Source organism: Puntigrus tetrazona, chromosome 3 (assembly GCF_018831695.1).
Source record: "Puntigrus tetrazona isolate hp1 chromosome 3, ASM1883169v1, whole genome shotgun sequence".
NCBI lineage: Eukaryota > Metazoa > Chordata > Actinopteri > Cypriniformes > Cyprinidae > Puntigrus > Puntigrus tetrazona.
In genome coordinates this window covers 21,022,206-21,094,294 of record NC_056701.1, presented here as the reverse complement: position 1 = coordinate 21,094,294, position 72,089 = coordinate 21,022,206, and the positions used below count along the sequence as shown (strand labels likewise).

The following is a 72,089-nucleotide window of genomic DNA, read 5'->3' as shown; positions in this document are numbered from 1 at the left end:
CCTGCCATTGTTCTGTTTGTTCTTTTGTGTCTTATACAGTATGTGAGCGACTGAGGGGAGGTGCTGCAGAGAGGCAAGATGACTTATGTATGCAAAGGCTCTTTGCTGCTTTTCATTTGCGAAGGGATTTACACAGACAGATTCTGGGAAGTAATATTCGGTGAAGTGGCCGCTCTGTTTTTCGTCCTGCGTTAACTGGCCTATACATCTCCATCCCTCTATTCCTCTATCTATCTCTACATCGTTCCATTTTTTATTTCCCCCTTGTTTTAAACTCAATTTTCCCCTCCAAAACTCACTCGTCAGCATATGCGCTCTGACTTTCTCGAATGTACCGCACCCTCTCCAATTACACACACGAGCACACACACACACACACACACACACACACACACACACAGTATCACCCTCTCCATCTCAATTTTATTTACTCTTTGCCTGTTCGCATTGCTTCCCAGCTGCGTGCGTGCGTGTCTCTCTCTGTCTGCCTACTGCGTCTTGTCCCTGTTTCCGTCTCTGTTCTCACCTCCCGCTCTTCCTATCCATATATAACGTGATGTTATTAGTATTCATAGGTATTTGTATGTAAAGTAGTTCTAGCACAGGTTCATTTTTTTGTATGTTTGGACAGACACACTAAAACAGATTGGCAGCATCTAAAATGCAATTCTTTTTATGCAAGAACAACTTTAAGATGTCAATTTTAACAAAATCTTTTACGATTTACAGAATACTGAACTCGCAGAATGATTAGATTAATTGATTTTGTTGTATTGTGTTGTATTTAAAATTTCATTTTTATAATTATATTAATTCTGTGTTTAACTCCATAACATTTAAAAATATATACTGTAATGTTCTACTCGTGTTCATACTTGATGTCATGATGTAAGGTTAATATATGTATTTTCATAGAAATAGAAAATAGTGAGAGAATTATTTATTAAAATATTTTCCCATCCATTGACAGTTTATGCATACTGTAACACTGAAAATAAATTAGATTGAAAGACTAAACTACATCTGAAAATCTGAGAAAAAAGGACTTTCTCAAGGAAAGTTACTCAAATGCTGTCATTGTGCATCCAAAAAGGTATGTTTATATTTTGCACACAATCAGCTCATCCTGCTTATCCTCCTCTTCTGGACTCTTTCATCCCTCTTTCCCGCCTCTTTTTTTTCACCCCTCTTTTCCTTGCTCCTCTGCTCCCTCGAGCAGATGGTGTGAGGTTGGAGGTGGACAGGTAACAGACGACCCCATGTCCCTACTGATCACACATGCCCTGCCCAGGCCCGTGCTGTCCTCCCTCCTGCTTTCACTGTCTCCAGCCTTTCGACCTCCCTCTCTCTCTCTCTCGCTCTCTCTGTCCCTCTGTCGCTCTCTCTCTCTCTCTCTCTCTCTCTCTCTCTCTCTCTCTCTCTCTCTCTCTCTCTCTCTCTCTCTCTCTCTCTCTGTCCCTCTCTCACTTGCTCTCTCTCTCTGTCCCTCTCTCTCTCTCTCTCTCTCTCTCTCTCTCTCTCTCTCTCTCCCTCTTCCTCTCTCCCGATGGTCCGCTCTGTCTGGCCAGCAGCAGATGGTGGAATGGATCAGGAGGAGACGTCCTCTAACCCGGGACTGAGTCCAGAGATCATAGACCGTCCCATCACGGCCCAGTGGAGCTGGACCACAGCACTCTGTGTGTGTGTGTGTGTATTTCTATTTTAATCACTACAGCTATGAGGCTGATGTAATTTGTTTGGCAACATAGAATATTTTGCAAGAAGTGTTGCATACTTGCTACTTTTTGGTGTGTGAAGACAACATGAAGTGAAAATTAGTGTATAGTGTGTAATGTTTTGGATATTAAAACACTTTCTGGTATCCCAGCTGAGTATGCAGATGAAAATATAAGCATTTAATTTCCCTAGAAAGTGCTCTGTTTGTCTGAGCAACCCAGCACTGCTTAGTTAGTGGAATGAGTTTGGGGTGGGACTGTGGGTTTAACTGACTAGTAATATTTTGGGTGGGATTTATTCATTATTGTTTTTGCACTTCCCTGTACACTTTTTCAAAGATGACATTTTGCATGATATATAGGAATTATGTGAATATCTATCTGTCTTTATGTATATAAAATATATATTCTTCATTATTTAAATCAATATAAATATTAGGTTACAACTACATGTCAGTTAACATAGTATGTTGTGAACCCATCAAAATAAAGTGTTAAAAGTTAAGTAGACAGTCTACTTATACTCTAATGACGGCTAGAAAGCATGTAGTTGCAGAGTTACTTACTGTTAGTAAAATGTCTAAAGTGGACTATCCAAATAAAGTGCTACCAAATATTACTCTGTTTTGTAAGCAGGTCTCAAAAGGTATTAATATACAATCGGTTGATTTTTATCATTTAAAGTCTGATGTGATTTCAACACTTTTCAAATTGAATCATCTGACATTTAAGCAATGATACTGATAAATAAGGAATGCATCTTCCATTTAATTAGTAATATCTTGATACAGAGACAAGAAAGAAAATTATATCTCTCATATATATGTCTCGCTATGCTGTGGTTGAAAATAACTCTTATCATGGTAAAGGTTATGTGGGCAATAAAAAAAAAATCTGTAAGCAACTGTGGAAAAGTACAAAATCATGATTTTGGTGACAAAACAAAATTCATATCAAATATTTGTAACAGTACTTTAATACCTCAGGAATTGATTGGGTGGTTAAAAAAAGTGACCCTAATGAATGCAGATGATTGAACCTTAGTGGGTGAAAAATAAGACTTTGTGACAATGAATTGAAAAGTTATTGGATTTTGATTAAACAGGATTTTTACTGTGGAATACAAAAGAATTGTGTGACGAGACGAGAAAGTGCATTAATATATGGGTCATAGTTTTGATTTCATGTTAAATTTTTAAAATTCAGCCTAGCAGATGAACAACCGAACGCCATTCATCAGCTCAGTAGCAGTTTTTAGTGGTTCCTTCATTTTAATTTCTATTCCCCGCGCACTGACTCACCCTCCCTCTCTTTCGCTCGGTAATGACGTTCGAAACGTGGCGCTTGTAAGCAGTCTCGACCTCATTCTTATGTGACATTTGTACACACATACAGTGTTCTTTTGCCTGTCACAGGAACACAAAAACTCCCTCCTCTCACACACACAAACCACCCACACTGACATCTTATCTTTTGATCCTTTTGTTCTCCGCACACCTGTATGAATTATTTTCTTCCGGCTTTTATCTCCTTCTCTTCCCCAGAGACTTACAGGAGCAAATTCATTTTTTTTTTAATTTTCAAAAAATTAATATCACGCCCAATAGAGCAAAAGAGAGTGAAATGGAAAAAGAAAAGGCAGAATGAGAGACGGACAGATGGAAGGAAACAATAGAAGAATAGTGGGAGAACGAATGAGATGGAGAGTTTTAATTCACAGGCCTGGTGGGATGTCTTACCTCATTTCCTCTCCCTTGCTGGGTTCTAATATGAACTATTAGAGCGCTGAATGATATTAAAGGGCTAGACACGTGTGTGTGTTTTTATATATATATATATATATATATAAAAATATATATATATATTACACACACACACTTAGAAGATGTGTGTGTGAGCTCCAGCTGAGTCGAGATGAGTCTGTGTGTGAGATGTAAGCTGTGCTGGGGACTGTAGCCCCCCCACCTGCCCTCTTCTGCTCGGGACCCCCGCCGAGACAACCATCCAAAAGCTGCGAGCGATAATGGGAGATTTGACTGGCCACGCACACCGTGTTCCCATTATATGAAATCTGTTTTTATTCCTCTATATCTGAAAGCCCTTTCCCTCTCTTCCTCATCCTTGTTTTCTTTCCTCAATCTCATTTCTCTGGGCGTCTCCTCCCCCGTTTCATTTTCTCTCTTGGAAAGTGTAATTACGAATATTTGTCCTTACATGGGCGGGAATCATTTTCTCATTATGAGCTCTAAATAAAGTCCTTTGTGTGTTTTCGCGTGTCTCGATGCACACTCGTATAACGTAGCATGCTGCTAATATTTGCCGCTTTCATGTGATTTAAGTGATAGACAATACGATTTTGGAGGTAGATGTATCAATGCATATTAAATTACCCGTCAGTGCGTTATCTCAGAAGACTTTGTGCTTCTGGGCTTTTCGTGGGTTACAATTCAAAAACATAAAGGTTGAAAAACATAAAGGTTGGTGTCATTCTTGGTTTTAGGATGGTAATTCAAGTCCTTAGCTCAACAGATCGTTTCCACCTCTTCACGAAGTTGGTTGCTTGCAAGTTTAAATGTCCTGTCATTTGCTCTTTGTCTTGAAATATCTGATATGGCGTCATTACTTGTCACACATTCTGTTCTCTGTATTACCTGATTTAGACTCTGTGTCGTGATGATTCATTCACTTAATGTCCCAAAGTCCAAAATAAATATGATCTTTGGAGATTTACGTCTCTGCCGTTTTGAACCAATCAGCACCATAAAGTCTTCAAAAAGTTTAGTGTGACAGTCCCCTAGTGTGTTTTGTGTGAAGTCTGTACTAGTCCCTATTTGGCTGATTATATCAGTGTTGCTCTCTAATGAGTGTTTAAAGCCATTTATGAGTCAGTCTACATGTGACACCAGCAGCAGGAGATCAGATCACACTACACACACACTTCAGCGCTCAGAAACACCAAAACCTAATAAACCGACTGTCTGTCTGTCGTTCTATCTGTCATTTACATTGTGTTCTGATTGGTGATCTATTGATTGATCATTCTGTCTTTCTATTGTGAGTTGCCTAACTGTAATTTTGTCTGTCATTCTATCATCAATTTCTCTTTCATTCTATTGCTCTATATATCCTTATAAAGTTCTGTCCATTGAACAAACTATCAATCTACCACTCTGCTGTTCAATCTATCATTCTGTCATTCTATCTATCCTCGCACACAAAGTAAAAACATTTAAACTTTATCAAAGCCACTCTCCACGTTGGAACTGGGGTGCAGAAAATGTATGTGTGTGTGTTTAATAAAAATAGCTCTTTAAATGAGCCTGCAGGAATCAGGCATGTCCGTACACAACGATACGATGAGATTAGAGAGAGCTCACAGCTAATATAGAGGATGCGAAGGGGGAGAGTGAGTGTATTTGTGCATCTGAGCATCAGGGGTGAATGTCTTCAGATGTTTTGTTATACGTGTACTTGAATATTAGAATGACTCGGCGGTAGGAAACAATGTGTGCTGGTCTAATAGAAAAAGAGAGAAAGACAGATGCGGTTTGTGTATTGTGTGTGTGATATTGAGGGAGGCAGTTGGGCTTTGTTGCTGAATGATGAGGCTGGATTGATCATTGCTTCTGGACTCTTACCATAGATGTCTGACCAGCTGGCTGCTCTTCTCTCGTCCACACACACACACACACACACACACACGCGGTGCAGGTGGTTAAGAGGCGTGATGCAAAGAGCTGAATATGTGTGTGGATGCTTTTGATGACAAAAGGGTGCCATGGCATGCACACACATCATCAAATACACACACACACACACACACTTCCTCTATAAGCGTCATTGTGAGACTCTGCAGGCTGCTCTTGTACACAGTGGGATGAGGGCTTGTTACGAATCCATCAACATGTGTCTGACTTTTTTTGTATTTTAAATTTCATGTCCTGTTTCTCAGAGAGTCTTTAAGGACATTGTAATAACTAGGAAATGATTTGCAATTTTAACGAGGACAGATTATAAAAAAAAAATGTAAACATTTTCCATGAAGAAGCATTGCTTCTGTTTGGGTCATAAAATAGGAGGTATATAAATGCAATTAATTTTCATATTCTGACAGTCTAGAGATGCATTCTTGTATAATGTGTGTTTTTATGCTGAAGTACAAAATGGTTATGTTAAAAGACAAATATATGACAGACTTTTCTGAAAAAAATGCATGCCTACTTTGTCATTTGTAGGGTTAATCTTTCAATTAATATTCATGTTTTATGTTTAAGTATTTTAAATGTAAAATATTATTTCAACCTCAAATGAAAGTCATGGTTAAGTGAGATCTCAAATATGTGTCCATGAAAGCATCTAAAATGTACTAAAATGATGTATGTGATTTGATGCATTTCAGCTGGAAATATGAGTAATTGGATGAAGTAGTTTTTCTTCAAAAGGTTCTTCTTTTCACATGATGAATGCAGAGTAAACTCTTCCATTTTCTTCCCTTCCCTCTTCTCCACCTCGGGGCAAAAACATTCACACCTTTCTCATAGTGTTACTGTGTTGCCGCGGTAAAAACGTTCCGTTCTGGAAATACAAAACACAGCAGCACATTAACTGAAAACGCTAGAGCTGTAATTTCTTGTGCTACTCCTTCCTTTATGAATGAATAATTCAGTGGTATCTTATTTTAAGAAGTCATTACATTCCATGTATTGATTGACAGGAATCAATCAATGTTTGATTATTTCTGTCTAAATAATCAGCTTTATTAAAATGTTCAGTGTTGGCTTATTGGACCCAGTATTATCGAACAACGCAATATTCTACAGAATATTTCTCTGTAATGTAAACATTGATTGAATGCTTTTCTATTATATATGTGCAAAAAAAATGCAGTATTTCAACCATTTTTCCAATGTATTATTTTGGCAGTCTCGCTCTGAGAAATTTGAAAAACACTTCAGTATGTGTATTTCCTATAAGGGACAATTTCAAATATTGTGTGGCTTAAAATAAATTTTATTGGTTGGATTAAGATCACATGCACTGTTCTGATTTCTATGATGATGCATTTGGTAAAAGTGTAAAAATCAAATGGCTTGTATAATAGCCTTTATAGTTTATAGTTACTATTTACTGTTGCTTGTCGGAGAGAGAGACATTCTTGGTCCCGTTCTTGTTCTAGTGGACATACTGTATGTGATTCAAGAGTCATCATATTTTTGGTCCGTCAGCGCTCCAATTCTTCCCAAAGGTGTTCAGTGGGGTTCAGGTCTGGGTTTTTGTGCAGGCCGGTCCAGTCCTTCCCTGTCAGACTCAATAAATCATTTCTTTATGGGCATCTCTTTGTGCACAGGGACATTGTCATGCTGGAAGAAAAAGCGCACGGACGGAGGTACGTGATCACATCTGAGATTGCTGTACCTGATTTTCTGCACCTGTTAGCAATGGATGTAGCTTGAAAAGCCAGACTCATTCAGCTATACATTTTGTGCAGTTGCATTCTATTTCTCTCAATCTGTCTTTTTTTTTTTTTTTTTTGTCCTTGAAGATTAGATATTGTTGATTCGCCTACTTGCATGTGTGATGCATAAGAAGAGCAGGCATGTGAGACGCTTCGGTTGCTGCGCTGTCTAAATGAGAGAGGACATCACTCATTTCCAGCCTCAAATTGCCTTGCTCTCATCTGTGACCTTCTGTAAACAGCCTTACAGCATCCACTGGTGCAGACGCCACACGCAGCCCAAGAACATGAGATCTGTACGTACACACACTCTTTGACCACATACGCCTACTTTTTTTAATCTGCAGATTTACGTTATACACTCTTTCCTCTCTGAAGGCAATCAGGGCCCCTCAGAACCTCTTGTACATATCATAAATGATTCACCAAACTTCAGTCTCTCTCCCCATAGATCCGCTCACAGTCACTCAGACTCATCCATCATAATCTCCTCTTGTACTCGATGGGCAGATGTATTTAATGCTGTTGTTTACAGTGCTAATCCTCTTAGATTCAGCCAATCAAATGTGCTCTTTTGAACAGTACAGACATGGGCTGCAATCACGCAGAAGTAGAATATGGTATTTAGGACTGCTGGAGCGTTGCATAATAATTATGTTCACACACACACAAATTGGTTTTAAACAAGAGTAAGGTTTCTTCAGCATTTTAAGTGTTAAACCGGACTGCCATGGTGTGCAGATTTGGTGGTAGAATTCAATTGGATTGGTTTGTGTTGTGTCGGTTATGTATGAAGCATGTCACCATATTTCATACATACTTAAAGGGATACTCCACCCCAAAATGAAAATGTAATAAAAATGAATCACTTACCCCCCAGAAAATAATGAAAGACATCATCAGAATACTCCATCTGCCATCAGTGGTTCAATCTGAATGTTATGAAGTGACGAGAAATAAAAACTTTTATTCAATAATTTGTCTCCTTTGTGTGTCTCACTGCATCACTGTAGCGCCATTTTGAAAAATATCCACAGCACGCAAACTATGCGTACACTCTTCTGCCAGCTGAGATATGATTTTGTATGAGAGATATTTATGCTTTGATTTGAACAAAAACAGTACATCCTTGTGGCCCGGCTGACACAGCCCAGTGTACTGTGTTCAGTGGATATTCTCCGAAATGGTGCTTAAGTGATTGTGGAGACAAAATATTAAATGAAGTTGTTATTTTTATTTTCTTTGTGTACAAAAAGTATTCTCGTCGCTTCATAACATTCAGATTAAACCACTGATGGTGTATCCTGACAATACTTTTCTGGACCTTGACGCTGTAATTTACTTGGCAGTCAGTGGGACAGTCACAAGCCTCCTGGTTTTCATCCAAAAAATCTTAGATTGTGTTCCAAAGATGAGTGTTTACTGGTTTGAAACGACATGAAGGGTAGGTGATTAATGTGATTAATGACAAAATTTTCATTTTGGGGTTGAGTAACCATTTAATGCCTGCAACCATAATGGCTTCTTAGGGTAAGATGCCATGTCCATCCGTCTTTTGCCATTTGTCTTTATCACAGAAGACGCATTTATGTGTGTGTGTGTGTGTGTGTGTGTTTTATAAGATACAGTAATATTTTACTGTAAATTTACAGCAAATTTCTGCTGTTTAATAAATATACATTTGCTAGCATTCCAAGTTGGTAAGTTTTTGTTTACATAAAACCTTTATGTACTGTTTAATGCATTATGAAAGCAGTTTTAATGTATTAATTATGATTTGTAATGCACTGTAACAGCCTGGAAGGCACATTTTCAAAATATCTGAAAACTTAGCATTTTCTTAAACATGTAAATATATTATGATATTTTTATGCTTCGGTGCAAACAAAATGTACATAAACAAAAACATACTGCACCTTTATGTAAAGTGTGCCCCTTCATTAAATTTATTCAATTAAAAAATAATAACATTGTGAAATATTATTACACTTAAAAATTTTATTGTACACTGCCTCTCAAAAAAATATTTAATAATCAAACAGTCGCTATGACCTGGGGTTGCTGCAGTTGGTCAGGGGTAGGTTCAGCAATGAAGTCCGCTAACTGCCTGAATATACAGAATGACAGCAGTAATCGGTGTCATCATTTTCAAAAATCATTTAATATGCTTGTATGGTGCAAGCATCTTAATATTTTTGTGGAAACCATTTTTTTCAGGATACTTTGATTTGAAATTTTAAAAACAACATAATTTTTTGAAATACTAATATTTTGTAATGTCATCCATGTCTTTACTGTCACTTTTGATTCATTTAAAGCATCCTTGCTGAATTTTTTATTTTTTTTATTACTATTATTTATTTTTATTTTGAAGGAAACATTTAAGATTTAAACACCTTAACTGAAGTTAAAAAGTTAACCTTGGAATGCTTCTTTCCCCAGAAAGAGGCTCATTTCCGGCCAGTAGTAGATTTTACTGAATTTAGATTTGGAATTTTGTGCTATAACAACTAAATTCTCATCTTTCGACTATACACTATAGAAAACACACAAGCTGTGACGGGAACTGGCTGGGGCTTGACTTCAGTAGCTGGTTCATGTAGTCAGTGTTGTAGAAGGCGTTGTATGAGAACACTAGTCATGGCGTAATTGCTCTTTCTTGGATTGTCTCCATCTCTTCTTCTTGGTTTGCTTTTATCAAAATTGTTCTTTTCATTCTCTATTTCTCTTTTTATCTCTCCGTTTCTCTCAGTCTCGATGAGCGGTGTGGTGATAAGAAGGTCAGATATACCAATGGGACATCTCCGCTCGTAGAACTTTATGACTTTTTAATGGGACTGCAATCACTCCAGCCTGCTGCAATCACAGCCAATTAGCAGCTCCTGCTCGTTAACACTGCTCCCAACACTGCACTAATTCGAGGTTAATTTGGTTTGATTGGGAAATTTTTTGAATCTTTGTGTGATACGAGGGCGTGATGATAGATGACCGCAATCTTAAACATGCTTTAATTCCTTTAGGGAAATGCATGTGGGCGCCATGTTTTGCGAAAGCTTGTGTGTTTGGAGGGGATTATGGGAAGGTATACTCCCTCAGCTCATGAACCGTCAGCCTACCACATCCATAAGCAGGTGTAAAGAGGTCCAGTCCAGCAAAGGTCCGAAAAGTCAATACTTGCACCTTTATCCAGAGCCAATTTATAGTCATGAAATCAAAAAGACAAGATGCATTTCACTAATATTCATCTCATGAGTGATTTCACCCAAAAATGAGATCTTAAGGAGTGTTTTTTGATAATGTAATATAACTTTAAATTGTTCATTTTTAGTCTGGTCTTCCTCAGCACTCTTCATAGTGTTAAAAATATTGAAATAACCAATCAAATCTAAAAAGGCAGGCTTTACTGTTCACAAAAGCCAATCATGGATTACAGCATGACCCTTCAGTTTTAACAAGGAAAGAGTGTTAAGATGTAAACAGAGAACTGTTTTATATTCTGTATAATATCCTGTAAACTACTCAAACTGTTGGTAAATATTGCTTAGAAGATATAAGCAGTTATTTACAATAAAGTGTATTGATCTTCTTTCTTTCCTTGAAATTCTTAAAAATATCTTTACATTTTTAGTGAGTTGAGATGAAATACCGAGGACAAAAACCACCAAAATGAAGTCTAGAAATTTTGCAGCATTAAAAATGAGCAGAACACAATTATTTTTTGTAATTCAGTGCCAATTAAATCATGCCTCAAACCTTAAATGTTTCATTATCATAACAACAATTAATTTAAGTCTTGCCACTATAAGCTACCGTGTACAATCATCTGGTCATTATCTAAAAATAAACCCAGACAGAGTGATCAGGACAGGTCTTGCATCATCCTGAATAAGTTTATTTTGTTATAATTACCACAGCTGCTTACCAAATATATAAATAAATAGACTTGAAAAATAGTTTTGAGCTGAATTGATTTGATTATGCACCCCAGAAAACACTGAGGGGTGCTGTGAGAAAGCTAGAAGAGTGTAGAAACCTGGTTGTCAGGGGCAGCAGTCGAATAAGAGTGTAATGGTCTGAATTCATCAGAATTCAGGATTGTAGAGTAATAAATTGTGCTAAAATTCCTGCAGTTGCTGCCTCATTATGGTTTATGTAATACAGCTACTGTGGCACTGTTGCAGTTTAGAGATCGCTTTACTGTTCCACACGGAGAAAAAGCACTACGTTTATAATTATGTTAATTTATGAGAAGTGTTTCACAGGCTGCATGGAGGTAATCTGGATGTGCATCGCGGTCCGCTAATTGGTGACCTCTGTTCTAAAGGCACATGGCTGAGGCTTGAGTTTTTAAAGCGAGACATCACAGCTGTTATATGAATGAGTCTGGGCTACCGTTCAGCCCGCAGAAAACTGCCTGTGAATGAGACAATGAGGAGGTTCAGCCAACTGTGACAATCACACCAGTTGTTCAGCAGTCTGTCAGATCATAAACTTCATAATTTGTGTTTTCTGACTCGCACACGTGCACGCATTCTCACTCGCGCCAGGGTTTGGCTTTTCTTTTACTCTGTCATTTGCAGCAGACAAAAAGGTTGCATAAATCAAAACAGATGAGTATCATAAATGTCACTTTTAAAATGTCAGTGGAAATAATGCACTTTTTTTTCTCGGTGATGAAAGAGATCTGCAAGTTCTAAAAGAGCTGAGCCGATATTCCACGGGAGGTCAGAGGTCAAGTTTTTAATTGTATTTTTGATGACAGGTGGGGTTTCGCATATGCAAATTCTCACATTTTTCACTATGAAGTGAGGGATTGACTGGGAATGTGGAGGGAGGCTGGATAAGGGGAGATCAAGAGTAACAGGATGACTGATAAAACAATTAAATTGAAAGCATTGATGATGTAGAGTTCAAGCGGATAGTTGAAATGAAAGGCACAGGTTTCCAGAGAAAGCATTAGAGGGATGCGGTTTCATTTGTATGTGCGTGTTGTGATTGGCTGGATTAGACTTGTGTGCCTGAGCTGCTGTGGAGAGATTAGCAAAAAATGACAGATTAATATCCTGCTATTGCTGGCGATGTTGTAAATTAATTTCCTCTTCATAAGCTTTTAAGGTTCACGTGCATGCTCTGCTCACTGAATGCCCCCAGCTTACTAAGTACAGTATTAGTACAGTAAATGGGCTGATCATTGAAAGTAAAGGGTATAAATGGTAATAATAGACTGCAATATCACTACAAAAAAAACAAAACAAGATCTAAAGTGGCTAAGTTCATGACACACTTGATTTTATTGCTGATTTTGAATGTTTGAACTCTTTCCCTGCGAGCTTTCTTTTTTTTCTTTCTTTTTTTAAGTTGTCAGTCAACTCCAGCATTTTTGATGATTTTCACTGTAATTTGACAGCCTTCAGAATATTTTATATTATATTATATATCAAAATAAAGAACAAAGACTCTGCTTTTAAACAAAAAAAATCCATTTTATTCTATCTTTGTGTGTTTGTTTTATCATCACTTGAATGCAGCTAGGTTTCATTAAAAACACAACTTTTTGGACAGAAAACTGAAAAAAAGGAGGTTTTATCAAAGTAGTGCATTTTCATTAAAGTACTGCATTTCAAGCAAAATACATTCAGATATCATATTCTTTCACCTGTAAATAATTATATGAATAATTGAAAATGCATTCAGTAAACAGAACAAACAGACTCACACAAAAACACACTTGTTTGTGTGTACACAACATAATACACACACACACACACACACACACATATATATACACATACATACATATGTAGCCTAAATGCGTGTGTGTGTGTGTATATATATATATATATATATATATATATATATATATATATATATATATATATATATATATATATATTTATCAATTTATCCACAAATACAGATGTTTCTGTCTGCAAAATCTTCTCTGTCATTGACTAGTGATTCAAATCAAAATAGTCAAAACACGATCTACAAGCATGATCTACATACATTATTATCTATATTGTCTCTATTCCTTCCATTCCAAATTTTGAAAGTTTTTATTATGTGGATAGTTTATTATTGTGACAGAATCCCCCGTCTCACCATCTTTCTATACCCGTTCACAGTCAGCAGATTACTAATCACCACACCATTCAAAAACCAACAAACAAACATAAACCACTCAACTCAATCATTTGTCAGCTGGTCTCAAGGTTTAAGCTTCACTAATGCAGGCCTCTTTTCCTGCTTCTGTTTGATCCTCTTGAGTTGGAAGCATTTTTCTGAGTTGGATTAATAAACTGTCTACCGCTTGCATCTGCCTCCTTGACTGTCAGTGATAATTATATACTTGCATCTAAGTTTTTAATTTAATAAACCTATTCTGTATATAACATTTTTGCATTGTGCTTGTTTAAAATAACTTTTGTGTAATTACATAGAAATTAATTTCTGTTTATGATGCATCTGTAATGAAACTGTTAACCCCTTAACCAAACCATTCCTCCAAATCTGTCCTTATCCGTATCCCACCTCAATAGCATTGAAAGTATTTTAAAATTCCACTAAGCCTAACAATGAACAATAAAGAAATGACAATTTTATGGGGATGTAAGTATATAGAAAAAAACATTTATTAAAAATTTGCAAGAAAATATCTGAATTATTCATTTCACGTTTCACATAAGTAACATAATGCATTAGTTTCTATTAAAAGTAACACAATGAGTTACCTCTTTATGGAGTAACGTTATAATATTGTAGTTCATTACTTTCAACGCTGCTTAGTAGTTAAAAAGAGAAGAGACGACTTCCAGCATTCACAAATATTTAACTTCTGTAATATGACATGAAGCAATAGAGGGTGGGACTTGATTTTTATTTATTTTATTTTTCCCCCGTAGATTTGATTCTATCTAGAAAAAATGGGCTTTCATGTTCTACACGGAGGCTATGATATTATTAGTTAATATTATTTTTCTCCATGCTTGCAGCCTTGGTTATGTCAACAAAAAAAAGGAAAAGTCTTTTTGAGAAGGAGAAAGTTATTACATTTGGATTAAGGATTATGAAAATAAATATTTTTTTCTTCTTCTTCAGAATAGCATGCAGCAAAGGATTTGGAGGCGTTTGAGAAATAGAGTATCCATGCATATGAGAGAATGGTTGTGCTGTGAAGGATGCTTAATTTGGTCAGCTTGTCCCTTGTTTACCCCCCTGTTGTGACATTACCCGGTTCTTTGACATAGTGTTTCGGCGTAAGCAATGTGTTTACATTTCGTGGCCCCTGTAGACTTCAGTACGTGTGTGTTTCCAGAAGGCGGGCAACATTTAGAGCAGAAACCTAATCTAAGAGTATGTTTTGCTGACTCATCTCATAAATAACATCCACGCTGGTATCTTTTTGTTACTTTTTTCCCTTATTGAATTCCATCCCTCGTCTCCAGATATTATGTTCTGTTTAACTTTTAAAGAGACAGTTGTTGTTAATCAGAGGGTCCAGAGCTCTGAATCACACTTCTGTGGAGTCGGTGGGAGAAGTAAAGGTCAGCTCAAACAAGTGTGTCCCTTGCGGTTTCTGATTTTTTTTCATTTGTGGCAAGCTTAGCTCTCTTTCTCATTGCCTTTTCTTACTCTGTCTTGTTGTCGCTGTCCTCCCTTCGTAAACAGGTTTAATTAATCGTTGGTTAATTATTCAAGTGACCCAGGGGAAGAGAGCACATCTTTTCTGTGTCCGTCTACTCTTTTCCTAGAACATCTCCGTCTCTTTTCCTCTCATTTTGTTCTTTCACACTGATTCATCTAGTTCATATCAGATGAGTTTGATGTTGCTTGGATTTTATTCTTAATTTTGCTAAAACTGACGTGGAATAAATATGCATATGGAATTTGAACACCTTTTCCCACAGATCCCTGATTTAGGCCATAAATATAATTATTACTCCCGAAACTAGGTGTTCCAATGCAGCAGACAGGTTCTGGAAGTAAAAATCCCATTCATTTTCTCCATAAGGGGAAACGATTTTGGTGAGAAGTATAAAGTTTAAAGAGAGACTGACTGTGAGTTATGAAGTTAATCAGTGGCATAGCTTTTTTTTCAATAATCATATTGTGCTCAGTTTGTGTAGGTCTTTTTACTTGCACTTTTAAACTACTTAAATACTTAAGACAAAACATTGGCACTGACATGTTTTAAGATCACTTTCTGTCACTTTAATCTAGGACTAGCCTTAAACCTTGTGAAACCGGGGGCATTGTTATTAGTTTAGTTATGTTATTTGTAGAGTTAATTATAGTCTATTTGACTGATTTTCAAATTAAAATTTAGGTTTGTTGGTTGGTTTGGTTCATGACTTATAACTCTATAATAAATACTTTTTTGAAATTATATCTGTGGAAAATGCTTCATTAAAAAAAAACTTTATTCAAACGCTGCTCAGTCTAGAAACCCCAAAAATATCTAAAGTACTGCACACTGAGACTTCCTCAGAGTGTGACTTACATGACTTTTAAAAATAATACCTCTGGAACCGAGGCCACTCCAAAATTAGTGGCTATTGTTAAACTCTATTCTGCATAGAGTTGCGCAGAATTGTACAGGTGCAAATATTTGGAGAGATTTTTCCCTGTGCAGAACATTCCTGTGCAGTCTGTCCGACTCTCGCAGCGATAATAACCAGTCCGTGACACTCCCCGGGAGGTGAGGCTGTTTTCGGGTGGATTGTTTTTCTGTGTGTATTCGTCGGAGGGGGTGTTATCGGATCTGTGGGGTACCCGGATCTCTAACAGAACTGCCATTCTTAACATTCCCATAAACCCCTGGGGCCGGTAGAGAGGGTGGCTGTTAGAAACCCATCGATTGAACGAAACCCCCTGATGGGACCGCAGATTAATCAATAAACCACCATGTACCCCCTGTGGAAAGAGGGAACAGAGGAAGGGAGAGGAGTGCAATCCCACAGGAGTGTCTGATCTTATTTCTGTCCATTTACATGAGCCACCTGACCTCTCTTATTGCTTTAATTCAGACTGGTTTGTTTTCTTTCACTTTTCTGCCCAACTTTGTTCCCTCCTGAACGACTGGGTGGTAAAATGTGAGCGAGAGAGAGTGTCGTCTAACATCCCCGCGCCTCCACATTTTCAGTTGCTCAATGCACCTTTTTTTTTCCCCCCTTGCTTTTTTTTTTTTTTTTTTTTTTTTTTTTTTTTTTAGCCTTGCTGAAATTGTAGGCCTCAAAAAGTAATGACATTTTGTAGATTGGAAGAAAAGTCACTTGCAGAATGCTGAAAACCTTCTATTGATTTCCATTAAGAATGCAATCAAACATCCCATGATGTCTGATACGTGAGCGAGGGAACTTCTGCAAGGTGAAAAATTATTTAATTTCTCTTATTGGCACTTCTATCTTTTCTTTTTGATTTTGATGAGTTTTGCTGTTTTGAGGAATGGTGAAAGTGATGGGATGCGTGTCTGTAGGCATAAGTATATACAGCATAGGCTCGTTTTAATAACCCATTCATAGCGGTAAAAATCGAACATTTCTTTATTTGAATGAGATAATTTTGTCCAAATGCATTTGGTTAACAAGAAAACAGTTAAAGATTCCATGAAGGTTTGGGGTCAGTATGATTTTGAAATGTTTTTGAAAGAGGTATATAATTTACAATTATCATTTATTTGTTTAAAAATACTTTAAAGAAAAACTATCATGATTTAAATTAAAAGAGAGAGGAACGCACTCTCTCTTTTTCTGTTTTAATATATTGTTAATCACATGGAATTCTCTTTTAATTTTATATTCTACATTTCACCAGTAGGACAAGGATACAGACGTTTCGGCTCAAAGGCCTTCTTAAAACAATGAATAGATTTTAAAATGTAATTGATTCTTGTGGTATTACAGGTGAATTTTCAACATCATTACTCCAGTCTTCAGTATCGCATGATCCTTCAGAAATCTTTCTAATGTGCTGATTTCTTACTGAAAACACTGCTGCTTAATATTTTAATGGGAGACTATGTTGTTGTTTTTTCCCTTTTATCCTTGATGTATAGAAAGTTCAAACAGCATTCATTTGAAATAGAAATCTTTTGTAATGTTATCACAGCCTTCACTGTCAATTTTTATCAATTTATTTAAAAGGACACTTTTTACAAGATGTAAAATTGGTCTTGGGTGTCCCCTTAATGCGTCTGTGAAATGTAAGCCCCAAATATTCAACAAATCATTTATTTTAGCCGCTGGAAAATGTCTAAAAGAAAAAGCTGTTTTAAAGCGTATGGCTTTAAATGCAAATGAGCTTCACATTCCTGACCCATCTTCAGAAGAGGGTGTCGCGTCTACAAAAATAAACAGCCAGAAAACAGCTGAGAGCGTGAGAATTCAGCTGTACATATGAGAAGTCAAACATACTCAAGGTGGGATGGACTCTCACTGCAGAGAGAGTCAAAATGCAGGCCTAGAAAGACTGATTTGGGATTAAAACAAATGAGGAGTGGGTGGATTTGTATCATTGTAGGGTGGTTGTGTTCACGCACTGCCAGCACACATATTTCTGAACTTCATGTAAAAGAGGATTTTCCATAATAGCCACCCTTTAATGCATTCGTTTCATGCATCCTTGAATTTCCAGGTGCTTTAAAGATATTGTAGATATATAGATATTCTTGCTGACCCCTGTCTTTTGAATGGTACGCAAGCATTGAGGCAATGTATAATGCTAAAAGTTAACGAAATTGATAAAAAGATGAAAAAAGAGACACACAATTTAAAATAGCTCTTTATACAAACTGTGTCTGCTCAAAATATATTATTAACATAAATATTAAGTTATTTTAGTACAAATAACTTAAGGATCTATTCACATTAAATCTGTCTTAAATGTTTATGAAAAATTAGTACGTAAAAGGAAATCCTAAGAGGAAGAATTGAAAAATGAGCATACGTGTAAACAACATTTATTTTTAACTCTAGATGTTTTATTCAAATTGAAATGACTTCTTGCTCTGAGCGACAGCACAGAACGGTTGCATTGTCTGTCAGCAGTTTTAAATTCCTCTGTTCGATCTGGCACAACCCTACTAAATCTTTAGTGCTCCGCTAGCTTGATGTGTGAATGGGTTTTATTCATGCTAAATCTCTGTCTATGCAACGTTTTGAACGGTCTGCAGTTTCCTTTTAGGAAATCACTCTGAATCAACTGGCTAAACCCACGAATCAAGTGCTGTATCAAGTCTGGACAGTAGGGAGCCATGAATCGATCCTGATATTAGCCCTGAGTCGATGGTTTTAAGCTGTGAATCAACTCTCTGCTTGTTCGCGAGTCGATTGTGTGAACCATGAATCTCCCCGGAGCAAGAGCTCGGCTGGCTGCCTCAGGGCCAAACCCTTGTCGTCCCAGTAAGCCAAGGCAAGAGTTATAGGACTTGACAGAGAGCGGGAGAGAAAGGTATGAAGCGTTGAATATTTTGGCAGGTCGTCTAGAGGTGGAATGGACGATTCTGTTCACGTACGCTCCTCTCTCTTATCCCTCACTCCAAGCCTCGTTCCTACTCTTGGCAGTCTCACCCTGGCCTGTCCATCAGCATGTCGCTGTGGCGATGGGTGGTGATAAACCTCGTTGGGTTTCCTCCATGCTCAGGCAATAAAACAGAATTAAAATATTAAATCTGTCCACCGACCCCCCTCGTAAATAAAGCCGTAAATTACCACTCGTCTCATAAATGAAGGAGAGACAGAAGATGGAGGTTTATGGGGAGGTGCTGCCGATGTGGCGGTTTCGCAGCCTGATGGCCATCACTCCTTTCTACATCTCCTTTTCATTTCTCCAGCGACGCTTGGCAGACAAGATGCTAACGGGTGAAGGTCACAGCATTGTGTCGTATGCATTATTAACGGTCTGTAGAGAGCTTTGCTTGTACTCGCGGTGGCTGGATGATCTACATAACATTGCTACAGTACATTAAAATGCTTCATATAATATATTTGTCCTGCCGTTCTGTAAACAATGCTGTTCTCAATAAGACGTGATGTTCAATTCAAATAAAGTAACCAAAAATCCAAAATAACCAATGTCATAAGTATTCATTCCTCTAAAATCATCAAAATCAGAAATGGACTGTAATTGGGTTTTTATTTATTGGGATGGTTGTAGTAAAAAAAAGTACAAATCCGGATCGTCCAAGTTCCGTTTTAGTCAATGCTATCGAAGTAAAATGAAAAGCCCAAGAAACTCAGTGCACAAACAACTGAGAATTAATTTAATTGAAGATTAAGGAATGAAAAGAGTGCAGCACAGCTATAAATAGAGTCTTGTGAAGGTAGAAAGTAAAATGCATGCGGAAGTAACAGAGAAACCTGATGGAGTCTGAAAGATTTCAGACACTTGGGAAAAGATTTGTTTTCCAGGATGACAGCTAGTCCAAGCCAAAGACTGCCTTTAAAACAGCAATCGTAATGCTACATTTAAACCTGGAAATAAGTTGCATTGTTTAACAGTCAAATAAGGAAACATAAAATATTATTCCACCCAATATTTTCTAGGTCGCTATTCCAATTAATGTTTGTCACACAAATCTTAAATAAGTGTTTTTTGCCTGCATGACAGCATGATTTGATGTGTACACTTATGTCCAGGCGGATTAAAATTACATCACCGAGGACTCTCATGACCTTGTGTTAAGGTTGGTGAGTTTTGTGATAAATTATAAAAAAAATATATATAAGTATATAAAAACATTCTGTCAACATATTAAGATCGCTCACCCACACATCCAAATCTGTGACTGCTTTTCCTTTATGAAAGGATTAAAAAAGAAAATGTCATGAAATAACTTGAACTGCTGAAAACCCAACACATTTATTACATGATTTTCAAAAGATTTTACCTGGTCAACGTGTCGGACGTCTTTATTTGTCATTGACCCTTTGCTGAAATATTTACTCCCCTACACAATCAGCATTTCTGCAAAGGAGACACAACACACACACACACATACACACACTCTCTGTTTAGTATGCTTGATAGTCTGCCATTGGTGGCAGCACGGTGTCTTGTTCCTGTGAGACCGGCGGAGGGTGGCAGCCCCTCTAAATCTTCCCATCCGCTGGTGCTCCTGTCATCTTTCTCCCTCTCTTTCGGTTGCATCTCTCCATCGAATGGCTTGCTCCCCAGCCTGCATCTCTCCTTCCGTCTTTCACTGACAATCTGTCCATCCTCTCCTCCTCTCTCTCTCTTCCTCTGGTTAATTAGAATAGGGGGCAGAGGCACACTTGAGTAAGCTCACTATCAGATGATTAATTGCTGGGGGTAGAGGGATGGAGCAGAGGGACTCACTGCTGAAGAGAACACAAGGTTACTTATTCACACACACACTCTCTCTCTTCCTCCGTCTCTCCGTCTCTCGCTCATTGAGTCTTTTTCAATGCATTTCATTATAGATTTATTTGTGGGGTTGTCGACATAACAGCATTCGCAAAGCAATTAACAAGAGGGGTGTGTACGTGAATGATAAACTCGAGAAAATGAACTGATAAAGTTGCACTTGTTCTGTTGCTATTGTAAAAGTTGGAGAATTCAAGAATCATTTTCCCCTCTCGTTCAGTCTGGCTGTTATTGTGTGTCTCTTTCTTCCTGCTGATTTCTCCCCAGTAACAGTAACAGTTGTTGTGAGCGTCAGAAAGCCCAGTAATGCACTTTACTGCTGATGTTTGTAAGTTATGGTTCGTGACATTTTGAAGTGCTTGGCTAAAAATATATGCGAATGTAGTGGTTCTTGTTTGCTTTACACTATGTAATTGCAAAAAGACGCAGAGCATTATATGGTCATGTCACACTTGGTCTTGGCATTTATATAATGGTCCTGTCATCATTGGACAATTACTTTGACTGTTTAAAGGTGAGCTGTGACTCTCATTATAAAACAAATTGATATCTGGGCTGTCTATAGAATGAGTGACTCAACCAGTGGCATGAATTTGGGGCAAGGTTACCCGTTTTGAACCGTGGCAAATGTGTTTGAAACTTGGTTAAAAGTGGTCATTATTTTTGCAGTTAGTCATGGTGCCACTATAGCACATTAAAAAAGAATGAATGGTAGAATATATTTTAATTTAAAATAACAAAAAAATGGTTTGAAAGATGTTTATTGCTCACCGTAGGTCGAATTTAATATTATGAAATATTATTAGAATTTGAGCTAGCTGTATTCTGTTTGTCACATGATCCTTCAGAAATCATGCTAATATGCTGATTTGGGGCTCAAGAAAAAAAAAAAAAAGATAAAATATAAAACAAGTGAAATAGATTTTGTGGAGAAATCAACTTTCGGGATTCCTTTTATGTATAGAAAGTTTAAAAGAACAATTAGTTTGAAATTAATTTGTGTGTAAAAAAAAAAAAAAAAAAAAAAAAATGAGTTCATGGTGTGTTAAGTATTTTTGTGGACTCATGGCAAACTTACAATAAAAATTAACAACTCAATTGTCATCTTCCATATTCCACATTAGAGTTTCTGTGCCCATCTGCATTTTTCTCTTCTGAAAGTCATATTGGTGTTATCTGTCCTTGACATTTCAGGCTCGTTTTTCAAACCATTGTCAGTTTCTTTGTGGCATCCGCAATGTCTCTCTCTTTCCTTGTTTGGAGAGTGTTTTGACTATTTTTTTGTTTTTTTGGTCATTCTTTGTCACAGAATGTGTATGCAGCCAGACGGCAATTACATTAAAAAATGTCCTTCTGCAAACATGCTCAAAATTTGTCTTGAAAACTTGAAAAAAAATATGTGAACACACTCTGTTCTGTTATTGCTCCTCATTTTCAATCTTGTAGTGCTATTCATTCTGTTCATTCCAACTTGTCCTTTTGTTATACTTCTTTCTGTAGTTTTTCACAAATCTTTTTTGTGCAGGACTCTTCTGTCCCTCTCTTCTCCTCCATCACCCCTCTCCTCATCTCTCTCTTTCTTTATTATTTGATGGATGATCTGTGTGTAGGAGGATGTTCTGGCTGTAATAGACAGACATGGGCAGCTAAATGTTAAGGGCCTCATAAAACGTGCTTGGCCTCCCCCAACGCTCTCCATCCTTTAACCCGCTCCCAGCATCCCTCCATAACTCGTTTTCTCAATTTCTCGTCCCCTATTCCTCCTCCTCATCTCTCTTTTTCTTGTTTGTCCATTCTTCTTTTCACCCTGACTTTTGGTTATGCTTGTGCATTGCATATAATGAGAGTCTGCATTAGAAAACAGAAATAAATCCTCTAAAGTGTTGCACTAAAATGTGAACTGATAACATTCAGAAAATTTTTAGCAGGAACTTAATCCATCACAAAATTTGTCCTTAAATTATATTGATATCTGTAAGAGTGAAATGTAGAACTGAAGTTCCCTTTTGCTCAGGAGTCCATAAACTCCACAAGTTTCAGTAAAATTTGATGATCTGATGCTCGAAAAACAGCTTAAACTTCAGTAGAAGCAAGATTATCTGACTTTTTCAAATGATCAGTTATATTTTTTGATTAGTGACAACACATAGATCCTTTAAGAATGAGAAGTAAATAATATATATTTTAGCACGTCTTGATTTTGTTGAGTTTGGTGTGTTCCTGGGTCTATATAACATTATTGTACATCCTTAATCCTACCTCATACCTGAACTAAACAATTACCATACTAACTATTAATATCAGCAGATTAGGAATCATAGGTAATAGTGAATAAGTGTTAACTATTCTAGTGTTATTAAAATAAAAAAAATAGGAATTTTCTTAGCTATTCAACTCCCATATGTAACTGTTTGTGTGCAAAAAGTAATGCAAAATAAATGAAAAGTATGCGCTGTCAAAGTGTGTGTGTGTTTGCATGTACTGTGGGGGAGTGCATTATTTGATGTGAATCAGTGACCTCACTATTAATCCCTCAAACTGGAGTGTTTCTGTTTCAGATCACCAGTCTGTGAGTGTATGAGGGATTTATAATGCATGAGCACTGCTGCGTGTGTGTGTGTGTGTGTGTGTGTAGTCTAAATGGGTGTATGCTTCATATCACTGTGAATATAATTACACTCAACCCTTCTTCACCTCTTTCTCTTATCCTGTCCTCTTCCTCTCTGCTCTGTCCTTCTGTCCTTGTTGCATTGCTCTCTAACGTCTTTAGTTACTTTTAATTCATTTTTGTTTTCAAATCTTATTGGATAAAGTGGAAAATCTGGGTTTTCCACCAGTATCTATATATCTCTGTGGATCTATTATACTTGATCCTCCACGTCCGATGTGACACTCCACACATAATACTTTAATAATGGCTGCATGCTAAAAAGCTGATGCTTATAAGAGCTGTGACTCATGGGATTGTGTGCGCTGAGGATGATGGAATGGAGGGATGAAGCAGGTTTATTTTAGTGAGTCACAAAAAATAAAAGTGTGTCTTCGGGGTATTGTATGACCAATATCTCCTTCTCTGTGTTGTCTTTCAGTTTAAAGTAAAAGCAAGCCAACATCTGTGACATTTTACATGCTTTATCATTACCTTATTTGGTTTTACGATATGTATTGTTTCAAACTTTACTTAAGCAGACACATAGAACCTGTTAGGCAGCAATTCAGTTGTGCTCGTGATGATAGTTTTGAATGGCATTTTCGAAATCTGCACAATTGCTGGTATCGTCCGGAATCTTCAAAAGGAGAATTACACAGCTTCTGTTTAGGGTTTTTCAGGAAAAATATGATTGTGTATTTAGTCTAGTACTTCCAAGCTTGACAGTGAATGGAGGTTGAGATTTCAAAGCCCCAAAAGGTATATATAGTACATCCATCATAAAAAGTGCTCCATCGTGGCTCTGGGGGGTTGAAGTCACTCTCAAAGGAATCGATGCATTTTAGTAATATGTAAAACTGTATAAACTGTAATCTCTAACTGTCGAGCCTGTGTCCAACAACAACAACAAAAAAAACCTATTGGTCGTTTGTGAAAGCACCATTTTATATATTTCCATTTTAAAGTTAAGCACCCTCTAGTGGGCAGTTGTGTCTGTTGTCATGATATGAAAAGTATGACTGTCATTACCATTCAAAACGCATGTTTCTGTGAATGCAATGTGAGGACTTTTTACAGTGCTGTCACATTATTTTGTATATATTAGTGTGATGCATATGAATGACCACACCTAACCCCACCCACAAACCTACCCCTTACTGAAATAGTGAAAAAAAATCATGATTTATAGAGCATATGCATTTTATGAACACATGCGTTATCTGGGATCAGATCCATGATTGCATGATCACATGATTATATGTCTTTTGTATAAAGCAATGCACTACCAACTGAACTACTTTTAATGCACTACTTATAATGCAGATAAGAGTACAAAACATTAATATGTATTATTAGTATTCGCTCTAATGGGTCATATTTCTGGGATTTCAACAAACGACTTATACAGGTGTATTGTTGGAAGGTTGTAGGGGTTATAAATGCATTCATGAGAGGGTAGTGTCTAGCAGATGACGTAAGACATAGACATAGTGTAAGCTCTGGGTAGAATATGCTAGTCCCGTGAGAACCAAGTGTTGTTTACAACAAAGTAAAACCAGTTTCCTCTTGGCTTATATTGAAATCTTCTGACATTCTTTATTACAAATGCTTGTTTTGCTCTCTCCACCATGTTTCAGTGTTCATCATTGTGTTCACCTACATCCTACATCATCTGCTGGACGGCACTCTCTCGTGAACACGCTTATGACAGTAAGTCACATTACGGTTTATGAAGTTTTAAATATAGATATTTTTCTTACACAATTTGCTTGCATCGATTCACCTGAGAAAACCCTTATTTACCCCGCTGGAGCCATGTAGAGCACTTTTTATTAAGGATGGATGTGCTTTTTTGGACTTCAAAATCTTGCAAGAGCCAGAAAATTTTAAATATAACTCCAATTATATTTGTCTAAAAAGAGAAAGTAATATACACCTTGGATTGCTTGAGAGTGCATAAATCATGGGGTAATAGAATTTTTGGGTGAACTATACTACCCTTTAGTACAGTGCAAGTTTATGAGAAGCATTATGTGAATTCTTGGTTAAAAAGATGTGTCATTAATCTAATGCTAAACCCTGAGCATTAACAAGAAAGCTAACTATAAGTGAAAAAGCCGAAGATTAAAAGCATGGTAGGTAATTTGGTTCAAAAGCCATTTTGTTAAGCTGGTTGAACGTCTCTTCACATCGTGTTAACAATAACTTAAATTTATATGTTATTATATGGATTGAGTAGGACCATAAAATGTAAAAAATTTCAGCGAGAGGCTTTTCAGGTGGTCTCGAGGCAGCATCTGATCTCATCATCGCACTTCAGTCTTGCAGTGTCTTGTGACATCATACTGGATATTTTTTTTTTTTTTTTTTTTTCTCAAAAGTGCAATCCAAAAATACAAGAAAACGACTTGACTTGACTATGGCTTGACTTGGACAGACTTGACTTAGCATGACCAGACTACAGTCACTGACAGCGGGATACAACATCTATACATGACAAAATGACGATGGAAACATGGCTGTTTATAACAAACACTGGGGATCACATGACAAGAATCAACCAATAGGAACAAGAAACATAACCTGGAGAGCTAATCACATAATGTCACATACACACAGCAAAAGGTGTTTCCATAAGCTCTTTATCACTTTCGCTGTAGTTGTCATACACACACATATAATTGTTACATTTTGTTGTGCTGCTGACTTATGTTAAACTGCTTTAAATAATAATAATAAATAAATAATTCACTGAAGGGTCACAGAAGTATGCAGTTTCCGTTAACCTTAATTGGAGAAGTTTGAAATAACCAGGACTTTTCCTAGATCTAGACTCAACTGATGGAGAAAGGCTTTGGTTTCCGTGGTGACCAAGAACCTGATGGTCACTCTAGTGGTCACTCTAGAAGTCAAAATCAGTATCTCAAAATATTCAAATATTTCCTAAGATCAATCAATCAATAAAAAATAAATAAATAATAAGAATGATTTGCAAAACATAAAAGTGAAAAAAAAATTCTGCACTCAATTCTTGGTTGGGCCTCCACAAACTCCAGCATTAATGAGAAGTGGTCAGTCTGTTTCAGAGGGTCTTGGTAGACCTTTTTCTGAAGGCACCTGAGTGTGAAGACTCTTGATGCAGTTACTCCAGCTTCAGTCCACTCCTTGTGAAGTGTTTCAATCAGCTTTGCTTGGCTGTATTCTCAAGCTTGCGGTCATCCCTATTACTTGTGCACCTTTTCCTGCTCGTTTTCTTCCTTCCAGTCATCTTTGCATTTAATATACTTTGATACAGCACTCTGTGAACAGCCAGCCCTTTCAGTAATGATCTTCTGTGATTAAACTCTTTGTGAAGGAAGTCAATGATCGTCTTCTGGACCATTGCCAAGTCAGCAGCCTTTCATATTTATTGTAAATGTAATTGCAAATATTTTGGAGATACTGGATTCTTGTAAGCTCTCATTTTACTTTACATGCAATGAATCTAGAATATATAAAGTGTAAAAAAACTTTATGATATCGGATGCATACACACACACACATACATTCTGTGTAATAAATTAATTATATGAATATAAATGCCTACGTATAAATGCATGTTATAAATATTTTCAAAATATATGCTGTGTGTTTTTGTGTATACAATAATTATACAGTAAATTTTGAATGCAATTAATTATGATTAATCATATTATTTTACTTTTATTCAGGGTCTTTTCTCATTATCTGTATCAGGGGAGCGAGTCAACATTACCTGAGTTAATATGAAGTAATTTGAAACATTAACACTTAATTTCTTGCAAAGCGCTCTCAGACCTCTCAAAGAAAGTGGCTGTGTGAAAACACCTTTAATGTGCTCTTTGATTCTTTCTCGGTGTCTTGCTGTCGCAAATGTTCTCTATTTCTCTCTCTCATTCACACGCGTCCCTCCTCGTCCATGTGATTTCACACCTTCACATGAAGCCTATGACAACTCACCTTATTCTCAAAATGAGTCATGTCACTTTCAGAGATTGTCAAGACATCCTGATCCATGCTGACATCACAGAGCTCTGGCAGTTTTTTTTTGTGCCCGTCACAGTTGGTGGACGAAAATTCGTACAGACTGGCACGTTGCTGGTTTCTAACGGCTTACAAAAATACATAAGCCTGTCATGAGCGTTTTACTTGTACATGTGTTTTGTACGCACCTTCACATCCTTCCTTCTTTCTCATACTTGCACAGCATTGTGTGGTTATTAAGACAGAGCCGGTCCTGCATCCCGAGGTATCATGTGAGATCCTGTTTATTAGGAAGGGGACCAACGGAGGGAATTAATGGGGAAAGACGAGAGAGATAAGACGAGGAGTGTTTCACTTGAGGGATTTTGACTGTCGGCCATTAAAGAGGGGGAAAATGGTGAGGGAGGACGGGATGTGCAGAGTGAGGGAAAATGAAGATTGATTGAGGGATGTAGAAGAAGAAGAAGAAGGAGGAGGACGGGGAGAGAAAGACAGAGCGGAAGCTGAGTCGGCATATCTGAAGCAGCTATGGGGGAAATAATTGAGGGCTCTACTGTGTGCGTAAGTAATAAAATAAACGTGAAAAGTTTGCTTAAGTCATAAAAAAAACATTTTTTTTTATTTCTCTGTGCATTCCTTTTCTATTGTCTTTTGTTTTGTCCTGACATTTTTGCACTGTTCCTAAACTACAGAGGCAGCATTATAAGGCGTCATGTCCCCGATGTGACAGTAACAAGGTAGGCAGCTTAATTATCCTGTTTTCTAAGATACTTAATTTGAGCCAAATTCTATGTCAGCACTGCATGCATCCTTAGTGGAGAAGGAAATCCCATTATGTACTGTGGCAAGCTCAGTTGAAAAATAAATGCAAAATGAAGGATGAGGCGAGAGAAATGTCGATTATAAATTAACTTGCATTTCATTCAATACTTAAAAGTATTGATGAACAAACAGTCCAGTGTAATTAAAAATGGATTATTTCACCCAGTATGCGTGTGATATATTTTATATGCTTATTAGAGAATTGTGCTGTTAGCTTAGCAACGTGCTAATGTCAAAGTCCTTTGAAATTAACTGTGAGCGTGGCATTTCCCTTGTGGCTGTTTGTGCTGAATTGATGCCTATGCAGAGTGTTCGGATCAGGTGCTTGTGAGGTTATGATGCTGCCTTTGTAGTCAGCACGGCGGGCAGCTTACTGAGATTTGGGAGTAAGTAGAAGTTGTATACATCAGTATGCATGTATACAGTAGAGAGAGATAACACGAGGAGTTAGAGAGAGACATGAGCGGAGGAGGAGGTGGTGGCCTGAGGAACTGTCACATGCGTCTCTCTGAAGGACGGCTTCCCAATAAATGTCACTTCCCATCAGGCAGTAGGGCTGTGACTGTTTCTGACTATTAACGAAACTATGATGCTTTATTTCATAAGAGAGAGAGAGAACAAAAGAGAGGTAAATAAAGATAGGGGGTCCCGAGGTGGGTGGGCAGAGAATAACACAAAGGAAACAGGATGGGGCTGACAGATAGAAGAGGATGAGAGAAGGAAAGAAGGGACACTGAGAATGTGTAGTCATTCTGCAAACATTTATTCAAAGAGACACAGAACTTACGAGATGGAAAGATGGACGGATTGATAATGAAAAGATCTTATAATGTATAAGGATAGTGAGGTGAGGAGGCAGACACTGTCTGATTTTAGGTAATGACTTTCTCTGTGTTCTGTATCTTTCCTCTAAAAAAATAATTCCTTTTACAGAATAGTGAATGATTTGTCTCTCATGCCCCCCCCTCCTTCTTTCCTTCTGTTTGCTTTTCCTTTCAATTTCCTTTCTTCCTTTTTTTCAGTTTTCCTCCTCTTGCCTTCAATTTTTTTCCTTCATTCATTAATTCATTCATTTATTTCTTTAATGTGTCTGATTGTTCAATCTTTCTTTCTGTTGCTAATTTTGCTAATTCTGTTGCATTCTCTATCACACATACACACACACACACACACACATATTAGTGTTGCCAAATGATTATTTGCGGTTAATGTCATCCAAAATAAAAGTTTTGTAAAGTAGCTACTTTACATTTGTTATATATATATATATATATATATATATATATATATATATATATATATATATATATATATATATATATATATATATATGAATTGGGGTTTGGGGTTGAAATATAAACAGTTTATTTGCACAGATGTGTACTGGATGCTGATAGAGAGCTATGAAGTTGAGTATATAGTCCATAGAGAGTTATTCTCAGAACTGATATGGAGAAGTAATGAATGTCCTTGTCTTACAGGTGGTTCAGAAACTGTGAGCAGATCAGGAGAAATTGGAGAAGCACACACCTCGGTGACACAGAGACACGGGAGACAACAGGTACTGAAGGAGAACACAGAAGGTAAGTCAAACAGGTAATCATCACTAGCTGTGAGAGTATCAGAGATACTCTACTTCATATGAACGAGACGGGGTGATGAGCGAGTCTGAGGTGTGTGCTGCTGATGAGGTGAGGGGATTGGTGACAGGTTTATTCAGGTGAGGGCGTGCGCTGTGTTTGAGTGCTGGATGAGCCTTTCTGACAGGGGGACAAACCCCCCCCAGCTACGTAGTGTTCAACCGGTTTAAGATGCACAATTTAAGGCAATGGCAACAACGCCTCAGACTGACAAATATAAGTAAAAACAAACAAAATAAATGTAAAATAAATCTTTCTTGTCAACTGTCCATTCTTATCACTCTTAGCATTTTTTTGTATTAATTTTCCTATTTTCACTATACTTTTAAGCAAATAAATCCAGCTTTGGTATGCATTAGAGGTTTCTTTTAAAACATTATCGAATCTTACCGACCCCAAACTTTTGATAGGTGGTGAATTTCTTCCCATTTTTCAGTCTAATGAAGCCTGTAGCACAACACGCTGCACTGTATACTGCAGGAGCTGCACACACTACTTGCTAGTGATTCACTTACAAACATTCATTCATTATGGAGCGCCATATACACACTCACCTCTGCCTATAAACAAGCACATACTCAATGGAAATCCCTTCAGTCAGATACAAAATTCATAGTATGTCTCTTTCCACGCGCTCACTCACTCTCGCACACACCTAGGCTTCTTTTAGTCGAGTGAATAATTACTTTGCCAAAGGGCACAGCTATGATCCCTGGCTGGTATTTAAAGTCCCGTCAGTGAATTTAAATCACTTCCTCTGATTCACGGCACCTCACTCTGAAGTGGAGATGTCCTTTACAGCTGCCCCACTGAGAGAGAGAGAGAGAAAGAGATCTCTGCTGCTGTCACAATGATCGACTCGGGGAGCCTGTTTTAGTTTTGTATGTCTGGAAGCATATAGGTGGGGTGCGAGATCAGCGCGATGTAAAGCTTGCCCAGGTGACTACTGTATAAAGGTGGATTGCTTTAAAATACCTAGTACAGTGTCAGGAGACCTGGTCTCGTGGCATAAATGCACCTGGGTTCACTTTTTAGCGAGACACGAAATATGTACCAATAAGAAACAGTACACTAGAACACTAGAAGCAGTAAAACTTGATTAATAAAGCATAGTTTTCGCACAATTACTCGAGTAATATCATGTGACTTTAAAACAATATTAATATGGATTTTTGAAAACCAAAGCTTTTGAATGTTCGCACCAGACACGTCCAGCTTCATATCTATGGGTTGCTAGGCGAGGAGCTCCGCTTTGAATCCTGTGTAACTATGGTTTGATAAAACAGTTCAAATCTGTGGTAAAGAAAGTTGAAATGGCATGTTTGCATCATGTTTATGTCAGTTTTGCATTTGTTAACACTGTCGGGTAGGTTTAGATTTGGTGTAGGGCAGGTTTTCCAGCATGATAGAGCGTTAACTTTTTGCAACAGTCCCCTGGATAATTCCCAACCCTTTAAGTTTTAAAAGTCATAATATTAATATTATTAATCATAAATGTAACTACATTTGATAATTTTCTTTATTTAGGTCCTTCTGTGTGATCCTTCAGTGTCATAAGAAAATCATTAATTTCTATGTAGCCTCTCATTGCTGTTTTTTTTTTTTTTTTTTTTTTTTTTAATAATAGAATAAATTCACATGTATTGTCTTTTCAGCATCTGCACTAAGACCAAAATAAGCCCTTAGTTATTTGAAAGTTTCTGAGCTGGATGCAGGAATTGCTCAAGGCTTTGTTATGTGTTTGGTTGGCTTCCTCTGTAGTCTCTGGAGGAGATTTTGTCAAGCCAGATCATTAAAAACAGACCAAGTCATTGATTCAAGGTGAAAGGTAGTGTACCACTGTGGAGACGAACACACATTTGCTGTAAGAAAAAAAAATGAAACCTTTGAGGAGTCAGTCAAGCATCTCTCAAATGAGCTATAAATCTCAATCTATTGTACGTTTCTACCAAGAGTCAACCTTTTTTGTGATATCTACAAATCTGGCCAATATAATGCTAATAAATACACTGAATTAGGTTACTATTGCACACACCATTTCCTGAAATTAATGTAAAATTAGAAATTATTAATTAAGAAGGCTGTTGAGAGAAACTAATGTGCTGCTCCGAACCATCTGTTAAAAACTCTCACTTTTTTAAGGTTTAGAGTGGTTTCAGATCTTTTGACAGCATGATTAAAATTTTCATCATTACAATTTGATTCATCCTATTACATCCATTGAGAGGTCGAGTTTTCAGAGCAATGGAATATTGTACTCTCACTGTATAATCCAGCCATTAATTTAATTTTGCAAGGTCTGTGGGAGATTATTCAAATTAAATTACAATGATTAGTTTATTCATGTCATCTTATTATGGCCCCTGGGGCTGTTTCTCTTCTTTTATTCCTAACAGCCTCGCAGATGCTCTTTCATTTTGTTTTCTCACACCAGATCTCTCTCTTTCTCTTTCTCTCCCTTCCTCTCTCTCTCTCTCTTTTGGCCTGTCAGATTTATTCATCAAATCTTTGGTCTTCTTCTCCTTCCTTTCCTCTTTCGGGCCAACTAAAACATAGCCTGTGCTTTCTCTCTCTCTCTTTCTGTATCTTCTGGTGTGTGTGAGTAAATATTGAGTATGGAGGAAGGGTTTTGAGTAGCAGTTGGATTGTGTGCTAGTGACTTTATCTTTGTAAGCCCAGGCTGTGCTAATCTCCGTTGTTGACGTCACAGTCACCTATCCCTGTCTCGACATTTTCCTGTCGTCACGGCGATCTGGAGAAGCTATTAAAACGCCTATACATGGAAACCCTTCCCGAAATGTTTATGCTCAAGGTTTCGTTATGTGCTCACAATTCCGGGGCGAAATATTATTACAGAAAGAACAAGACAGAAAAAAAATATATTCACACATATTTGAATTTGATGAGCAGAGCTATGCTAATGACTAGCCTCTGGACTCTTTTGGTTTCCAGGTAACTGCTCTCCTAATTGGTTTTCATAGAGATGGAGGTCTTCCTACTCATCCTCTCTCGTGCTCACTCTCTCCTTTTCGTTTTTTTTTTTTTTTTGCATTGGACTACTTTTCGTTTGATGCATAGAGTATTCGGGAACCTTTTTGTGGATGCTTCAGGTTGGATCATAAAATGGAGAGAGCACATCAATATTGATGATTCGTTATGAAAATCAGGTCAACAGCTCATGGCCCTCCAGTGCTGGATTCTGCTTTCTCATGGCCGGCATTTAAAGCCAGGTTTATCAGTCTCCTCCATCGGGTCACAATTCAAAAGAGGTTAATCTGTATTTTTCATGTGAATACATGCAAATATTAACACTTAGTAGATTCTTTCATGGTCTCATATTAAGTGGATAGTTAATAAGTTGCTCCAAACCTGAATGAGTTTCTTTAATCTCCTGATTATATTTTGAACATCTTCCAAACAGTTTATGATGGTCATTGATTCGGAAGAAAATATGGTAACAGGGCCGATTCTCATTAACTATACTTTTGTTAACACATTGGCTTTATATTATTGTTTATAGAGCACATATTCTTGCATGATCTAATCCTACATCTCTAATCCCAGTATCTACATTTATAACAACAGCCTTATTAACTATTAATAAGCAGCAATTTTTTTGAGGCAAAAGTTAATGGTTTGTCAGTAGTGAGAAATGGACCTTAAATAAAGTGTGATTGAAAACACTGGAAGCCAATGGCTACCGTCAGCTAATTAACATTTTTTAATAGATCTTTTGTGGCCTGGAAATAGGAAACTTATAGGTTTCAGACACTGAGCAAATGATGACCAAATTTAGAATTTTGTGTGAATTATCCATTTAAAGAAATGATTTGAATATAAGTTCATAATGATTTGTGCCAATGATTCTAAACCAGAAATGTGAAGCTTGTGTATTTGTACGTGCTTCAATAAATTATTCATTAAAACCTGTTTATTGCTTGAAATTATTATTTAATTGTTTGACTCAAACTTTTTGAGTTGGCAGCATGTTGCACTTTTTGAGGTGGAATAAAAAAAAAGTGGTTATGCATTATCAAGTGCTAAGTGAAGACTAAATGGAGTTCCAAGCATTCAAGTTCAGTAAGCAATTCAGTGTCCTGCTATCATGCATAATATTAATCCTGTGATTATACTTTTTAAACTGTGCATTTTAATGTTTATTTGCCTGTATACTTCTTAGTGGCTTACTTTAATGGTAATTCACTTTAATAGCTGTAACGAAAAAAAAAATAATGTCCACAACAATGCATTATGAATTTCTGTTTATAATAAATGTTCACTAAGGTTTGTGTTCTGTCACTTTGAATGCTCAAGTTCTTTAAAGCAAAATTAATTCTCATTCTCACTTTTTCCAACAATAATGTTCTTCTATACTGTTATCATTATAGCTGTCATGTAGATATTTTTTTAATCAGAATGATTTGAATGTGATTTTAAATTTTTTTGTACTACTTATGTTGTCATAAATTGTACATTTATTTTTCCCCCTGTTGTTAAAAGTATCATTCCACAAATGCTATCAAAAGGGTTTTTAACCCCGAGATTGTTGGTAGTGGACCTACCCGCTTACCATTCTTTATGTGCCATTCCCAACTGCATCCAATAATTCTTTTGTACAATAAGTACCAATGTTTTAGTTTACTGAAAATCTTTGTTATGATTTGAAAGTGCTTCTCACACATGTCTTGTATCATAAATAAGGCCTGCGTGTAATTGTTGATGTGGGCTTCCTCTCGGTGTTATTTCTGATTTCACACTTAGCGCATTTATTAAAACTCTCAAAAGAAGTGTTGGTGTTTTGCTTCATGCTGCATAGACAGGTTTTATGGTTTGTTATATTATTTATTTAAATGTCAAAGTTGTAAAGGTTTCTAATGAACAAAAGCATAATCAGTTTTCTAAAGGCCTGGCACATATCTACAGTGGGACAGCAGCCCATTTTTACTTATTATGAAACATATAATCTTTGTTAAGGAGTAATGATAATTTGTATGTTGCTTGCATATATATATATAAAACAAGAGCTGTTTCAAATTATCTGGATTTTCCTTCTGTTTTTTTCTGGTCTGCTGCAAACCATTTAGTCTCTTATGTTGACTGGCAGTAAAACTGACCACTTGTTCAGGGTCACTATAGTGTCCACGATGATAAAGTTGTAGCCTCCTTCTCAAGTGTCGGACACTGAATTTGAAGTGGTTTATCACTGACAGACATGAAGCAGCTTTTATGTTGCACTTAGAAATGGCTTTTGTGACCTCCAGAACAAGAGAAAACTAGATTGTAAAGAATAACAACTTGAGAAAAAGTTTGCTATACTCAGAAAAAAAAGTAATAACAATGCAAAGCCTCTGCATTAGGAATTCTTTATGGCAATTCATGGTTGAATTGATCAAATTTCTTCAATGGGTTTTTATGAATGACCCAAAATCAAATTCAGTTCCCGAAGGCTGATCATACAGTTGCTCTCTTATAATAAGGTTGCCTGAAGATTCATTTAATGACTTAACTTTTAGGTGATTGCAGACCTTGGCATAATCTTTCTGGCTTATTAAAATGCAGTAACCCGAAATAGTGGTCTGATATTCATATTATTTATTAACTGCGAACGTTTTTCAGAAATATTTAAACTATGTGCTTTTTAATTCACCTCCTGTATTTGTTGTACTCTTGCCCTTTTAAACCTTTGTCGTCTTATCTTAGTCTTTATTTATGCTTTTCTTTCTGTTCCGTTCTGGCTTGCTGTGTGATGTGCTGTTGGGCGCCACCGCTGGTTTGTTTTGAATTATGTTATTAGCGTTGGGTTGAGCGGGAGCACACAGCCCAAATTAGAGCGGTTTCATCACTCTCTCCAAGGTTATCCTCAGGCAGCCTGTGCAAGAGGCCGGATTGGGAGATGAGAGGAAGAAGAGAAAAAAGAGGAGAGAGTAGAGGGCGGTTAGGGACGTGAAATAATATATATAAAGACAAAAAGAACAGAAGGGGGAGCTGAAGCTGCTGTCAGATATGACGTTGTAATCGATCTGCTTTACGATGAGCTCATTTGCATGCTATGAAATGTCAGGTTTAATTGCGATCCTGGACAGATTTAATGCCAATTATGTCAAAGAAGGAACAGAAAGTAAGAGAAACTTTGTAGACGTTTTGAGTTCACGGTGACACTGTTTAAGCGCAATTTATTGTATAGTTCCAGTGTCTCTGTAATTCTGTCATCTCTTTCTCCGTGTCCCTGTGGACCATTGCCTCCTGTTTTCCCCGCTTCTTGCCATGGGCACTGAATACAAGTATGCAAATAGAGCGATAACATAGACTTTCATGTCGTGCTCATGTCATCCCCTCTGTCAATCAGCAGTCAAAACAAGACGAGACCTGAGACGACAGTCACTTTAGCCCTCTGAGCTCGGGAGCCAAACTCAGTGCTTTCCTTCTAATTTATTCAGTTTTTTTTTTTTTTTGTCAGATGTCAGAAAACCACAATAAATGCCACCATTGTCATCCATACACTATATCAATATGACACACACATAAAATAAACAATGTAAAAATAGAGAAACAAACGGTAAACCTTAAATGAACCAGAGAAGAGTCCACTGTATGTCTGACATGTAATACAGCTTCATCCAGTTCCCGGGAGTTGGATTATTGTATATATCTGTATTCTCATATATATATATTTTCATATATATATTTATAAATATTCATTTATTTATATATTTATGTGCAGTATATGTCTGTTCAGTGCCACGTTTCATTGTACAATTTGTTGCTTACGGAGGCCGCTAGCTCAGTTCTGGTCCTCCGGATTGACCAGGTGTCCGATGCTCCGTCCAAGTCCGGCAGGCCAGCCAAAGAGCCTGTCGCTATGACAACTGAAGAGTTCCTCCACTTCAACTTTTATCCTTGCCTTGGCAACGCCCAGCAGTGCGTGACAGTGTAGTCTCCTTATCCCTCTTCTGCAGTCAGAGGGAGATTCGGAGTTGTTTTGGAGACATTTCCCCTGGATATAACGGTATCTGTTCCTGTAAGGGAATGCGTTGTGTACGGGTATAAACAGATTTGCAGCCAGTAAGAGTGCTACTACTACCTGAAAGCAATTAGAAGCAAATTAGGATTGATTTCTAAACTGTACGTTTTAGTGCAGCCCACTTGTGCTCATGTTCGGCGGTTTAATATAGACACACTATAGTCAGCAAACTCTCGTACGAAATCACCAGGGGAACACTTAATGTTCTGTTGTTAGTTAAGTGTGAGAGCAGCATTAAAGGAGGGCTCCAAAACATCCTGTGACCATGAGAAGAGCGAAAGGGAACCACTGGGGGATTGCTGAAGATGTTTCTTGAGGATCAGACAGAAAGAGAGCGAGAGAAAGTGAGTGGGAAGGAAGGAAGGAAGGAAGAAAGAGTGAATGGAAGAACTTGAACTTGAAAAAGAGAGAATGGAAGAAAGAAAGATTGAATGGAGTAAAGATTATGCAAGAAGAAAGCGCAAAAGGGAAGCAAGGAAAAGAATCTATTGAAAGAAAGACAAATTAAAGTAGGTGAACAAACAAACAAAAAGAATGAACAAGAGAAACAACGAATGAAAACAATTCATTTGGAAGAAAGTGCGAAAATGACGCATGGAAAAATAAATAAAAAAGAACCATACAAATGGAAGTAAATGAACAAACAAAAGAACAAATTAAATATAAAAAAAGAAACATTATAAAGATTTAGATGTTAGATAGAAAGAAAATTACAGCAAGACAAACGAAAGGGAGATTTAACAAAAGAAAGTGAAAAAAGGATGGATCGAAGGAATCGAACTGATTAAAGCAAGTCAACAAAACCAATAGAAAAACAACAGTAACTATAAAAAGTTTGTCTAAGAAGAAACTGCGAAAGGGATGCAAGGTCGAAAGAAAATGAATGAAAACAGCGAACATATTAAAGGACAGGACAGACTGAACAAAAGAGAAACAATGAATAAAAATGATTGTGTTAGAGGAAAGTGCGAAAAGGATACAAGGAAGAATAAATGAACAAAGAAGCATAGAAATTAAAGGAAGTGAACAAATGAAATTTAAAGAATGAGCAAAAATAGAGAGGATAGAGGGAGAGAGAGGAAGGAAAAGAAGAAAGTGAAAAATGAAAGAAGATTGAACAAAAAACGAAGTAACTGAACAAAGAATACAAACAAGATAAAGAACAAATGAAAAAGAAAGTGAATGAACAAATAAAGGGGGAAGGAGAAGGAGTAAATGTCAAAAAGCAAACAAAAAGAAAAGAATGAATCAAAGAATTAACTAACGAATGGAACAAATGCAATGAAGTTGAACAAATGAAAGACTAATAGAATGAACAAAAATAAGTGACATCAACAAAATGTTGAAACACTAAAAAAGAAAGAACGAAATAGAACCAATAGATTCCTGCAATTATGCCATTATGTGACAGGCTCTGTGTGTGTGTGAGAGAGAGAGAGAGAGAGAGCGAGCGAGCAGGCGGTAGTGTAGTTAAGCTGCAGGAGATTAGGAAGCTCAGTCCAGACCAGCGCCTGAGGGAGAAAAGAGCAGAGAGCTGTGAGCCCCGACGCTCAGTTCACCAGCAGGGCAGACCAGACATGCAGCACCGGGCAAAGCCTGGAGCACTGACAGAGGTGTTTTATTTTCACGTGTCTGTTCTGAGAATTAGACTGAGGCAAATTTGATATGACCAGACTGGCCAAACATTTCAACGCAGTTTAGGAAGCAACAGAGACGGATCAAAGCAACACAGTCTGGATCAAACGTTCATTTACACAGATCAGACACAGACCTGTTTGAGCAGTCACAGGTGACTCTTCTTCCACCTTCGAATCACAACATGTTTAAGTGGGATTGTATGAATTGTAAATGTAAGTGATAAAATCAAACCATCTTCCAAGCTGTATGGCGATAATAACTCTTCAAAAATGTACCTTTATCTGTGATCATTTTTGTTCAACGTTGTGTATGTTTGTGATTTGTTTTTGCTTTTTTTTTTAAAGCCTATATATGATGCTACAGGTTTCCAAATGAGCTGCTGGTGATATTTTTTTTGGACCCTAAGCACTTTTCATTAGCTTAAGGACCCTACACACAATGACAGTGATGCACGGGCTGTTGTCAAAGTGTTTTGCAGCTTTGCCTGTAAGTAAAACAATACATTTCAGATTAGAGGGAGATAAATACTGTCTTTTAAGAACATGGATAAACTGATCTATCTAGCAGGATATTTCCGTCTTCGTTACACTCTAAATTGCGTCGAAACCCACAGGGGTGTATTCACCGTACTGAATTTAACTTCAGGCAATGAGGCTTTTTTTTCCTTCGTGGGCTCATAAAAAGCTTCTTCCTTCCAACTCTCTCGGTGAGACGACACTTTGATGTTCCATATTGTGCTTTTATGTTACTCTATTTAGCATCCTGAGTTTGTTTTTCAGTCTTTTTTTCTGTGATTCTCTCCTCTTCCATTTCCCTATATTCATTCTGTCTCTTTCTCATCTCCTGTTCATTTTCTCATGTTGTGCATCACCTTTTTCCCCTTTCATACCCTCATTCGTATTGCTCTTCACTCTGTAAACCTGCTTGTCACTGCAGACGTCATAACTCCTACTGCTGTCTTTTACTTTCCATCTTTCCTCTCTGTCTTTCCTCCCCTGACGACTTAAGTTCACCTGGCCTGTTTTTGGCTGGTAACATAAAAGGTCTGCCCATGTTTTGTCTAAATCCACTTGAATTTTATGTAACTGATTTTCCTTCACAACTATTATCAATAAACAGTGTGTTCCTTGAAGGTCGGCTTGCATGCCGTTCATCTAATGTGGTAATTTTACATCCAGAGAAGGCCTCGTCCAGGTAAATCTAATAATGTAATGCAAGCTCTCCTAGTGCAGTGTGATAAATTATGCAAAATTAACATAATAATATTTCTAGTTTTTTCTCACCGATAAACCGGCTGACTGCGAGGGATTGTTCAGACAAGGGCGAAGCAACCGTGCATTCAGCAGAACGGTTATCACAGCACAAAGTCAGGAATCCTGACCAAACAAAACGTCTTTTCTGCTCTTCCCTAACAGTCAGAACAATAGAGAGATTGGGCTCAATGCAGACTCAACATCTCTTTTTCGGTGCTGTTTTTTTTTTTTTTTTTAAAGTGCTTTCTATCCTGCTTTCGGTCTTTCTCACTGATATTAGGGAGGAGGAGGCTTTTATCTTTTTGGGAAATCTGGTAATTTAGCATTCTGCATTTATGACTGGCTTTCTTTTTAGTCTTCTTTTGTATTTATTATACAGAGGTGGAAAAAGGTGTCAGCGTCATGCTGTGCTAATTTTTGTGTTAGGTGTTAGCTGTGTGTGGAAAAACAAAGTACATTCTTAAATGTAAAGGTTAAAAGGGGATGGCTTTAGAGATGCCATAGATCCACAGTTTTTGGTTCCCCAAAGAACCTTAATAATTTAAAGAACCCTTTTCCACCTTTTGTGCAATGGAAACGTTATTAAAGCTAAAAAAGAACCGTTATTTTTAAGAGTGTCACCAAATCAGCAATGTCTTCCACCTCTGCATAGTAGCTTGTGGTGACCAGCATGTTTCCTTGTTACTATGTGTTCATTAGAAGACCGTAGCACTGGGCACTGATGAGCGCAGCCAATCAGGGACTCTGACTTATGTAGCAGACACTTCCACCCTGAGCACCTGGGCCTGACCGTTTGGTTTTGCATATATGTGTTTTTGCAGGTCACATTTGCCAGGTTGCTTAAGAGGTTCTTCGAGACATCAACTGCAGCACATCGAATACTGTACATTCACCTTTTACAGAACCACCTGTGATGTTCAGGTCATGAGGAGGTGTTCCATATCAGCTCATTGATAAGTTTCTGAAGAGTCTTTAGATAAGAACTTCAGCGTCCTTTAAAAAAAACCCTCCCTTTTTAGCATTGTGCATTCATCTTCACATCCGTAACAGAACTGTTTCTTTGTACCAACTCCATTCCCCCAACCAACCCTCCTTGCCCCAGACCATTGCTCCACGAAGCTCTAGCCTGAGGGTAGGTAGGGCATCTCATTGTGGTAGTTATAGTCTGGACAGACCTTCTGCACCAGTCGGTAGTCTGTGCTGTAGAAGGAAATGTAGATACAAATGACCTTAAATGGTTTGGAGCAGATCCAGGATACGTGGCTTTGTGTCTGCTCCTGGAAGCAGGTCTTGGAGGGGTCATAGTTGCAGAGTGAGGTGCGTTTGCTGCGGTCCACCTTCTCGTAGTCTACACGACAGTTGAAGATCTTCGAGTCTTTAGGGTAGACCACGCTCTGGCGCTCCAAGTCGAACTCCACAGCCTTCACGGGAGGTACCAGGCTGACTGAGATGTTCCCCTGTCCGGTGGAATTGTGACGAAAGTAGACGCTGAAGGTGCCATTTCCATGATCCACAATCTTACCCGTGATGAGCAGGTTGAGGCGCACCGTCTTGATGTTGGAGTAGAAGTCGCCCCAGCCGAACATCTTCTTAAATTTGCCAGTTTTGACAATGGGTGGGCGCCGCTTGACGCGTGAGTTCCCCGATGCGTCCGTGTCTGACTTGAGAAGATCGCTGCCCAGCATCTCCCAAAATTCCTGTTTGGAAAAGGGCACCGGCGAACGATAGGGCAGCTCCATTGTGGAAGTGTTGGCTGCTCGGCCGCGGCTGTGCATCACCCAGCGACTCAGGGGTGAAATCGAACCCTGAGATCCCAGAACCCCCAGAGTTTTGGAGGAGTCTGCTGAGGAGGAGGACTTAGACGTAGACGAGGGGAAGGAAGAAGATGACGAGTGGGTATCTTCCTGTCCTAGAGCCAGCTGGAGGAAAGAAAACAGGAGCAAGGATGAAAAATGTGACATTTAAAGAGAGAGGAGGTTACACAGACAGAAATTTGAATAGGAACTAGATTTGCATTTCCTAAAGGAAATACGGGTGTTTGCGCGGCAGCAAAAGAATAATGTTACAGTTTACGTAAGCTTAGCATTTAGACTTCATTTCGACATAACTTTGCTGTTGTGTTAATGTTCAGCATCTTCCTTGTTTTCTGTTGGCTGTGAATGAGAATGAACATATGTGTCTGTTGTGCTTCTTTTACAACTGTGGAAATAGAAATAAGAAACAATTAAGTCTTGAATGAATTTTACATTTTCAAGAAAATGTTTACCTTTAAAAAAGCCAAAATGGGATAAGCTTAATTGAATACATGAAATTATGGAGAAGAGGGGGAAAATAGAATGTTTGAGGAATGTCAGTACAGGTCTGCCTTGTAAACAATGATGAAAAGAAGAGGAATATTAATGCATTGCTTGCCTTGCAATACAGCATAATTTGAAGGACTGACTTGAAAGGGAAAAAAAGAACAGCTAAAAGGGAAACATCATCAGCACTTGAATCAACATTCACCCACGGCAAAGCGTCATTGACACCTCACTAAAATGTCCAGGCCACATTAGACTCCCGTCAACAGGAATTAATCTCTGTGTTCTGACCTGTACTCTACACTCACTGGTTCACATTATTGCTTTAGATATTGCGTGGGAATGATTTGATCCCTTTATGGCTTATCTATTTTTTTTTTTACGGAAGATCTCTAAGACTCCCAGAGCTAATTTGACTAAGAGAGAGAGAGAGAGAGAGAGAGAGAGAAAGATCGTGAGATTTGAACTCTTTCGTTCTCAAGAAACACCTACAATTTTATTCAAATTAACATTAATTAATGAATTTTTTTATGTATATTTTTAACAATTTGGTTATGGAGAACCCGCTAAACAGGAAAAGATATAGAAAACATACAACAGAGATGCGGGGATGGATGAAGGTAGTGCAGAAAGCGAGAAGGATGTTGTTCGGTAAAATAGAGTGTGTTTTTGTCTCATTGTTTGTATATAGAGTGCTGTGGAGGTGGATGAGATGTCTCTCTACGTGGGCTCATGGACGGGTGAAGAGCCCCAGAGTGGGTGTAACTGGTAATTACTAGATGGTAATGATCTATTTGAAACGCCTCATATACAGATAATCCAACAAGAGCTCTCAAACATTGGATCAAACAGTTGCATGTGACTCTTCACAGGTCTGTGTGTGTGTGTGTTGCGGAGTGTCAGAGAACAACGATGCTTTGATGTATTGTTTATTATCTGATGAGCTCTAAATTCTGTTTGGTCTGTTTCTCTGAGCCACGGGCCTGAGCTGCATTGTATCCGCACGGTCAGGTTCAAAGCTGAAACTCCCCCAAAAGACACATTCGTTTCTAGGAAACAGTCTCATGCTGTACAGAAGCTCTCTGACTTCGCCAGAGACAGAACTCACTTCCAGGTTTATGGATTGCAGAGACCTTGCAAGTTGTGGTGACATGGACCACAACCAAGAAAATTAATTCCCACTTTCAGTGGTGTCCAAGTCAACTGATGCCATCTCACACTACCTATAGTCATGTGACCTCTTGTCTTCACCTCCATCTGTTCCAGAGCACAAAAATATAACTGAGACTTGCCTCTGGAGTGCCAAGTGTCTCTGAACCTGGGGTAGGTTCAAAGAGAGGACAGATTTAGTTAGCTCGTTTATTTATGTACATATGTGTTCTTTCATTCTCTAAACTTGTATTATATTGTTGACAAGTTTGATTCATTTTAGCAAACCAAATTTATTTACACAATGAATTTTAGTTGATGAAAAATTATTCACCTAGCTGTCATTGCTTGTTTTACATGACTTTTATATAGTGACAAAAATTGTAAAGTTAAATGCCAAACGAAATAAATTAGCATTTATGTTTTACATGAGTTACAAGTTACATAAATTGTGTGAAGTGTTGTTTAAGGTTCCACTAGATCATAAAAAATAGTGCACAATGCACTGTTAAAGTAATTTTACCTATTGATCATTTTGACATTGTATTGTTTTTTAGGTTTAGATTTAGGATTAAGGGACATTCTGACAGAAACATTTTTTTCTTCTTACAGTGTGTTGACACAGTTATTCTCATTAGCAAACACATTAATCTCATTTGAATTATTAAAAATAACTAGATCTAAAGAATGATTTTGCTTATTAATCGGTTAACTGGATTTCTAGTTTTGTAATAATTTACCAAGCATAATGTAACTTATAAGCTCATAAATTCATCATTAAAGTATCAAAAATTCTTAGGATACACAGATGTGAGTGAAAATAAATGCAGCCTTCATTCATAAATTACTGGAAAATCACAGTAAAGAGGTCATGTGTCAACAGGACTTTTTCAAAAAATTCTGTCAATTTAGCGGTATGGTAAGTTGTAACATTACCAGTAAATTACCAGAAATGTGCTCTGGTATGGTCATGTACTGTATGAAACTTGGGAGGCACTGTAAGGGCCACTCATAACGTTCTGATGCAGATAATGCATTTTCCCCAACGCTGTTAAAATCTAACAGCCATTTAGCGTTAATTTCTGGTTAATGATGTCACAGACTTTACCAGTATTTTAAAAGATTTGTACATTTACTGGTAAAAATATAGAACGTCATTGCCTGTGTGAACAGCGCGTTTTTGTGTTTACCAGTAAAGTAATTCTGGTAATTTTATAGCAATTTACTGGCATTACTGCGTGAAAGGGGCTATTGTGGAGATCCCTAAAGAAATCACCGGTGTCTTTTTTTTTTTCAGGACTAAAATTGCATTACTATTATTCCCCCCATTTATTCTTGTCGTCTACAAAAACCATTGAGCTATTAAAGAGATATTAAATTAATGCGTTATGGGGTTTTTTTGTATGATTGTACGATGGTGGTTTTTAAATGTAGAGCATGAAAAGGAAAAGCATAGCAAGAAAGAAAGAAGAGAATAAGGTAGAGCCTTAAGAGACCTTATTTGAAACCTGCCTTTATTTCTCAGCGGGTTGGACTTAGTATATTCCAACCAGAATATAAGGCAGTCCACCCTCAGAGTAAATGTATGCAGTCATAGTCAGTGTTTGAGGATTCTGCTTATCTTTGTGTGTGTGAGAGCGATCTCTGCCAGACTATATAAGCATGTATATTCATACAGTGTGTAAGTGTATGCTGTGTGTGTGTGTGTGTGTATGAGTCTGTTCTCGCTGTCAGGGCAGGCCTGATCCACTGAGCTTAAGGATGTCTCTCCTCCATAATGCATGCTGCCCTGTCTCAACCCTGATCCTTCAGCCCACTCTGATGCTTCACGCCCATCTCATCTCGTCTTATGCAGGCTTATTCCGGCTTAATCAGGGCTTACTCATGCCTGATACTCATTTTACTTTACTCTAAGTGCCTATCTCCAATCTTGATAAGACAGACTCCATTTTATACAGTACGGATTAGCGCAACACGCTCTGGCTAATTCAGTCTTCTGTAGTCGCGCTGGTTTTTCTCCAGGCTCTCAGTCGCTTTGCTTGGATCTTGGGTGGACTTCTTTGTGCCTCAACAAAAGAACGCGTGGATTAATAACTAGCCTTGACGAGCGTGTAACACCTCTACAGACTGAATAATTCTACATTAGCTCCGTTGCAGATCTGCTAATCTGCTCAGCAGATATGCAGAGCAGGTCCTTCATGAATGTCATACCAGCTAATTGGGGGTATAAATATTAAATTGCATTCTCCTGCTAAGAAATACCTGTCTTGCCGAGCCTTTCTATTCAGTGCACATACTGTTGGCTGGGATTAGTATGGGTTTTTAAGTTTTATGCCAGATTCTACAAAAAATTTTGAAAGAGGCATTTTTTTACTACATTATGCCAATATGTTTGTATAATGACCACTGAACTGCATTAGTGACTGTTGTCCCAGGTAACTGATATCTTACATTGCTGTTCAAGTCGTTGCTGTAGCCAGTTTTTATATATTTATTTTTTTAATTATTGTATTTTATTTTCCTGAATAATAATCAGAGCTTTATGGCATTGATTGTGGATAGCATTGTCATTTGTGTGATTGCAGTCTAGTTTACAGCCTCCAGTTCATTTCAGATATGTTTGTAAGAATTTCTTAAAAACATTCATCTCTTTTTATATCTAATTCTATATTGGGTTAAAAACAACTGCTTATAAATGGCATGCACACACACACACACACACACACACACACGCTCTTTGCTGTGTCCCTGTGCTGAATGATGCAATGTTGTTTTCACCAACTAAGCTTTGTTCTTCATCCTCTCTTCCTCTGAGGAGTAAACACTCCAGTCTGGATACACTATTCTGATCACTCAAGTGTTGTCACTTTCTTCCAGAAGGCAGAAGTAATTTCATAATGTCCTGTAAGAGCAATTAATCAATCAATCAGGTCCCAGTTCTTCGTGTCTATGCATCCTTTTCTTTTTTAGTGCTTTTTTCCCTTGTTCTGCTAAAACCCCCTTCAGAAACACACAGCACACAGGAGGCCCTGCAAGTAAATCCCATTTTGCCCAAATCTCCCTGGAGAAGCATCTTGGCCCCAGATTAATAATGAACAAAAATAAAAAAGCAGGTAGACATATTGATTTTAATCTATTCAGACTTCACTCTCATTTTCTTTCTCTTTTTTTTCACAGGAGAGAGGATGAATGTGAAGCGGGTTCAAGGGAGGAGGGGTGAGGAGGACCAACCGCACCATTACCCCCTGTTCCTATAACCTGATCTCAATTTCAGTCTTCATTTGTCTCTCTCTCTCCTTCTCTGTGTCTCTCCTTTCTCCCCATATGTTGGGAAATGGTTGACTTCGCATATTGATCTGTGGCCAGTTTTCTCCAACAAGCTTACAAGCCTTGACCTCATCAAGAGCAAGTGGAAAGTTGAACAAGACAGAAAGATTTTAGAAATGTCACAAAGTAAAATGGGAACAATTAATTACGTTTTAACACTTTATATTTTGAGTACACGACGGCAAGTTTAGAAGACTAGACTAGTACACAGGTATTAAATGCAAAAAGGATAAGACAGTACAAATTCTTGTTTCTGAAAATGTTTATTGCTGCACAAAAAAGTGGTGCAACAGTTTAGTAAATAGACAGGTATTAAAAGGGCCTTCCTTGATCATTTTTGGTCTTCATTTCAAGGATTCTGTTGACAAATTTCCACCTGTAACTAAATAACAAGGACTGTAGGAAGTTGATGGGATAATGCACACTATGTATCAAATAACAAAAAGAAAGAATAAGATCTCTGTATAAGATAATAATATCCATATTAAATAAATATCTCTAAAAAGATTAATTGGATTTTATAACTTCTTCACCCTTCGTGTGAAATTAAGGACACGATTCATCCAATATCCCTGTAACATTCTGCACCTCTTGACAGGGATGTTCCTCTGCCTTTCATTAATAAGATCTGTAACTAAATCAATCATTTCATCTCCCTGCAGACTTGATGTGGTATTGACTTCATTCGCTTCCTTATACCACTTAAAGTAAACGGTGCAAAGCAGCCCAGCCATGCTAAACACTGCGGGTGGATCGACACAATATGTTTTTTGCCAGATGAAACACTCATGGGAGGGGAAGAGCGCAGCTGGAGGCGTTGGTCGCATACGCAGGACTGAAAGTGTAACGGCTGTCTAGACTGTCCAGCTCTCTAATCCTACACTCAACTTTCATGTGGATTACGGTGGGTTGAGAAAGAAGAAAAGGCTAGATGTGATAAACAGAGGCGGCAAAAGACAAGACAATAAGGAAGAAAAATAGCTGTGCGGTGAGGCTCAATTAGGGAAGAGAGATTCTTTTTAATATAACAATGTGTGGTAAAAGCACACTAGGTTCAGCGCAGTAAATCCCATTCATTCATTGAGTATTAATTTGTATGAGTTCTTTATGCGCCAGTGACTTGTTTATGGGATCGCAAGTAAATTTGGACTTTAATGAGTATATGGCGATGATACGTTCTTTGAACTGCAGAACTTGCTTCCTAAGAGCTCAAAAACCTCTACTGTAATGCACAAGGAATAAAAGCACAAACATTGAAACACTGAAATAAACGTTAACATATAATGAGCGCTGATGCCAGGAATAGTGAACAGTTAAACTGGCAGTTGGTGAATGTGCATCAAAGCAGAAAAAAAAAGGCAGTACATCCAGATCTGTTTATCATGCGGTGATTATGTTACTTCATGCCACTGTATTGGTAGGACAAATATATATATTTTTACGTTTTACCAAAAAATAGCAGTCAAAATTTCACATTTACTTTACTGTCTTAGTTTCCAGTTCTTTATAGGTTATTTATACAAAAAAAGGAAAGAAAATCAGTATATATGTCCATGTGGACAAAGCAGTAGAAAAAATCTTCAAAATATCTTTTTGTGTGTGTTTCATAGGAGTAAGAGGGGCATACAAGTTTAGAAAGGCAGGAGGGAGGGTGAATGATGCCGGACTTTAGTGCTTTAGCTTTGGTGCTCATGTGGGTAGAGAGAGTTCACGTCCAGCTTACATCTTGTCTTGGGAATTATTTTTTGATTTAAATATGCCAGAAAGACAGAACAAAAATAGAAATGTGAAATATAAAACTAACTGATTAAAAGTGGAGGCCACTGGGAAGAAAAACAGTTACTGCACACACTCTGGGACTAAAACATAAATAGTTTTAATAGTTTTAACAGTGAATAGGCCTAGAGACAGCAATCAGAGAGAGAAGGCTGTTATAGACTGTGTAATGGGGCATTCACTGTGAATTTATTGGTGGAGGTCACAGAAAGGCTGTATTGTTTGTTGTAGTGTGCTGTTGAATGTGTTTATGCTATTAGTGGATTGCAAAATTGGCCATACAGTAGCTTTTGAAAACTTAATCACAAATGCAATCTTTCCTCAATAAAATATGATATAACAAGGAGCAAGAGGCACTATACACATAACCATTACACCAACGGGGACTTTAATAGGGAGACCATACAGGCCATTTTGTAAAACGTGTCCTTGGTTTTCTATATTGCCTAAAGTATCCAGGTTTTGACTGTTTGCTCTGTGTAGATCGCCCATTGTATGACATCCGAAAGACAACATGAGATCAAAGCAGATGACTCCTTATGCTTTCGAACAGCGCTCACTCTCACGCTCGGTGATGTCATACAACAATTCAGATCAATTTTGATCTTCTGTGTATTTACATCTGTAGCATGCATCCTGATAGGAAGGATGGCAAATATAAAAACAAAGGAAAAATGTATGCAGAATAAGCACCTTTAAGCAAGAGGAAGAAAATTCTAGGGGGTACATGTTAAAATAAATACACATTATAAATACAAATTTTACAATTACAAATAAATAACATTTTCCAGGAAGACTTTCCATAAGATTTTGGACTGTTTCTGGCGCTTACTAACTTCATTCCAGTTCATCTCAAAGGCATTTCATGGGGTTGAGCTTACAGTTCTATGCGGACTAGTCATATTATTCTGTACCAAACTAATCCAGTCAGGTCTTTACGGACATTGCTTCATGCACCAGGCCAGCAGTTCTCAATTCTTGTCCTCATGTACCCCTGCTCTGCGTATTTTTCAGGTCTCTCTTAGTTAACACACCTGATAATCAGCTTGTTAGAAGTGAGCTCCGTGCATGAACAGTGTCCTGATTGACATGGTCCCTACACAGTGTTCAACGTGCCCTGGTCCCTGAGCAGGGAAAATCCATTAAAGTTTGCTTTCCTTCAGAACATTCATTCACATATTTGCTTTGAGCAACGTCTTCACACACAGACGAGTGTGGCGTTATACACCTCTGTAAATAAATACAATTTAAATTCACATCTCGCTCACTTCAGTGCCCTTTGAATGTAACGTATACGTTCGCTTTGAACTGGAATTATGGCAGAATATCCTGATGTACACTTCGCAGGGCACTTCGAATGAAACAAACGTTTGAAGTGAAAAGAAAAGGACTGCGAGGACTGGAATTGAGAACCGCTGCACTAGGTCACAGTCATGCTGGAATAAAAAAGGACCTTCCCTACACTATTCCCACATTGTTGGAACAATAGCATTTGCCAAAAATATATTGGTATGCTGAAAATTTCCCTTTACTAGAACTCCGAACTTTACATTTGGCACAATGCAGCTAGGCAAGCAATATTCTCCTGGTATCTGCCAAACCTAGGCTCACCCATTAGATTGAAAAACAAAGAAATGTAATTCTTCACCCCATAGAACTGTTTTCCACTGCTCCAGAGTCCAATGTTGGTGTGCTTTTTTGTGAGGCTTGCATGCAGCTGCTTGGCCATGGAAGCTAACTCTATGAACGTCCTGCTGTTTGAGTTTTTATAATAATAACAGAAGGTCTGGAACTTTAACATACATGTATGCGGTTTTCAGCTTTGTAAATGCCTTAATTTTTTAACAGTATCACTTACAGTTTACCATGGAAGATCTAGTATGAGAATTTGAGAATTTGATGAGAATTTCATGAACTGACTTATGGCAAAGGTAGCATCGTATCACAGTACCACACTTTAATTCACTGAGCTCTGCAGACAGCATGGTGCTTGACTTTATACACCTGTGGTAGTGGGTCTAATCGAAACAGCTGAATTCAATCATTAAAAAGTGTGTTTCAATACTTTTATCAATAGTGTACACTGCAAGAGTACTGCAGTGGTGCATAGGATAAAAGATTATAATGCATGAATGAAACTGACTTCGAGCGAGTGAATGAAACTGTGTGTGTTTATCAAGGGGTCAGGGTTTGGCTGGTTATCATGGTTCAATTAGCCTCTGCTGGTGCATTCTGTAAAAACATCATAGTTTTTCTTTTGTGCCATTAGCAATGTAAGATTCTGGCCAGACTGTGTGTTTAAGGAGATCTAATGGATGATTAGCAGGGTGATAAAACAAAAAAGGACAAGAGCACTGCTTTAGGCAGCAGATGGCAAATAGCTGAGCAGAAGAAGGAAAAAAGAACGAAAGAAGGAACTTAGCAACTGAGTCATAGAGCTAAAGGTTGCATAAGGAGGCATGGACGGTAGGGAAGAGAAGTAACGAGTGAATGTGAGAGCCTCTTTGGAGGTGAGCCTACGTGGGCTGTGCGATTTGAAAAGATCTGCTATGATGTTGACAAGTGCAGAGCCAGATCAGGACAGGTAGCATCTTGGAATCTTATTACACAGAACAAATCCAAACAGAAAGGCCAGCAGTGCAGGACGCGATGTGTGTAACATTAAAATGAAGGAAAAGATCAGACTCCACAAATTCTTTAATTTTCCACATATGCGTTAAGGCAGAAGTCTTTATCCATAGTGACTAACCATGCATTTAAAGCATGCATTTTTTCTTTCTATGGCTTCCTTATATCATGCTCTACTGTTTGAGCCAAATGAATGCTATAACATAATTTTTGTGTTATTTTTGTGTTATTTAGTTTGCGTTTGTTAACTTGAAGTCATCTATGTGCTACACAGAATATTATCTAGGCATAAACTACTGTAAAAGAGCAAATCGATATGTCCCACCTCAACTGGGACAGTAGAAAATACACCAGGAAGGAAACTGCACTTGTCAAGAAATTTTATGGGGACTTTGTTACACACTATATGAAAAATAAAAAAAAACTGAGCCAGTTGGCTGAAACTGGGTTGTGTTTTTGCCGTCTGGTGTGTATCGTGTGAGTCAGTAAGGGTGGAGGCAATGGGGGTGGGGGGTTGTCATTGTGGTAATTGTGACTCATTTAGAGTTATCGACAACAAGCCTTAGGTGCTTCTCCAGGCAACAGAAAGAGAAGACGTTTTTTACGGTTTCATCCTTTGGAAGCAGGGGTGAAGAAGGAAGGTGAATTGAAGGAGGTGAAGAAGGAAATAGATGTTGATCTATTGAAATGATAGACAGAATGGTATACTATAATTTGCACACTACAGCACGTACACTCAAAGTGTTAAAACGTTTGTGCTCTAAAAGATTTTTTGAATGTTTTTGAAACGAGGCTGCATTTATTAGATTCAAAATTCAGCAAAAACAGTTATATTCTAAAATATTATTACAAATGAAACAACCGTTACAACACTTACAGAGGCACTTATGTAATGTATTTTAATGAGTCATTTATTCCAGCAGAGTTTTCGGCAGCCATTACAACAGCCTTCAGCCTAAATATTTTTGTGAAAACCATCATACATTTTTGAAAAAGAAGTCTTTTGTAAAAATGTAAAAATCTTTACTGTCACTTTTTAAAAATGTAATACTTCCTTGCTGAAGTGATTTCCCGGTCCCTCACCCCTCTAGCTCTCCTTTCCTATCAATGTCCTCTCGTGAAAAGTAAATGAATTGCTTCACTGTATTCCCTATTTGTAAGGCACTCTGGATAAAAGCATCTGCTAAATGAATAAATGTACAGTAAAAATTTAAAAGCAAAACTGGAAAAAAGGTCATCCAAAAATAAAGCAGTGAAGAAAAAGTAATGCAATTGCAAATAGTCTACTCTAGTTTTGTACTGCGTAGTTTGCCCATCAGAAAATTTGTATACTGTACACATACTGCAAAGACAGTATAGTGTGCCTTTCTAACATAGCCAGAGGGAGCGAAAAAGTGGAAAGAAGGTGGGATGAGCTGGAGGTACAGCTTCTCCGATAATGAAGAAGGCATCTTGAGAGCAGGCAGACGACATTCAAAGCCAGAACGAGACAGACAAGTGTAGAAGAGAGTGGGAGCTGGGAGAAAGAGAACAATGCAGGCAGTTTAGAGAAGAGTAGGGAGATGACCGGTGTGGGCCTGTCAGCTCCAGAGGCAATAAACAGGCATTTAAAGAGACAGGTACACAGTTTCACCCCAGCCAATTAAAAACAGACTGGCACAACATTCTACCTGAGTCTCTTAAAGGGACAGCTACAGTGCTCTACCGAGGCCAATTAAAGAGACGACAGCACCATTTTACTCAGCAGAGCTCAAGTGACTGCATCTGGGAATATATCCCTGATTCTGCTGGTTTATCCGTAGGAGAATCTGTGGCTGTTCTCAGTGCCATGAGGATCTGTATTCCTTAGGCTCTTTTCTGAAAAGGTTGGATTACGCCTTTCATAATCGCTTTACAGTTGAGTAATGGGGTTTACTATAGCTTTCTAATTGAATATATGTCATAGACTAAGGTGTAATGAATGAAAAAAGTGTGTGTATGGAAAATGTATGGAAAATGTAGAAATAGCAACCCTAACTTTTGGATTCTGGTTAACACTGTACTTAAATATACGATTACATTCTAGACAAAATATATGTAAGCCCTTTTTATTTCTCCAATAATAATAATAATAATGATAATGCTTTAGGGTCTAATTTTCTCCTAACATGCTTTTTCAGTTCAGTTTTTTTTTTTTTTTTTTTTTGTGAAATACTGAAGTTTTTAATTAAATGTGTATGCCTATTTTCATATTGTTATGAAAAATGATTGTTTGAGGAGGAAAAACACCCAGCATATAATAAGTTGTCGTCTTTGAAGTGAATTTTTCAATATGGATTTAAATTAAGCTCCTATCAGAGTTAGGATTGCAGTCTGCTGTGGGTAACCTTTTAAAACAGCAACCTTATGGCCTCAGAGGGCTGAAATATTCCATAACGAGTGTGTGAGAGTGTGTAGCCGGCTCTGGCCCTTTGAATCACATCTCCCCTGGCAATGGTAGAACAGACAGATACACTATTACAGAATTTCAGACTGATAGCACTGGAGAAAGAGGTACATGTTTTTGCCTAGTCGTTTAAAGAAACAGGCACCGCAATTAATGTAAGCCTTCCTGAAGGGAAGAGAGCTGTGTCCACTGACTGAAATTTCATTCTGAAACAAAGAATATGGCAGTTTGCTCCGATGTCCTATAAAAGAGTAGCTTTGCAACTTTTGTTATATCATTTTATTTCAAAAGGCAACTTGAAATCCAGGTTTACTGTGAAAATGCCTCTGGTCTTACAGAGCACAACAGAACATGTTATTTTTCTCTTAATATAACAATATCATTTCATAGCTTTCTTTTCACAAACCAGTCACTGATAGACTGATAAAATCAAGACTCAACCTGCATTTTGAATTGAATCATCCAGTGATTTTCTGTGGTGGTCTAAAGTGGAAATAAATCTGTATACATTGTATATATTGTTTAATTCAAAAATAACATTTTACAATAAGGTTCATTAGTTAACTACATCATTTAACCTGAACTAAGATCGGACTAATCTTAGTTCATGTTCAGTTCAGTTCATGCATTTAGTAATGCATTATTAAAATCACAAGTTGTGTTTGTTAACATTAGTTAATGCACTGTGAACTAAAATGAATCTACAATGAGACAATGTATTTTTATTAACTAACATTAACAAAGATTAATAAATACTGTAATATATGTGTTGATCATTGTTCATGTTAGCTAATGCATTATCTAACGATAACTAAATAACACCTTATTGTAAATTGTTAGCATTATTTCATTATTCAAAGTATTAATATATTTTGAAAAGATATATATTTTTTGCAACTTTTGAATGGTAGTGTATTTAAAATTACAACAAGTTCATGTATTATTTTAGTAAAGAAAAATGTGCTTGTGTATGTAGAAATTTAGTAAATTGTTCTTTGCAAACTACTTTTTTTGCCATTTTGTGCCAAACTGTGCAGTTTATAAAATTACGATTTGTGTTTTCTTAGATGTCCTTTTTTTTAACTACATTATTTACTATGTGTATAAAACAGAGTAAATGTGTTTTATATATGCCAAGCATAGGAAGTTAAAGCTCTTTGCAGATATAAAGGATGCAATACTGTTACATAGATAATATATCTCCAAAGAGTATTTAGTTTAAGCATAACGAATAACGAATCCTAAAGGAGTGTCTTTGGCACAGAAATAGTCCATCATACGTCCAACTTTTTTTTGAGACTTTGGCCATGTTTAGCATGAGAATATAACTCTTTAACAGTGTAAGTATGAATGCATGAAATAGCATTCAACCTCCCCTTTAAGGAGTTAAGAGTAACTAACACCAGCCACTGCATTTGAATCCAGGAAACAAAGATATTGACAAGGTAGACTCATGCTCTTTACAAATCTCCGAAGAGGAAGGTAGAAAATGAATCAAGGTAACTGACAAGTGTATGTCAATAAGTCTGACAATATGTCTTTAATGTGATGCTATGATTCCGATGGTAACCTCCTCTGAGCCTCTGAGCGTCAAGGTGCTGCGCACAGACAAACATGCACACACTGTATTACGTCCCGGCGGAAACACACTGAGCTGTTAACCTGAGTGTCAAATTAAGTTTGAATATTATGCAGAAAACAATATGTATGAGATGAGATTTTCATTTTCTAAATCACTCCATATAATTGAGGGAGAGGACGGGAAGCAGACAGGGTGCAATGAAAACTACCTCTCTCTCACTCTCCGTCTCTCTCTCTCTCTCTCTCTCTCTCGCTGGCTCTCAATAAGAGCCGTGCGCTCCTGTGTTTCCTCGGGCTGTTGGATTGAAATCTCCATCTCTAATATGACATCAATTTTTAATTAAAGGCCCCAGATCCCACTCAGATTCCTGAGTGTTCGCCGACACATTTATTTCTCTCACTCTCTGCAACAGACCTCATCCGCTCACGCTGGGAGATTTCTCCTTCTGTTACACGATTAAAATCTGCAAACGGCTCTGCCCTTAGAACTAATTATTCCACACCAAGACAAGAGGCGCAAGGGAGGGAGAGAACACAAAGGGGAGAGAAAGGTAATTTCACAAGAAACAAGCCGTTTGACTCTTAATGAATAATTTATGCCGGCTTCAATGGAGTCACAAGAGCCCAATAAGCAGAACCTTGCGCCCTCCCGCGACCTCAGCCCCGACTACTGGACAAACATCAGTCTCTTCCTTCCTCCTCCTCACTTTTGTCTCTTTACCGTGGGCCATCCCACTTGAACTGTCCACCTGAAATGATTTGGATGGGTTCAGTTCAGCGCTGCTTGTGGACCGAGGGCTGATTCAGTATTCACAGCAAGATGGTGATGCCTGAATTGGCTATCAAATTTTTGCATTATGCCGTATTGACAGAGTGAACGTGCGTATGGGTGCAAATCAGCACAGTCTGGTTTGTGATAGGTGAGACAGGTATAGACGAGCCGGGAAGCGTGAGGTTAGAGGTTTGATTAGAGGGGCTGTCGGTGGGTTGCGACTATTTGTGATTCGGTTGTGAACATCAAATCATTGCTAAAAGCTAAAAGAAAATAAAGAAATTAAATATTTTAATTTTGTAAAAACATTCAATACATTTAAATAAATATACAATAATAATACTTTAATTATTTAAAGATATTTAATTATTTAAAAACTATTTCATATAGGTACTATACCTTTAAACTTTCTATTCATCAAAAAATTCTGAAAAAGTCTTTAATGTTTTCCACAAAAGTACTTTCCTGACTTTTCTCACTTTCTTGAGCACCAAATTATATGGTAACACTGGAGACTGCAATAATGGCTGCTGAAAATTCAGCTTTGCATGAAAAGTAAATTACATTTTATAATGTATTCAAACAGAACATGCTCCTTTTAAATTGTGATAAATTGTAATTGTAAATTGTAATTGTTCTTTTTTTTCTGGAATGTTTGATTGGTAGTGTGTAATTAACTTTTGTTTTTCTTAATCTTTTGTTTTTGATGCCAAAGGTTGTGCATTTAATTAAAGTCAAAGGTTCTGTTGCATCCTTGAAAAACAGTGTGAAAAACACATTGTATTTTGTGCTGTTTAATTACAGTCTGAGGGCATGAAAACAATATTTGTAATAGTTACATAAAGTATATATTTATATTAAAATATTTATATAAAATCAGACATTGTCTGTTATGTTAATTTAGAGCATTGTTGGGCCTATTCCATCTGACGTCCAACATCTATGGATGACCCTATGGGTTCTAGCAATGGCCCTGTGAGTGAAGTAGGGTGAAGGCTGGGTGATAAAGGGTGACACGGTTAGATCCGACAAGGCTATGTGCAGCAGCGGTGCAGGACAGTCTAATGGGAGAGGTTTGATTCTATGTCATCGACACAAACACCATCCTAAACTACATCTGTTCTCTCTCCCTTCCTCCACGGCTGAGAGCACAGCTGATGCCCAGAGTAATAGGATTCTCCATAGCACTATAGGACAGGCTCTAACAGGCAGTTTAGATCTCATCTATTTGACCCCATTTGCACTTGTTAGGATCATTCATGGAACGCACTGAGAATCAGAGAAGGAGAGAGAGAGCGGGAGAAAGAGAAGGGTGGGGAATAGAAATTGTTGAATTGACTCCTTTGATAAATTCTCTAGTAAGAAAAGTCATGTCTGGTATTAAGGGATGACTCTCAGAGTGATACCATTTCAAAGGAAAAGTATGGTGAACACGATCATTTTAGGGCTGTTACAACAAACCTTTATATAGTTCGCGAAAGCCTGAAGAACATCAACCACTTTCTGCTCTATTCTAGGTCTGAATGAGACCATGTTCTCCACATCAAATAGCAAAAATCAAGGCTGAATTTAACTTATTTCTGAACTACAGCTCTATTCAAAAGCCTTCTCCCATATTTTTAAGCATTTCCCATTTGAAATTAAATGTAATTGAAACTTTTTTCAATTAATTCACCCATCAGAATACACTGCTTTCTTGACATCAGCCATTTAAAAGCCCCATACTAATCATAATATTTTCAAATGGTCTTTGTTAGCAGCCTCAGAGCTAATCCTTGAATTGACAGCTCACTTAGTAATCAAGGATTTAAGATTTCAAGCATCAAAATTGAAGTGGACACCATGGAGGAACAATACAAAAGCTGAATATATAACCGTTTTCATCCAGCCTTGAAGGATTCGCCAACAGATGCCCGTGTCACACCCTAATGATGTCAGCAGATGCCTTTGTCACACCCTGATGAGGTCACTGCAATGCTCTGCTAGTACAATAACCATCTGTCTGCTCTCACAGATGGTGACAGATGCCCATGCTTCAAATAAACTGGATGTAGCACTGCGTCCGTGAACAAACTCATCTTTGCCCCTCTCTACCAGTCTGTTTCTGCTTGGAGAAACTATTTGAAGTGCAAAACCTCCTCAGACACAAACAAATCTGTCCTGCTTTCCAAGTCCATTATTGGTCCAGCAGTTCATTTCTTTCAGATGAAAACTGATTGCTCTGTGTATTGATTAAAATCCACACTGGAGGTAAAACTCGAAGCATAAATCAGCAATACCTTTAAAAGACTGAAAAGTGTAAAATAAAAATAATTATTTTCTTTAATGCATGAAAACGGACACATCTTTATGAACTGCACGTGTCAGCTGTAGTTCATCACAAGAAGCATTTACAGCATTTATTAATGCAATTATTTTTACATGTAAACTATTTGAAATTTTAATAGTTAACATTTTGAACTAACATAAGCAAAATATTGAAGGTTGAAAGAAAATTAATAAATAATGGACAATTATTAATTGATAGTTAATATGATTCATTTAATTACAGTTAATCTGTAATGCACAAACCAATGGTAATGTAAAGAACGTTAGTGTTACTGAAATTGTAAACACTCAGAAACCTTCTCTACCAGTCATACATGTGTTATTTCTGTCTGGTTATGTCTATCAATCAGGAAACACATCAGATGACTGTGATGCCAGTGATTTTCTGACAGTGATATTCCTATTTTAAATGCTAGCTATTTTAAGCCAATAGTTCTCTTTTAGGACAGAAACATACTGTATCTGAGCACATGAAGAGACATATCTAGTTATCACTGCATTTTTAAAACAAGGTCATATGCAATACAAGTGCATGTTGTATTCTCAGTATTGTGTCAATGAAGGTAAATCAGGCTTTACTTTTAACAGTCAGTTTGTTATGTCAGGTAACAACTGTCATGATATAACTGCCTGTCTGAACAGCAACACATCTGGTTTAATGTCACAGACATGAAATGACAAAGGTAACTCTGTCGCCCCCTTGAGTACTGAGGCTTTTTTTTTTAATATAGCACAAGTTACCCAAGAGCTCAGTGCATTGCCTGCGTTGTGTTTGCGTTGTGTCTGGCTTTGGTGTCATAGCCTTAGAATTGTGATAAAGAGAGACCACTACAAAATCCACCTCTTGCATTTTTAAGCTCAGCGTAATGTAAGCATGTTCACTGCCATACAGTTAGTGTCAATTAAGCAGTGCTTCAATATTTATATAATGGCATTTAACCGAGATATAATTGGATGTTGACAGTAGGGCTTAATATTCTATGCATAGAAGCTGTGCTATTCCAGTTGTCCTGTGCTTTTCTCTAGCTTATCTTTGATGGGGAAATCCTGCCATGTCAAGGATGCCCATTTCTGGGACAGATGGGAAACCTACAGTACGTGTGCTCCACCAGGGGTCAGCCGGTCTGTGCTAATGCATAAAATCATCAGTGCTTAACACATAGCCAGCAGGGTTTAAAATGTGTATCTCACAGTGCCCTGTGGTAACGTGCTTTGTCTGTCTTGTTTGTCTGAGTGACTAACATGCCCTCTTACTGTCTCAAGATGAACTGTGGGTCAAACTAGGGGAGAGTTTACAGTAAATCTGACCAGACAAGGCAGCAGACCGTGAGGGACAGAAGAGACGAGTCATTGGACAGGTGAGGCAGAGAATATCTGACCGTTTATGGCACGCAAACAGATTTTTTAAGAACTTAAGAACAACATTGTTTAAATAACACTTTCCTTAATGACTTAAGGCCTATCATGTCCTGGCTTTTTTCGTAGAAGTATGACTATCCAATTAGAAATGTCCTTCTAAACTGAATTAGCCTGAAAGCACAAAAACTTTCATCAATTCTGGTCACATGCATTTGACGAAATGTGTGTGACTCTGTGTTTTGCGCTCAAACGAATGCATTCACAAACTTTTTTATTTTTATTTTTTTATAATAATTTTGTGTATGCCATAACCGAAGCTTACTGCACACGCCCAGGCAGATGGACCAGAGCCGTCTGATTTTAATGTCGGTGTGTAGTTTATTTTCCCTCGTGACTGTGTCGAAAGTGGACTGCCTGCTCTGAAAAATTACATCTTGTAACTGTATTAATTTAATGAGCTCATAATGAGAATGATGCTGGGCCAATATCATCAGCATAAACACGTTTAACACGGTAATTGCCTGCAATAAGCTCTTGACTGCATGACATTGTTCTGTGGAGAAATCACTTAAATCATCACAATCAGGAGAGAAAGAGGGTGCAAAGAATGACCGTCGATTTCCTGAGTATGAAAAGAACAGGAAGTAACTGGCTGCAATAATGTATACTTATATTTTTTATTTTATACTATTATCATATAATTTTTTCTGCATTCATTTATATTACGTATTATAATTTTATACCTTTCATATTTTAGTGCATTAGTGCATTAACGTAATGTGCAATATAGATGCAGAATACTGAAGCAGAATATTTCCTATCTTAGTTCTTATTCCTGTTCTTTACAAACACAATTTAATTATTTATGGAAATGACAACCTCATTACATTAAACTCAGCCTTGAAAAAAGCAGGTTTACAGTGACATATTCATGTCATTATAATATCAGGTCTTTATTTATGATACTTATCATATTTACTTACATTACCATATTATGACATATACAGTTGAAAAAGAAAATAAATAGGTGGAGTTTTAATCTCTTAGTCATTGACTGAATGGAGCTTGGGGTTTAAAAGAGGTGGGGTTTAAAAGGACTGAATGATTGGAGAACTGCGTAAGAGAGAAATCTGTCATTTAATTTCACAGAAGATTAAGACGACTTAAAGAAACGTTTAAAAAATGAACCATATGCACGGATGTATCATTCACAATAAGATTAATATGATCATGAGCTTTTCTACTTCTTTTACTTTAAGCCTATATAGTGTATACAGAACCACGCTGAACACTAGTCAAAAACAGGCAAAACGTTTCTGTGTTTTCAAGAGTGATTTCTGTATGCAGCACACACACGAGATGATAATTCAGTGGATTCGCTCCTATAACTCTCCGATGTGTATGCGCCCAGGTTTTAGATGCTTCTAACCTCATAAGCATCAGTTGATCAGTGGATTTTCTTAGATGCTAAATTCAGTCAGCTCGTGGCACAGGCCATAGATTTAATGAAAGCTCCTGAGTTTAACTAGGCAAAAGCTTGAAGGCTCTATTACAGCAGGCCCTTTAGTTTCAATAAAGCTGATGAAAATTAAGGTTGATTATTAATGTGCTCTACATGTCTATTAATAATAACGGCATAATAGTGTTTAATAAGGGATAATTCATGGATTGCTCTATAATTCATCACTGTCAAACAGCAAATGAATTACCCATGATGCCCAATTGAGGTGTGTGAACGCGTAAGCCATTTTCTTGCGTTTGACGCTCCCTCAGGTTTTAAGTAATGTGGCAGATAAATGACCTAATGCCGTAAGCTAAATTGGATAATTACATTATTAGTGTCTTCCTGATGTTATATATCTAAAGCTATGCACTGCAAGTCGCACATACCAGAGCGTGTATGGTATTTTAATTAAATTCCTTATAACCTTCACCTGTAATTTTATGAGTCTGCTCTTTTCAGCCTGCTCCTTTTCTTGGCAGTGTTATTTTATATCACTGGGAAAAAATATATATATATACGACTTTCATTCTGGTACGTTTCTGTAAGACTGTGTTTGTTCTTTATTAAAATTTGTCAGGCCGGAAGATTGTTACGTGCGCTGTGTATTTCTCTCAGGACTGCTCTCCTTCAAATCCGAACTTGGGTTAGAGATTTAAGGACACGTGACCTTATTAAATTTCTCCTCACTGGCAGCCCCATCTAAGTTAATTACAAGTAGGTGTTTTGTAATTAATCTAGGGAAGATTTGTCACGGTTATTAGTTGTCCGCCCCTTTCGAATGGACAAATTTTAGAGCAGGAAGCTGGATTTGTACTAATGTATCATCCTATCGAAAGTTCCGGCGTGTGGCATAATTACACTGCGAATAAAGCGATGCTTGTTTGTTGTTTCGACTTTTAATTCTGATATGCTTCTCGTTTTTGTTTTTTTTTTGTTTTGCCATTTTAATGACAGCATTTTGTATCCCTGGAGAATACAAGAGGATTAAAACGTGTCAAAGAAGAAGTCATGAATTATTCCAGCTACACAGCAGATAATTGTAACACAGAGACTGCTAGGGGGGGATTAAATTTAGACTGCGGGTGTTAAGCTATAACACCCTCACAGCAGGTGCATGAAAAACAGGCAGCCGTACACAACCTTTGCTCTAAAGTTAAACTATGGATACCCCGGCATGTTTTACCCACTCATATCAGTCATAGGTACGCCGAGGTCAGGATAAGCTACGTAAAGTGTGCCAAGACTGACACCGAGGACAGCCCACTCCTACAGATATCCTTCGTTCTTCAATAAAACTTGGTCTATAGGATTGTTAGAGTACCATTTGTCTCATTCTCAGGGAGAGTCATGAATATTAATAGTAATATTATTCATTAAAGTTGTTCTGTTATTTAATTGCTTTTCCTGTAGGGACAAAGAATGTGTAAAATGTCGTTTCAGAAATCATCCATTCACACACGAGAACACTTTTTATTAGAGTTATGCCTCCCACAAATTATTTAACTTAGTTCCTTTAAAGCTAGAAACGGTTTTTACATTTTAGAAGTATTTCTAGAAACTGAAATGCCAAATTCCGCCTTATTTAAAATAGGAATAGGTCACGAATTTTAGCTCTCCTCGCACTGTGAAGAGCAACAATATAATTATTTTTCACTTTACGTTTGTGTCACACGCACGACTCAAGACCGGTTTAGGTTTAGGTTTTTGTTGTTGTTGTTGTTGTTGTTTGTTTTTTACATGTTCGTTTGAAGCGGCAAAATGGAAAACCTGTGGAGCGGAACGACTCTCAGGTGCTCCGTTCCTCTCACACAAACCTCCAGGCCAGCATTCAGTCTGTGATTTGCTCATTGATAGACACCTAACTTCCTATGGTCTTTTGACGTGAATCTCAAGCGATTTTTAATTGCTTGTTTAAAAGACATTGTGCCGTAGACCAGATCGCTCATGTGATAGGCTACTTACAAAATAATTTGTGCAGAAAGTTTTTGGAATTGTTACAAATATTGTGTCTTCGTTTCGGCCTCTCTTTTTAGGTCCTGTCATATCTACTAGGGCACCGGGTGAGCGTCTAATGCCAGGTTGCCCTCTCGATAAATCAGCATCTCTCTGATTTTTCTCACTGGATCTCTCCGCACGCCCTCTCTTTCCTCCACGCTCTCGCGCAGAATAGGCATGGGACCCCTTGCGCGCGAAGCGAACCGTGACGTTCAAGAAACAGTCGATACGCGCTCGAGCGAGTCCATCCTGAACTCCCGCCCTCAAGTGTGGAGCGCGAGCGCGCGGCGGGAAGACGTTAACGGTCACCCCTTGACGCGCAGGTGACGGTTACTTGAAGCGCGCCACTCGACCGCTGACAGAGACGCCGTTCGGTTCAATAAACGCAAAACTGAAACTTAACATCATCCCTTAGACCCCAAATCACCCCCCTAGCCGCTCACCAAGCACGCTGTCCCGTTGAGGAGCAGCAGGATGAAGCCGTGGTCGGAGCGCATCTCGTCGGTGTCCCGCTGTCGACAGCTCTCCGTTCAAGAAGACGCGGTTCCTCCGGTACCGTATCCAAAACAGCCGAGACCCGGTCCCATGTCCGACAAAAAGTCAAGCCCGAGCTCTCCTCTGATGGGAATCCCACCTGCGGTCTGTCACGGTAAACTCCCGCTACTTGGAGCGCGTCACATCCAGAGGTGTGTGGAAACTGACAGGACACTTCTTCGCTGCCATCTGCGTACACTTTGCTCCGTTTCGTGCTGCTGTATGAGGGGAATCATCTCCGTTATCCGCGCTTTTATGTGCTGGTGACGGTTAGGATCCCAGTGCGCGAGGCTGACCGGAGCGCAAACTCCTCGAGCGTCGCGCATATCAGTGCATGCAGACTGGCAGCAGGGCTCCCACACGCGCTGACGTTTTAAACCCCCCTCTCTCCTTCTCTCTCCCTCGTCAGAGCCCCCAATCTTCCTTTTGCACTCTTTTCCTCATTCTGCCCCTATTCTCTCTCTCTCTCTCTCTCTCTCTCTCTCTCTCTCTCTCTCTCTCTCTCTCTCTCTCTCTCTCTCTCTCTCAATACTCAATACAGCTTTATTGGCATAACAGTACTGCCAAAGCATTGATCATGGCATGAACAAAGCCCAAATAATTACATGATACATAAACAAAACAAGAACAGATATAGCAGGTAATAAGTATATAATCACTCTCTTTCTCTGTCTCTTCAAAGCATCCCCCATCTATCTGTTGTTTCCACTTATAGTGCTCTTTCTTTTCTTTCTTCATCCTGTCAGTCTTCTTTTCTTCATTTTTCTAAACCAAAAGGTACTAGGCCACCAAAGCAACTACGATTATGTCAAAAAAATATTTATAAATCCACAATTCTGAATTGCACCGATGCATTGCTTGGTAAATATACCAGGGTTAGATTTAATTTTTTTTTTGTGACAACATTCCTATTAACCAATCTTAATTTTAGGGTTAAGGTTAAAAGAAGAGTTGACCCAAAAACACAATTTTGACTTTTTGTTGTCCGTGTGTCGTTTCAAAACTTTCTTTCACAAATTCACTTTCATTATTTTTCCCCCCTGCACTGAAAGTCTATGTTTACTGATCCTTTTTTACAAAAAAAAACCCAAAACGGTTTGAACGACGTTAAGGCAAATAAATTGTTATTTTGAATCTTTTTGCATAACCTATCTCTGTAAATGGTAATTGGTTGGTAATTGACTGATATGCACCTTGTTCCAGGAACATGTCCTTCTCGCAGTGTGCTGACGGCAGGAGCGTCACAGGTTATTAAACCTGATGCCAGCGGTACCTTGCCACAAGGTACAGGCTATTCTTATTGGTTTGTCTGCATCGATGCACCTCTGTTATCTGTTTCGGGTTATTTGTCTCTTTTTTGTCACCAAAGATGCTCTCCCCTCCACCTAACTGGTAATTGGCCCTAGGAGAGGCCTACTGTGCGTATTGCGATGCTATTTGTTTAGCTCTATTGATTCGTAACAGCCTGGTATCCTCTGCCTTACTATGTGAGTCTAATATGAAATCAGATCACTTGCACTAGAGCCTACTGAGAGCACTTGCTTGATTGCCACACTTTTGTTATGAGCCATAATTTATTTTCTAGTCTTGTTTTTTTGGGGATGAACTCATGGGTGATAATTTCCCTCTTTTTAAACATCATTAATTCTCCCTTCCTTTTGTCTTTTTTCCTCTTTCTATTTCTGTGCTTTCCTGCTTTTCGATCTTCACATTTTGTGACACAATCTCCAGGGTTTCAATCAAAGATTTTGACCCTTTGCCCTCTTGCCGTTCCATTACCAAGAAAACACACTTCCACTTAATCATTCACGCGCACACACACACACACACACACACTGCTTTAATGCCAATATTAATATCTGACAGGGGATGCACAGTGACCTCAGAGGGTCAAAAGTCACTTTCCTGCTGTTTCTAATCGCACGCACACACACACACACACACATACACACACACAGGAGATTAAAGCAACAGACTTATTAAGGCAATTTTTTCTTAAATCAGTTGTTTTCACAAAATGTTTAATAGAGAGTAATATATATATATATATATATATATATATATATATATAATAAAAGTCAGATATTTAAGTGCATTACTGTATTGGGAATTTAAGGGGGAAGATTTGCTTAATCGTCATAAAAATGCCTAATTTCACATTTACTATTCATTTTAAACTATGCAGTTTACATAGATTGTACTTTTCTATTAATATGTTTTTTGTGGAAATATGAACTAGACATTTTTATGTGACTCATTCTTCTGTGCTACTCTTATGCAGTATTCAAAAGTAATTATGCATAAGGATGATGTTACATGCCATGCAGAGTGTGTGTATCAGTGATTGAAAGAGATAATGTCTCTGTTTGTGGTCCTGCATTAGTGTAGGGATCAGGACTGAGGGCGTTAGTGGCTTTATCTTGTTTCACGTTGCTAATGTCATTTGAGTGAGCTGTGTGGGAGATAGAGGGTAATCCAATGAAGAAACACTAAACAATGCGAGATATGAAGATGTTAGAAAGGACACTGTCTCCATCTTGTGTTGAGTTTGGTTGCTACACCCATTGTGGAAAAAAATGTCCAAGTGATCTTCAATGGACTTTTTTTTATTACTAACAGCTGTCTTACCAGTTCATTCTTAAACTCTTCACTCTTCACGTTTGAGGTTTCTAAGAAGCCAGTGAGTTTTAGAGGTGAAACTACTAAATATGGTTATGAATACTGTGCATATGCCTCTATTTTATCAAATGCCAGTATTATGCTTCGACCAGAAGTACACTCAGAATTGTACTTCTGCCTTCACACAGCATCCAGATAAAGGCATCTTAAAAAATATGATGTTATGTGAACATTAATTTTCGAATGTTTTGAAATTTCTCTCTTTTCGTATTTTTTGAGAGGGCAGACATTTTCTTTCTGTGTTATGAGTACAATTATACACGCGTTTATAGCATCCTGGTTTTATTTCAAAAGAGATATTTTTCACTTTTGGGTAAGGTGTGTTTAACCTTTAGCAGCTGAAGGGGGCACCATTGCTTTAAGGAAAACAGAGCAGCATGCTCTCCATATGTTCTCCATATTCTCCATGTCACTGAGTGTACTGTGTAAGTGGCTTGAAAGTTTAGTTTAATTCCATTCTCAGCAGTTGAGACAGCATGGGCTTTTAAAAGGTGGTTTGACATCAAACCGTAAGTGACTTTCTCTCATTTATTCCAGCTTGACTGATCCTCACCAGAGAAATATGAATACGATTTCACTTCCACTGATTTGTCCACCATGGTTGTTTTTTTTCTCCCCTTCAGGGGGGAGAAAGAAGCCCAGAGAAACAGGATATAAATGAGAAATGCAACCTGCCTGGGAGAACAGGGGTGGCCGAACCCCCATCGGCTCCAGAAACATAATCACAGCTGCCTCTTACTGTTCAGGCAAGTTCAATTTAACATCATCACTAAATCTACAATGATACACACTCATTAGGAATCTAAACAGTGTAAGATGAGGAGAGGAAAAATGTAGATCGCAAATGTAAACATAATCAGTGAGGGAAAAAAAAATGCATATGATTGGTGTTTGTTTTGAGCTATTACAAATCATGCCGAAATATATTCGATGCAATCCCCCAACCTCCAATTCTCCAGCATTTACTCAGCGTGAGTGCTGTTTGTGAAATGTCCAAATTATGCTTAAGGCTTCAGAGGAATACAGGAGGAAATAGATAACATCAAGAAGGGGACAGATGGGACAAAAAAAGAATACAAATCAAACCCTCTGCATAAAAGACGTGAGAGATGTGAAGATGAAGGATGAAAGCGTTGCAGAGAAGGAGAGCAGGGAAGACGCTACTAGAGAGCAGGCCTACAGAGGTCGAGTTCACTTCTCTTTGAGCTCTGGAGGATCAGGCTTCATCAGTGCCTTATTCATGCTTCTTTTCTTTGTTTCATCTGCTGCCCCTTTTCTGAACGGTGGCACGGAATGAAAAGAAATGCAAGCATCCAGTTTTTCTCTTTTTCACAAATAGTTTCATTGAGGTTGATCCATTTGGCTGCTTTAAATAGACAGGCTCATTACAGGTGTATGTGTGAGAGAGCTGATTGTCAGACCGTAATGATTGTAGGAATAATTTGCCCTGCTTGGAGTCTGGCTGCATTTACTCTATAATGCAATTAGAACACTAATGTTCGAATGTTTGCTGCCATTAATATATTGATATATAAGAAAATTATATTTCAGCAAAAGTAGTACATCAAAAGTTTAAAGTGCATTATTACGCAGTTTTAGGGTTGTTATGGTTATTATTATTATTTCAACACTTCTACTAAAGAGAAATGTTGATAACTCTTTTATGCATTAACTAAGATTAGAAATGAGCAAATACATATTTATTGTTTTTTAAGAATCATTTTACAATAAATACTAGATAAATGGCTATTAAAAAAAGAATAGTTTATTTAATTTATTTAAAAAACAGTTAACGTAAAAATATTTCAAAACATTTCTGTTGTACTCTATTTTTGATTAAATAAATGCAGCCTTGGTCAGCATAACCGACTTGTTCAAAGATCTTGTAAAGAATGTGAAGCTGACATCGTGCATGTAGAGTTCTGGGAATTCTGAAAGGACGCGCTTCCTCTCCTCTCGAGTTCAAGGCAGGAGTTAGATTTTCGAGAGATTTTTGAGAGATTGTCATGATTGTGGAAAATGTCACCATTGTTTGTCATTCATGCTGCATAGAGAATTGCAAAAGTAACTCCAAACATTAGCATTTCCAGCAGAGAGTGATCCTCTCAAAATGGCGGAGGTGTCCCAGCTTGCAACGAGGCATGACGTAGATTCACATTCTCTATAGACAGTCTTTTGAATTTATCTTTCCACATCTGTTCACATTTACATTTGCCTTTGTACATATCTTTTGAATAGTAGCTCATATAAACACAACTATATATCTTTTTTTTTAATCATGATAAAAGCTAAGCCAGTATATTGCAATACTGTTGTAACCAAATGATGTAGGTTTTCAGAACACTCCTTTTGTCTAATTTATTCTGTCCTTTGTTGCATGCAATTGTTTTTTTTTCTTTTCTCTGACCACTGAAAGCTACAGGGGGCCAGCATGGAATGGGTGTGTATTTTGTCTTCCTCCTGTCTCTTTCATTTTAAAAGAGTTGTTCCCAGACGTCATCAAAGCCAAGCCCTCAACTCAGCAGTGTCCTCACCTTGTTACTTGTCCACATTATCTTAGTCTCGCTCTCTTCTTCAAATCTACGCTTATTTTAGTTTCTCTGGTGGCTGTCAATTAAAGAGAACCAAACAGCTTAATCAATATGACAATGAGCCATTAGACTCCAGCATTTATTCCAATGACTGTCTGTTGCTTGAGTCTGAACCCGACTGTGGGTTTGATGATGGGATGGGGCCAGAGGGCCAAGCAGGTCTGTCCTCCATGGCCTCTATTGATCTGAGCCTTAAATGGACTTCATCAGACTGCATCAGCATGCTTAATACAAACCCACATATGACCGCAGAAGACATAAAAACATGCAGATAACACTGCAACGTCGCCATACTTATTTCATTTGTGTCTGCCTGTCTGTTTCTGCATGTCTCTGTCACTGTCACAGCATGTCTCATGCTTTTTTGCTTATTATACAGTTCATGAGTATAGATAATAATTCATACAGTCTAATTAAAGATTATTCCATCTTATTCTGAGCCTGACAGCATCACCTGTCTGTTTATATGTATTCTCTCCATTTAATTATGCGCTTGTTTGAAATATGTTATTTAGAAATAATGTAATCATCTGTCCTCTTCAAGTCAGCTTTGTTCTTGATATCGAAGTTGAGAGAACTAGTGGGCCTTTTATATAATTTAGCCATTACTTCAGCAATAAAAAAGATGGCTAAAATAGTTTGGAGCACTTTTATGGCCTTATGGTCCTTTTTGTGTCCCGTTTGATGCTTAAAGCATTTTAGGTTCACTTCATTGTGCTAATCATGTTCTCCTTTTGTGTTTTGCAAAAGAGATTGGAAGCACATTAAGGTAAGTAAATGATTTTCATTTTTAGGTGAGCTATCCCTTGATGTTCTGTTAGCATTTGTGCTGTTAGCATTTTCAACAAAAGTAATAAGCTCTCATGGGAGAGAGGCTGACTGCAGGTGTTTTGCTATGCTGACAGAGACACACACATGAAGGGCAGCCGTTAGACATGCTTCGCTCTGTTGAAAGAGGATGAGAATCCTTTGATAAAGGTGAATGTGGAGTCTATTGAAACAGTTCAGACCCCTTCCACAGACATACACACGCAGACTACAGGCCTCTGTGGAAGCGTAATTTGAGAGGTTTCTGTGTATATGTGTGTTTGTGCGCATTGGTCCCGCATCGCCCTTTTGCCATGATCAGGTCGAAACAGGAAGCAGCCATGACCTTCTGAAAAAGGGTTAGACACAACATAAAATGCTGACAATTGAATTAGTGTTTTCATATGTCTAGGAGAAAGCAAAAACCATGGGGCTTGTGATGGTTTGGTTACATATAGGTTCAAACACATCCAAAAGTCCAGACCCCGGTAATTTTCTCTGGAAATTCTTTACCAAGATCCTTTAAACATGAAGGTCATCTCTGTTCTTCATTTTCTGACTCAGTTACACTGTCAAAGATGTGGAACCAGACATAGTAGTCCTCATTAATACAGCAGTGATGCATGTTTAATGTCTGTCGATGAGGATAAATGGCTTTAAGAGACTTTGGTTAAAAGCGAGTGAATACACTTCATATAAAAATCAATAATCCCAGCTACTTATCTCCATCTGATGTGACTCATGCCGTTTAGGGCTATAGAGCCTGTTTTGGTGTTATCTGTAAATGATCCAGTTTGTTTATTTATTTAATGATTGATACTTTGGACATGCACATCTTCACTGACGTATGGTTGCTTTATTACTAAGATGTTTTTTTGTTTATTGTTATTATTTTGTATTTATGTTCTTGTGTGTTTCAGATTGGTTAGCGTGCACAGTTGGGTTTAGGTGCTGGTGTGTGGAGTGTGGGGAGAGAGAGAGAGAGAGAGAGAGAGAGAGAGACTAATGGAATTCATAATTAAAAAAGCTTTTAGTGCAAGGAGGACCTCTGAGGTTGAGTGATCAGAGCAAAGCCGTTTCACACACACACACTCACTTGCTCACTCATGCAGACAGATATAAGTGTCCAGTCATTGCAAATATACTGTACAAGTTTAAACAGAATTTGCATGCAGAACTTCTTGTCTGATCCTCTGATTCTAAATTTAGCTATAACAGCCTTTGTAGTATTCTGTGCTTATGTTCAAATCTGTTCCATGAGTCTGCAGATTTCCCTTCAGATTCAGATAATGCTGCAGATTTGTCTGGGCTTGAGTTTGTGGGCTAGAAAATAGGATCCCACATTAAATTAAGTAGCCTTAACCACTAGGTAATTACATATATATTAATAATTTGGTACAGTACATGTGTACATGCATGTTTTTACATTGTACTTATATTTAAAATATATTTTTATGTAATTACATGTATTATAAATGATTTGTGTAATTACATTTGTATTTATACTGTTGACCTTTCCCCTACAACTTTAAACCTACCCATACCACCAAACCTGTCTCTAAATTTACCCGTATCCACTTCAATAGCATTGAAAGTGTCTTGCAATGCAATATAACCACGATAAGAACATTGTGCTTATTTTTGATGTAAGTGTGTGTGTGTTTGCCTGTTTTTTTGCGGTGCAGATTTCTCTTGGAAAGAAGCATTTTGGGGGTGTAGTAGCTATGGTCCTTATTTGATTTTGTGATCATTTGTCCTTGATTAAATGTAGTGGTCATAAAAAACTAAAATGTCTATTTTGTCTATATACTGTAGTATGTAATTTCAACAGTCAATTTAGCATGTTGGCCATAAATTGCTTAGAAAGAGTCAAGCTTATTATTTCCATATGCACAGTTCAATTCTCAGAGCTATAGTTGCTCCAGCTTTTCATTAATGTGACTACAAAAACAGGCGGTGGAAAATGTAAATATTTAGCATGCCTTTGTGTGTGCTTGTGAATATGTTTGTTCTTTTTTGTAACGGAACATCTTCAGATGCCTGGTAGACTGCTGTAAAGTTGCCAAGCTAACATTTTCCAGTGAAAGTGCCTCATATACAGTATGCTTTATACATATCACTGCTAGAAATTATGTTAAACCTCTTATATGTCTAGCCAGAAATATTTTAAATCACTAACGAGGAGGGACTGTGTATTTGGGGATGAGTGCATGGTATAAGCAACTGTGTTCAGGGACTTAGAGAAGTCCCCCTTTCTGATTTTCTAGCCAGTTTTCAGCCATAAGCCTTGTTTGCAAAATCATTAGAGAATCAGGAGGAAGTCTGTATACAGTAGCAGTGGGGGAGCATTAACAGCCCCAACAGTTCATTCTCTGCTAAAGCAAAAACTGTATGCCAATTTTATTGCTGATTTGAAATATAATATTAAAACAATATTGTGGCAATCCGTTTTGGAGATTTTGGTCTTTCCTCATTCATGGAGGAGGTAGTTGTACTCAAGGGCACAGCCATTGACATCTAATGGCTAGGCATGTGCCTTGGAGTTTACAATTAATGCAATTAATGAATGAACGAATAGCAATGTGAAATTCTAGTTTACATAATTGTGATTTGTGCAGTTCCTTTTTGCACCAAAGGTTGCACATGCATTTATGTCTATTACCTGTACACAGAACAGCTATGCGTGGGTGGTTTCCAATAAATTCCTGAGTGAACTGACTTGCCTTAGAGGGACTTTCTCTGTTGCTGACCACAC

At 37.8% G+C, this 72,089-nt stretch overlaps 2 protein-coding genes across 2 annotated transcripts in view; one reads left to right on the top strand and one right to left on the bottom strand.

The window, feature by feature from the left end:
• The window catches only part of LOC122337364 (speckle type BTB/POZ protein), an 84,421-nt gene extending 83,458 nt beyond the window's left edge, over nt 1-963 (top strand). Inside the window, exon 12 of the transcript XR_006249534.1 lies at nt 1-963. This exon is cut by the window's left edge and continues 562 nt beyond it. The gene's annotated coding sequence lies outside the window, so the exon portion shown is untranslated.
• Nucleotides 964-36,045: 35,082 nt separating this feature from the next.
• On the bottom strand, nt 36,046-63,671 carry LOC122337590 (neurexophilin-1). Its single transcript, XM_043233790.1, has 2 exons — nt 63,167-63,671; nt 36,046-41,498 (listed from the first exon to the last, which is right to left on the bottom strand). Exons 1-2 carry the CDS (start codon nt 63,218-63,220, stop codon nt 40,701-40,703), a joined length of 852 nt encoding a protein of 283 aa, XP_043089725.1. The 5' UTR covers nt 63,221-63,671; the 3' UTR covers nt 36,046-40,700.
• Nucleotides 63,672-72,089: the final 8,418 nt, after the last annotated feature.

Bases quoted from the DNA above. Each gene is read 5' to 3' on its own strand.
- LOC122337590 (XM_043233790.1), bottom strand. From the start codon at position 63,220: ATGCGCTCCGACCACGGCTTCATCCTGCTGCTCCTCAACGGGACAGCG. The intron at 41,499-63,166 runs GTGAGCGGCTAG...TCTTTCCTCCAG, and splicing joins TCAACGGGACAGCGTGCTTG to CTGGCTCTAGGACAGGAAGA.